Here is a 72089-nt window from a genome sequence, read left to right on the forward strand (position 1 = left end):
TCCCCTCCAAAGTTTCTCATTGTATCCCATTGGGTTGAGTTTTTTTCTTGCCCTGATGTGGGATCTGAGCCGAGGATGTCGTTGTGGCTTGTGCAGCCCTTTGAGACACTCGTGATTTAGGGCTATATAAATAAACTTTGATTGATTGATTTTTTCAATCTGTCTTGTCCAGGCACTCATAGGCAAATTATATTGTTGATATAGCTGCCCATGTCTGCTTTACACATTTACTGTATAAAAAGAGAAGTGTGGGATACTTATCTTGTTGCTTTATTTCAGTTCAGTTCAGTTTCAGTTTATTTCAAACATGGAGTCACCACCAAGCAAAAACCGTGCATGCTCAGAAAAGTAGCGTCAGATATGCCGCCCGTCCGAGCACCCACTGGCAAAAATGTAGATTGGCGCTTATGACTATAAGTACAATTTCAATTAAGATAGTTGAGACTTATTTGTTAAAGTTCCCTTTCTGTAATGCTTTGAATTACACAGAAAAAAAATCATAATTGGAAAATAATATTTGCAATGTTTTTTGAATAGTTTTTTTTACTGCAGAAAAAAAAAAGTCTTCTAGGTTCAAGGCCATTCTACACTGTTAAACTCAAATCAGGAATCAGGAGAATGCATATTCACGGATTCATTTTGAAATGTTTTCACTTTCCAACAGGAGAAGTAGTTTAATTTCGTTAGTTTCATTAGTTATAACTGAACTGTGCATGACCCATCCATCCATCAATTTCTACCGCTTGACCCTTTCGGGAACGCGGGAGGTGCTGGAGCCTGACCATTGCATGCATTTTGATTTAAAAAAACAAAAACATTTTAAACCTGAAGTTTCGACTGGAATTTTAAATGTAATTGTTTATTTACTGTCACTTAAGTACATCACTGAATTTAATTTGCCTACTATACAAAGCCCCAGTTATTTACTCACCTTGTCTGTGCGTGTGTGTGTGTGTGTGTGTGTGTGTGTGTGTGTGTGTGTGTGTGTGTGTGTGTGTGTTCTTGTATTGCTACCCTTCTTGAGACATCAACAAGGAGAAGTACCTTCCATATGAAGACCGGTGAACCAGTTAGGACCGAAATCATGGTCCCAATATGGAAAACCATTGCATCTAATAGAGAGCCAAATACTAGAGTCCGTAAACATTGCTCCAAAGTCAGGATTTTTTGTTGATTTAAAAAGTAAACATTGACCGGTACAAAGGCAGCAATATATGATAAAACAAGACGGCAGCTAAAGAAGGACTTCCCTATTCATCCCCGGAAAAACCCGCCAAGTGAACAGCTGATTTTACGACTCCCGGTGCTGACGTAAGACAACCGGCGTCCCATATGTGACCGTAGGATGAACAAATACACTACGGTACTAAGACTATAGTGGCTATTAACAGTTAGCTTCTACAGCTGGGTTGCCCAAAGTGTGGCACAGGGGCCATTTGTGGTCCGTGACTCATCTGTCATCAGCCTTAAGCACATCACAAAAAACAAAAAATAGAGATCTCATTTGCACCCCTGGTGGTGAAATCTATCAAAATGAAGGTGGTCCCAAAAAGGAGGGATTTTTCAAATTGACTGTGTGTCGGTCATAAAAGTGCTCCCCCTCTGGTCAACATATGAAATAACAAGTGTGTGTAAGAAATTGAAATGTGCCCCTTTTTGCCAAATTTTTTTTTTTTTAAATGTATATAGAGACATACTGTAATAACTTGAAGTAAATAATAACGATTAAAAACCAATTACAAAGAAAAAATTCTAAGAAAAAGAAAAGTTTACAAAAAACTTACCTTTTTTATATTTGCATAATGTTGTAAATACAAATCTTTATATATCTTGAAATGGTGGTTCTAAAGAGGTAGGCATTTTTCGGAGGTCTCAAGAAGGTAACAAATACAATAGTGTGTGCGTGTGTGTGTGTCTGTGTGTGACAAACAGGGACGTGCACATGATTATAGAGGGGCAGGGGCTCAAAGTCAAAAAAGGGCAGAACATTTTTTTTGGTCCTTTACACAATATGGAAATTAATGTAAAATTTAATTTGCTAATAGGAAGCTAACTACTTAGCTGTGTGTCCTTTGTAGGTAAAAGTGATTGCCATTTCTTTTGTGTCAACAAATTATTGTCATAATGAGTTAATTCACATTATCATAGGCTTGGAAGACATGAAAAGCAACAAAGCACTGGTTTATTATTAGGCTATTTATTGTTTAAGATAAGCACTTTAATATTGAACATTGAACAGTGCAACATGAACTCTGAAAAAAAATACAAAAATAAATACCCAAATGGAAAAAACTTCACTGTGAAAATCTGTCCTTCTTCCCTTAACTTGATGAAAACACCATCAAGTTGTAACTTATGGTCTTTTTCAATAATGCTCAGACTAAACAACTGAAACGCAATACAGGGCCAAAAATATGGACCAGGGGCCAGTAGAGGGCTGTAGGATGGAGGCCACCCATACCCAAATATGCTCCTCAATGTAAATTCAGGGCTTCCATGAAATGCAGTGAAATCATCAATTTTAGCCATGCATTAAGAGGTCTGCTACCCTTAGCTGCTTCCTGGCGCTCCTTCTCCTTCCTTTTCTGTATACGTTCTTTTTTTGGCATTGTGCTGCAGGCATAATCAACATGAATCAAGTTTAAATACAGATGGTAATATTCCTAACAGATAACCTACATCTTATATCCCCAGAATGCTGAAATTATTATTATTATTATTATTATTAATAATAATAATAATTATTATTATTATTATCATTATTATTATTGTTATTATTGTTATTATTATCATTATTATCATTAATATTATTATTATTATTTTGTTAACCCACACAGTAATAGCAAAGTCACAATAAACTTTATATCTAAACATCTACTGTGAGAGAAATGTGATCCGCCGTAAACACAGTGCATTTTGTTTTGAAAATTAACCCGGTGTTTTATTTTGTATTTTGTTCACTACTTCCTGTCCCGCACGATCCGCTCTGCTCTGTGCGGACTTGATGTGGCTGCTCAATTGATGCGCCGTGCTCCGACGTCCGGCAAAAACAGAAGCTGACACATTGAATAATAGAATAATACAGCGTTTTTCTGCAATATTACCCATATTAGATGCTGAATAAGTGGACGGCGACTAGACCATAACATAACTCACAGGTTCAAGTTGCTCCACTGTCACGTCTCCGGCTCAGGGGCGCAGTTGGCTCTCTCTCCTCTCACTTACTCACTCACTCGCCCTCTCTCTCTCTCTGGCCGAAGCGGCAGGCTCAAACAACCCCGTATTACAAGAAAACGTGGAGGTTTTTTTGGGGTTTTTTACATCCCTGACAGGAATTTATTAATGTTGTTTAAAGAAAAAAAAAACACACTCACACAGGCAGAGGGCACTTTTTAAGACGAGGCAAAAAAGGGCAGGGGCTCAAGCACCCATAGGGCCCTATGTGTGCACGTGCCTGGTGACAAAAGTTGAACATCAAGCTGGCTGGCATCATGTCAGTCAGACCCACGCACCTCCTAAAAATTAAATGCGCATGCGCAAAGCTACCACTTTTTACCAGCGCGAGTTGTAAAAATGAATACAGTATTTTTTCACTGTCATGTCAAGCTAATATAAATCATTGAAACAGTTTACCCTCCATTGTTTTGATAAAATTTGACACTCTTAACATTTAACAATGCAAAACAAAATTGTATTTTACAAAGCAGAAAGGTCATTTGCAGTTCTAATCGTACTTTTCTGCAGCGTCAATTGCAATGAATTATGCAAACGAGACGTTGACGTCACCTTGCGACTGGACTTTCACGACAGCAAATGGCTGCTTTCCTTACTGAGGAGTTGGCCCCACTGTACTCTGATTGGTGGAGACTACTTCCGCGTTGGGAAGCCCTAAAAAATTATGCTTTTATTTTGGTAATGAAGTATTTTTTAGGTGGCGACTATTTCCGCCTTGGCAATCCCTGAGAAATCATTATTTCATTCTGGTAATGAAGTGTTTTCCGAGCTAAAATTGTAATCTTATTTAAATAATTTAGTTTCTAAACGTAAACGTACGCACGACGTTTTCTGAGCTGCATAGTTTCCATTACGCCTACTTTGTTGTATAACCTAAACCCCGCCCCTTAGTTATCACTTTCCATACAGACACTTCCTCTTCGAACTTCCGATAAGACTTCATGTACTTTCCGAATAGCACTGTGGGTAGACATACGTCCTCTTCATTTGACAGTAGTTTCAGTATTTTCTGTTAGGAAAGTCACCACCTTTTAAAAATTATCGCCTTTAACATTCGCTGACATCAGACAATTATTACGAGGTAAGTTTGGCGTTTGTTATTGTTGACTGTACAGTACTTGAAACCATGACTGTGTTCTGTGTTTGTTCCCAGAATTACCAAAAATGGCTACTTATCAACTCCAATGCTTCAATACAGTTCCTTCATTAGAGGTCGTTCCAGATATAGAGACGAGTCAGAGAATTGATGAAATATTAGAGGCTCTCAACCGCAACGAACGCAAGGAAGTGTTGTATTTGTGTGAAAGCTTGCACAAAGATAATACAGCGGCCTGCTTGAAAGAGACACTCTACTCCAGAGCCATGAGCTATGGCACAGCTGGGAATATGTTTCTGCTAGAGCTCCTGGTGCATTTGGGAAGATATGACATTGTGAGGAAGGTGTTTGGTTTCAGCAGGGATGCGGTGCAGAGAAATATGGGGTCCTGGCAGGTTCTACCAAGATTCAGGTGAGACATTTCATATTTTAAGGTACCCAATGATCATAATAGCTAAGAAAACAATATGAAATGCTTGAAACAACTTAGCTTTTTGGGGATTTATGTTGCCGATTCCTATACTGATCATCCATGAGTGATCACATGTATTAACTCAGGGGTGTCAAAGTCAAGGCCAGCGGAGCAGATACGGCCCGCGAATGAATTATCTACGGGCCCCGGGATGATATTTGATTAGTATTAGGCCCCGTTTACACTAAGCCGGATAAGGTTATCCAGGGTAAATCCCACCTAAACTTATCCTTGTCCACACACAACAATGCCACAGTTTAAGACCCCCTACCCCGTAATACGACCTAACGCGCATGCGCGGAAAATGCGCACGTCATAGTCACCTCCAGTGTTGCTCTGTGTGCAAGTTCTTAAATGTAACTTATTTGAACAATATCCAGTGTTGTGGTATTTAAATTTACTAGAATCCAGTGTACTGTGGGCCCTATTGTAGTGAATCACACCTGAGCCTTCATAAGTTAATCAAATCTTTATTACACACGTAAACAATCAAAGTAGGTATCTAGATATGTGGTCAGGACACTCCTCAGTCTTTTGCCTTTACCTTCATTGTCCATTCCTTTTTGGTGACTTTATATACTCTGGACCTAGATGTTGAGTCTGCGACATACATGGCGGACAATAACTGATACAGTCTGCTTTGCCAGTCCAAATGCATTTGCCGTTTTCCGTAGTTAGTCTTCCCTCGACGACCAGGTAATACAAAGCACACGCTACCTTTTTTATCACATCCACGGTAGCCCGCATTCTCGTTTGATTGATTGATTGAGACTTTTATTAGTAGGTTGCACAGTGAAGTACATATTCCGTACAATTGACCACTAAATGGTAACACCCGAATAAGTTTTTCAACTTGTTTAAGTCGGGGTCCACTTAAATTGATTCATGATACAGATATATACTATCATATATACTATCATCATAATACAGTCATCACACAAGAAAATCACATTGAATTATTTACATTATTTACAATCAGGAGTGTGGAGGGGGGTGGGGTGGGGGGGGGTGGGGATATGGACATCAAGTAGTGGACATAGAGAGAGAGAGAGAGAGAGAGATAAGAAGGCATAAGAAAAAGAATCTGCATTTGATTGTTTACATTTGATTATTAGCAATCCGGGGAGGGTGTTAGTTTAGGGTTGTAGCTGCCTGGAGGTGAACTTTTATAGCGGTTTTGAAGGAGGATAGAGATGCCCTTTCTTTTATACCTGTTGGGAGCGCATTCCACATTGATGTGGCATAGAAAGAGAATGAGTTAAGACCTTTGTTAGTTCGGAATCTGGGTTTAACGTGGTTAGTGGAGCACCCCCTGGTGTTGTGGTTATGGCGGTCATTTACGTTAAGGAAGTAAAGTTGACTCTCCTTTGACAAATGGACAAAGTTTTTCGCTACTGTAAGTAGAATCACAGCTACCCAGACATTCGAAATTTCTCTTGCCGTCTGAGAAGTGTTGTATCCCAAATAGCTGCCATCCCTTTCTCTTAAGGTATCCATGTGTGATTTCAACAAGCGTCTGTACATGTAGAAGAATGAGAAACACGGGCATGTCTGGATGACTTGCCTTCATATTTCCAGTAATTAGCTCCAAGTTACAAAACCGTTTTATTATGAAGCTGGCTGCGGCGCGCTCTTTCTGACGTCACTTCCTCTCCGAACTCAGTTTGTAAACGATTAATGAGTCCATACAAAGCTAAGTGCCGGAGATTCAAGAAATGCACGGCGCACTTATCCGTGTACAAATTTGTCCGAGGAGGGGGACCTTAAACGCTGGTTTATTGTGGCTGAAACGGGGCTTAGATTAAATAATTATTTGTTTTAAGGGGTTAAATGACTTAGTGTAGACATGGCCTTAGAACCGGCCTGCAGGCCACAGCCGCCTGCTGCTGTTTTGTATGCACCAATACTCCATCAGTGTTGGCGCTAGGAATTTTCAAAATGGGGTCCCAGGGACCCCATCAAGTCATAAACATTTCTGGGGTCCCACTTTTTTGTAACCGTTTTCAAAACAAATGATAAATGTATGCATTATCCTGTTATAGCTCATATTCTATATTGTGTTTTGGAAAAAGTTTGTCATAAACATTACTTAATTCGTAAAAAAAAAAAATACAAAAGAAAACACATTTTTATGCATATGTAAATGTATTCAGTTATAAACATTCATTCACTTTCTTCTTCCCTTCATAGATCTAAACTTTACCGCTGCCGGTCTTTTTTTATATTTTTATTTTAATATTTTCAGAATGTGTTTGTTCTACTCTTGGCCAAAGTAAGACAAAGAAAACAATCTGAAGTTGTCTTTATTTTTTAGTTTTAATGCCATGATTTTAATAGTACGGCCCGCGTGTGCACAGATTTTCCTCCATGCGGCCTCTGAGCTAAAATGACTCTGACACCCCTGTATTAACTGTACATTTGTCACTTTATTCATGGTGAATGCTATTGGCAGTTTGACAATATCAAAACGTGATATTGAAACAAGTTCCTTCTTCTGTTATATTAGTACTATTAAGTCAATAATACACAATAAGAAAAGCAAACACCGCTCATTTAAAGGGGCCCTCGTATGCAAAACCAAGGTTCCTTAAAGGCCTACTGAAATGAATTTTTTTTATTTAAACGGGGATAGCAGATCTATTCTATGTGTCATACTTGATCATTTCGCGATATTGCCATATTTTTGCTGAAAGGATTTAGTATAGAACAACGACGATAAAGATTGCAACTTTTGGTATCTGATAAAAAAAAGGCTTGCACCTACCGGAAGTAGCGTGACGTAGTCAGTTGAACATATACGCAAAGTTCCCTATTGTTTACAATGATGGCCGCATGAAGTGAGAGAGATTCGGACCGAGAAAGCGACAATTTCCCCATTAATTTGAGCGAGGATGAAAGATTTGTGGATGAGTAAAGTGCAAGTGAAGGACTAGTGGGGAGTTGAAGCTATTCAGATAGGGAAGATGCTGTGAGAGCCGGGGGTGACCTGATATTCAGCTGGGAATGACTACAACAGTAAATAAACACAAGACATATATATACTCTATTAGCCACAACACAACCAGGCTTATATTTAATATGCCACAAATTAATCCTGCATAAAAACACCTGCGTGTTTGTCTCCTAGCTCCATAGAACACGCCAATACAATTCAAACACCTGATCAACACACACAATCACTCAGCCCAAAAGACCGTTTACCTAACCCAAGGTTCATAAAGCTTATATATTTTTAAAAAGTTACGTACGTGACGCGCACATACGGTCAAGTTATTGAATGTTTAGCAGCCAAGGCTGCATACTCACGGTACCTGATATTCAGCTGGGAATGACTACAACAGTAAATAAACACAAGACATATATATACTCTATTAGCCACAACACAACCAGGCTTATATTTAATATGCCACAAATTAATCCTGCATAATAACACCTGCGTGTTTGTTATGCTAGCTCCTAGCTCCTCTGCTAGCTCCTAGCTCCATAGAACACGCCAATACAATTCAAACACCTGATCAACACACACAATCACTCAGCCCAAAAGACCGTTCACCTAACCCAAGGTTCATAAAGCCTATATATTTTTAAAAAGTTACGTACATACGCAAAAAAAAGCCAAAGCTGCATACTCACAGTAGCACGTCTGCGTCTTTGTCATCCAAATCAAAGTAATCCTGGTAAGAGTCTGTGTTGTCCCAGTTCTCTACAGGCGTCTGTGTATCCAAGTCAAAAGTCCTCCTGGTTAGAGTCTCTGTTATCCGAGTTCTTCCATCTTGACTGCATCTTTCGGGAATGTAAACAAAGAAGCGCCGGCTGTGTACTGTTGTGGCTGACTACGTTCGAAAAATACGTCCATTTCGTACCGACAACTTTCTTCTTTGCTTGCTCGGCTTCCTTCTCCATAATGCAATGAACATGATTGAAACAGATTCACGAACACAGATGTCCAGAATACTGTGGAATTATGAAATGAAAACAGAGCTTTTTCGTATTGGCTTCAATGTGGAAGGCATACCCGTGTTCGCCGGTCTACGTCACGCGCATACGTCATCCTCAGAGGCGTTTCGAACCGGAAGTTTAGCGGCAAATTTAAAATGTCACTTTATAAGTTAACCCGGCCGTATTGGCATGTGTTATAATGTTAAGATTTCATCATTGATATATAAACTATCAGACTGCGTGGTCGGTAGTAGTGGGTTTCAGTAGGCCTTTAACTATTGGGTACCTGCTGTTGTGTATTTGGGTTTTGCACAAGTCCCGAAAATGTTCAAAGTGTGGAAGCATTGCGGAGAAATTTAAATCAATCAATCAAAGTTTATTTATTTAGCCCTAAATCTCGAGTGTCTCAAAGGGCTGCACAAGCCACAACGACATCCTCGGCTCAGATTCCACATCAGGGCAAGAAAAAACTCAACCCAATGGGATACAATGAGAAACGTTGGAGGGGACCGCAGATGTGGGGACCCCCACCCCTGGGCGACCGGTGCAATGGACGTGGAGTGGATCTAGTTAATAGTGTGAGAGTCCAGTCCAAAGTGGGGCCAGCAGGGGATCATCTTGAGTGGAGACAAGTCAGCAGCGTAGAGACGTCCCCAACTGATGCACAGATGAGTGGTCCACCCCGGGTCCCGACTTTGAACAGCTACTGCATCACCTGTGGTCACCTAATAACCTCTCCACGCAGTAGAGGGGGGCAGAGCAGAAAAGAGACAGCAGATCAACTGGTCTAAAAGAGGGGTCTATTTAAAGGCTAGCGTATACAAATGACTTTTAAGATGGGACTTAAATGCTTCTACTGAGGTAGCATCTCTAACTGTTACCGGGAGGGCATTCCAGAGTACTGGAGCCCGAATAGAAAACGCTCTATAGCCCGCAGATTTTTTTTGTGCTCTGGGAATCACTAATAAGCAGATTTCTTGCCGGGACATATGGTACAATACAATCAGCAAGATAGGATTTATAAAACGATCTTGCATTCTTTAATACTTCCACCAAACGAGCCGTTTGGAATTTGCTCTGCGCTTTGATGTTTTCTGACCTGTGACGTCAGCGGATTATCCATATATGATATTTACCCAAAGTTCTCTGCGCGCCTCCGCCATTGTAGTCTGACAATGTCGTCAATAAGCTCCTTCTTATCCTCTATTCTCTGTGGGGCAGACTCTGCTGTTGGTATTTCTAATACAAAGTCAATCTGTCAGTAGTCTCGATTTGGAAGCGCCAAAAACTACAGCAAAGATGGCAGGAGAAGACACTGTCGAAGTGGAGGCACGTAACTCAGACAGCCCACTAAACGGCGCATCCTGAAGAGACGGTCGGAAAGCGGCTTGAAGACATTCTGTAAAAAATAATCCATGCGAAATTTTGACCAAAGAACCACATCATAATAAAAATCATTAGGGGATTAAGTTAATCACAAGTGTCTCAAAGGGCTGCACAAGCCACAACGACATTCTCGGCTCAGATCCCACATTCAAACACTTAAATAAAATAATATGGCTCCTAAGAAGCCAGAACAACATTAAATGTTTCTTTTGTCAATCAAGTATATTGTCGATTTATTAGATATTGGTTAAAGAAAAAAAAACGTGGGTAAGATTATGTGTGTACAAGTGTAAATTCTTTTTGAGCACATTCAAGAATACCATGAGAATAATAAACGGGAAATTTTGCTCACAATAATTGTGATATGTAGGTTTCATACTTTACATCCCTACTGCCATCATATTCTCCGCATGCCCGTTTACATATTTCACCAGGAAGGCGAAGTGTTCTTATACAGAATATTTTAATGACAGAAAAGGGGTTTAAAAGAGCACAATAACTGTGATATGTAGGTTTCATATGTTGCATCCCTACTTCTATCATATTCTCCACATGCCCGTTTACATATTTCACCAGGAAGGCGAAGTGTTCCTAAACAGAAGATTTTAATGACAGAAGAGGGGTTTAAAATCTGGCCAAAAAAAAACATAAAATAAAAAAATATAAAAAAATATATATATACATTAGGTCAGGAAAAAACACAGAGGCTATATCATCCCTACAAGCCTGTTTTGCAGGTTTCCCTGCTCGTCAGGGGATTGGAGGGAAGCACTATACATAGAAATGGCATATGCACACAGTTCTAAATAGAAATACTAAAACAAAGGTGAAGGGGCAAGTAGATTTGCATGTATTGCACCAGTATTTACACAATTAAAAACAACACACGTTGCACATTTTTCCAAGGGGTTTATGCAAAATTTGCCAATCAAATGTTGTTGTTTGTATGTGTGGTTACACCGCTTAGTATTTATCAAAGGCAGTTGACAGATGTGTGTTTGCCTATGAAATGTGAATGTGACTCCTATTCTTGCAGAGTGCTGATGACTCAATTAAGTGAGGACATGACCAGTGACGATGTAATCATGTTTAAGTTCCTGCTGTTCAACATCTTAGGGCGTAAGAGGAGTGAACAAGCCAAGGTGATTGAACGTCCGTTCTGGTACATTCCTGTGTGGGTGGGAATATTTGTTGTTGTGACTAAGCCAAAACAACATTTTTGATTGATTTAATCATAGCATTCCAGAACACATTCACTTCCTGTGCTAAATATTGCCTACTTCTCTCTGGCAGAACTTTCTGGACATTGTTATAGAACTAGAGCACCTGGGTGAAGTTTCATCCCAAAGAGTGGACATTCTGGAGGAATGTTTAGTACACATTCGCCGGGTAGACTTGGCCAACAAACTGAAGGTGTACAAAAAGTCAGGTGAGTACTTTGACAATGTTGATTATAAAGAAATTATAAAAGTTATAATTTCTCCCCACAAGGGGGCATTGATGGTGGCACTGTAGTAATGCAGTTGCATTGCACCCAATACTCCAACCCACCATCAAACATTTTGGGAAGATCAGAGCATGTGGAAAGAAGTTATGACTGGCATAAATGTTCACCCCAACGGGGTGATAGCAGTGTTAAATTAACATTGAGGCATGATTAGACCCCGACCTGAAAGCTTAATTTCAGTTAGGCAGAAGATCCGATCTTCTAAAGCGCAGTAGATCTTATGGCGTTGGAAAAATTAGTTCGCAGTTGATGTGCAGTATCTGTAATTTTAACTATAGTTAATTTGGTCAGAGTCCCCAGGAGAAGATGTCAGGTTCAAACACTGATGACATCTATTAAACAGACAAGAAGCAAGGAATCATGCAGAGACCGAGTTCAATTTAGCTCAATGACGAGAGACGTTTTGGGCTGTACTCTAGTTACAGAAACAACCTATGCTCTAAAGTCCAGCCCACGTGCTCCCGTATTTATTTGGGAGGTCCCTGGTTACATCACAGAGGCCGCCTCTAAAAGGAGTGGCCACACATTTCATGCAAAGCAGCTTCCAGTACGCACAATACGTGACGGAATGTGCTGGGGGCCTTGTGATTGCCTTGGCTCTGTTTCGTCTGCGTGCTTTCGTCTTATCTTCGTTGAGTTCTTTGAAGTCCTTTGCTGTTTGTGGGCTATGACAAACAAAATATTTGCGGCGAGGCAACCCCTCATATGCCATGACTGATAACAACTTTTGTCCTTGCACAGATAGAAAAGTACAACTTCAGCACAATAGCTAATAACTATAGCAACGGCCTTTAAGCATAAGAGTTGTGTGATAACTTTCACATAATTATTCTAACAAGAAGTTTGCTAAAGTACGACCCCTTTTTTTCACCCAAAGATGGCTGACTTCCTGTTGGGTTTCAGGTATGGGTTCCTGAGACTTTTATGTGCGTCCCGTCATGATAGACAACTGTGATTTTCGTGTCAATATGTGAAACTGGTAATAGGGGCTATTTTTGCCTAATATTAAAGGTGGTGCTCGTGAGCCATGTCTGAAATTTTATTTTTGGTACCCCCAAAATATAAACATTTTCACCATACCTGACTCGCCTGCAAATGATGGGGACTTTTTGTGCATGTTAAGGAATTCAAAAAGGTATAGAAAAAAAGCACACAACAATTTCAATAGTTAAAGTTAAAGTACCAATGATTGTCACACACAAACTAGGTGTGGCGAAATTTGTCCTCTGCATTTGACCCATCACCCTTGATCCCCCCCTGGGAGGTGAGGGGAGCAGTGGGCAGCAGCGGTGGCCGTGCCTGGGAATCATTTTTGGTGATTTACCGTAACCCCCAATTCCAACCCTTGATGCTGAGTGCCAAGCAGGGAGGTAATGGGTCCCATTTTTATAGTCTTTGGTATGACTCGGCCGGGGTTTGAACTCACACTAGGCCACTACTCTAACCACTAGGCCACTGAGTAGGTGTCCAATAGGGCCCTAGCTGTGCTCTGCATTGCCCCTGTGGGGCTTTCTCCGCTGTTTAGTCCCTAATAAAACAATCACTTATTGTACAATGTAATGTTGTCCCGATACCGATATTTTGGTACCGGTACCAAAATGTATTTTGATACTTTTCGGTACTTTTTTAAATAAAGGGGACCACAAGAAATTGCATTATTGGCTTTATTTTAACAACAAATCTTACGGTACGTTTAAAATATGTTTCTTATTGCAAGTTTGTCCTTAAATAAAATAAAACATTTTGATTCATTAGTACCGTGATACTATACCAGTACCGGTATACCGTATAACCCAAGTACAATGGCTGCTCTAACTGGGATGCTGACTGATAGGATGTTTGTATCGTCCCGTTTAGATGAAGAACTAATCATAATCCACCCAGGTAAAAAAAAAAACAGCTGCCGGTTCTAAATTGAATGTCAAAGTTTACTAACTTATCGGTTCTACACCACAACCTTCTACTATCCAGGTGAGAGTTATGATTATAATATAGAATTTACTTTCACTAACTCAGAGGGGACGCAGCAGTTCGCCTGCTCAATATGTCAATATAGCAGCATAAGCTGGTGGAAAAAATCCTCAGTGCTGAACTCCTTAGTATTTGCACATGGCTCGCTGACAATAAACTATCCATACACTTAGGTAAAACGGAATCCATCCTATTTGGGTCCCAAATCAATCTCAAGAAAGTCAGTGACTTCACTATAAAAGTGGGTGACATTGTTATCACCAGGAAAGATGAGTTCACCTACCTAGGTTCCATTCTAGAGGCTAATATTTCCTGTGATAAAATGGCAACCAAGGTAATCAGAAAGGTCAACCAACGAACGAGATTTCTCTACAGAATCTCCTCTCTGGTCAACAAAAGCACCTTGAAGATTCTAGCGGGAACTCTCGTTCAACCCTTTTTCGATTACGCTTGCACCTCCTGGTACCCTAGCACCTCCAAAACCCTCAAATCTAGACTCCAAACACCCTAGAACAAGCTAGTCAGGTTACTTTTAGACCTCCACCCCAGATCACACCTCACTCCTACCCACTTCTCCAAAGTGGGCTGGCTCAGGGTGGGGGACAGAGTAAAACAACTTGCACTGAGCCTAGTCTATAAAATCCGCTACACCTCCCTAATACCGAAGTACATGTCAAACTACTTCCTTAACGTAAATGACCGCCATAACCACAACACCAGGGGGAGTTCCACAAACCACGTTAAACCCAGATTCCGATCTAACAAAGGTCTAAACTCCTTCTCCTTCTATGCCACATCAATATGGAATGCACTCCCAACAGGTGTAAAAGAAAGTGCATCTCTATCCTCCTTCAAAACCGCACTAAAACAACACCTCCAGGCAACTTCAACCCTTGACTAACACCCTCCCCCCTTTAACATCCCACCTTCCCGGATTGTAAATAACCAAATGTAAATAATCAAATGTATTTCTAATGTATATACCGGTACTTGTTCTTATGCTATCTGAACTCACTATGTTCACTGCTCGCTGTACATATCCTACCAAGTCAGACCTACACTGTTTCAATGCCCATTTCTCTGATGATGCAATTGTTGATGACTGAAGTGCTGTTATCAACCAAACCCTCCTCATCCCACACCCCGGATTGTAAATAATGTAAATAATTCAATGTATATACTCTGATGATTAACTTGTGTGATGACTGTATTAGGATGATAGTATATATTTGTACCATGAATTGATTACGTGGACCCCGACTTAAACAAGTTGAAAAACTTATTCGGGTGTTACCATTTAGTGGTCAATTGTACGGAATATGTACTGAACTGTGCAATCTACTAATAAAACTTTAAATCGATCAATCAATCAAAAGCTAGTTACCTCTTTGGGATCACGACCATGCTTAAAGTAGTTCTTCAGTGTTGTAATAAAAATATCGCTAATGCTTTCTTAATATTCAGGTCACACGAGTATTGTTGGTGGATTTTGAATGTTTTTAGAGGGCTTTATGGGCGCAATAGATTACTCCCATTAGCTTCATTGTTAGCCACTTCATACTTGCCAGATATTGAAAATGTAGAAAACATAAAAAAAGGAAAACATATGTGTTCTTGTCCAACATAGGGATTGTGAATGATGGACAAAATAAGTCCAGTTAAAATTGTCACTGATGTCACATTACTTTTGATTCCAGGAAACACAAATATGCTTGAGACCAAAGTACAGCAGACCTGCCAGGTAATATAAGAGTCAGACATGTGAAATATATGGACAAAAGTATTGGAACACCCAAGTATGAATTTAGAGAGATATTAGAAATGTTTCCAGATATGTTGCACCACACCAAACTCATTTAAGATAGCTTTTATGGACCCTGCTAAGTGCGCCGTGGGACAGTCATGCTAGAACAGAAAATGGGCTTTACCTAAACTGTCCCCAAAATGTCTGAAAACAAATATTGGATACAGAATAACAATTAATGAGGACCTAAGGCATCTGGTCCAAATAGTTGTGTCCCAAGACTTTTGTCCAGACTTTTGCTCCTACATTGTATAGTATATCCCAGCCTGTAGTGTATTTCTAATAGTCTCTGTCTGCATGTGTGCTTTAGAGTCACGTCAACAAATACAAATTTAGCAGTAAGCCCAGAGGACTGTGTGTCATCATAGACTGCGTGGGTAATGATGGAGGTAAGACACGCTATCTCTGCAGTCCCTTTTGTTATTGTGGTCATTTGCAGCATTGTACATACACATAAATATAATAGTTGCTTCCACATTGAAATTACACTTAGCGTGAGTGCCCCACCAGATCAGCAGATGGGGCTGTTTCTACTTTTTCCTGATATACCTGAAAGGAGAACTGCACTTTTTTTTACATTAAATCCTTATGTGAGACAAGCACACACATGTTTTTCTTTAATATGTATCCTAACCTGTAAATAAATGTTAGCAAAAGTCAGCTAACAATGAAGCCAACGGGAGTCGGGCTCTAAAAAACCTCCATAAACGTTTTAAATACACGTTGTAAGTCTATACATCCATCCATCCATCCATCCATTTTCATCCGCTTGTCTCTTTCGGGGTCGCGGGGGGTGTTGGAGCTTATCCCAGCTGCATTATACAGTACAGGCCAAAAGTTTGGACACACCTTCTCATTCAATGCATTTTCTTTATTTTCATGACTATTTACATTGTAGATTGTCACTGAATGCATCAAAACTCTGAATGAACACGTGTGGAGTGTCAGGTTCAAACACTGATGACATCTATTAAACAGACAAGAAGCAAGGAATCATGCAGAGACAGAGTTCAATTTGGCTCAATGAGCAGAGACGTTTATGGGCTGTACTCTAGTTACAGATCCAAACTACGCTCTAAAATCCTGCCCACATGCTCCTCTATTTATTTGGGAGGTCCCTGGTTACATCACAGAGGCTGTCGCTGTGGGAAGGGGGTAATCTCAACAGCCCCAGTTAGACACAATATATGACTATTAATGAAATGCAAATGTTCTGACACTCGTGATATCGCCCTGTCTCTGATTTGTCTGCGTCACGGTACTCGATGTTCGGCCTTGGCAGTCAGCAGGCCGAGTCTGGACATAACACTGATACGAGACGACTTGCAATCTTTTGGATTGCCAGCTGTCCTTTGCACAGATAGAAAAATACAACTTCAGCACAATTGATAATAACTATAGCAACGGCACTTAAGCATAAAAGTTGTGTGATAATATAAAGGTAAAAGCCAGTAAATTAGAATATTTTGAAAAACTTGATTTATTTCAGTAATTGCATTCAAAAGGTGTAACTTGTACATTATATGTATTCATTGCACACAGACTGATGCATTCAAATGTTTATTTCATTTAATTTTGATGATTTGAAGTGGCAACAAATGAAAATCCAAAATTCCGTGTGTCACAAAATTAGAATATTACTTAAGGATAATACAAAAAAGGGATTTTTAGAAATGTTGGCCAACTGAAAAGTATGAAAATGAAAAATATGAGCATGTACAATACTCAATACTTGGTTGGAGCTCCTTTTGCCTCAATTACTGCGTTAATGCGGCGTGGCATGGAGTCGATGAGTTTCTGGCACTGCTCAGGTGTTATGAGAGCCCAGGTTGCTCTGATAGTGGCCTTCAACTCTTCTGCGTTTTTGGGTCTGGCATTCTGCATCTTTCTTTTCACAATACCCCACAGATTTTCTATGGGGCTAAGGTCAGGGGAGTTGGCGGGCCAATTTAGAACAGAAATACCATGGTCCGTAAACCAGGCACGGGTAGATTTTGCGCTGTGTGCAGGCGCCAAGTCCTGTTGGAACTTGAAATCTCCATCTCCATAGAGCAGGTCAGCAGCAGGAAGCATGAAGTGCTCTAAAACTTGCTGGTAGACGGCTGCGTTGACCCTGGAAAAAAGAGCTGGACTGCTGCTGAGTGGTCCAAATTCATGTTTTCTGACGAAAGCAAATTTTGCATTTCCTTTGGAAATCGAGGTCCCAGAGTCTGGAGGAAGACAGGAGAGGCACAGGATCCACGTTGCCTGAAGTCTAGTGTAAAGTTTCCACCATCAGTGATGGTTTGGGGTGCCATGTCATCTGCTGGTGTCGGTCCACTCTGTTTCCTGAGATCCAGGGTCAACGCAGCCGTCTGGTCACACTTATCATTACACCATGTATCGAATAAAATAGCTTCGAGGTCGGTAAGCAAAACCAGAATTATTCCGTACATTAGGCGCACCGGGTTATAAGGCGCACTGTCGAGTTTTGAGGGGAAAAAAAGGATTTTAAGTGCGCCTTATAGTCCGGTAATACGGTAGCTAACATGTCTGAGTTTGACCTTTTTTGGCATTACATGACTTCAAAAGCGAGGCCACATTGGTTGCAGTTTACTGTAGAACATTAAAAAGTCCCTTTTGCTCAATAAGGGGACGTAATGAGCAGTTAGTGGACAAACAATTCATCAATGAGTAATACATGAATATTAATGTTGGTCTGACATTTGGAGATGGTTCTGGAGTGTCATTCAGGTCACTTTTTTTCTTCCTCAGAGATGCTGGAGCACACTTTTAAATCGCTGCACTTCAGCGTGACCTTGCACAAATACCTCAGTGTTGCTCAGACGGTTTCAGTGCTCAGAGGCCTATCCCAGGGAAGTAAGGCGCTCAAGGGCGATGGCTTCGTCTGCTGCATCATTAGCCGCACCACCGCCACTCATCTCCTGGCCACGGATTCCTACGATGAGAGCCTGCCGCTCGATGATCTTAGCCGTCTGTTCGCCGGTGACGTGTGTTCCGCGCTGGTCGACCAGCCCAAACTCTTCTTCATCCAGGGTTACAGGGTCCCGGAGTTCCAGCCCTGCGCCAGACTGGACCAACGGGATGAGGATTTGGAGACAGACGGAGGTGTTTGTCCGTCGAGTCCCAGTTCAATCCCGTCGCGTGCAGATGTGTTCTGGAGTCACTGCTGGACTGGAGAAGACCAGCTGCAGCAAGGACGACATCGCTCCGTTTACCTCAAGGCGTTGACGGACGCCATGCACAGAGGCCAGCGGGGGTAGATGTTCCTCACAGATGGAAAATACGTTATTCTTGTTTTAAGAGGAGCCTGAACACGTGTTTTTGTTCTGACAGGAGCAGACACCTGGTGGATCTTCACCTGGAGGTGAATGGAGCCGTCTTTAAACACAACAGCAAGTGTCCTGGGCAGGAGTATCACATTGATCTGAAACACACTTTAAGAAAAGAGCTTTACTTCTAAACTTTCAGCTACTGTCAGGCAGCTTGGCATAGCCGGCTTGTGCACAATTTCAGAATTATACAAATATGTATTTTTTATTTTAAATGATTTTTTTTTAAATTTATACCAGGGGTGTCAAACTCATTTTAGATCGGGGGCCACATGGAGAAAAATCTACACCCAAATGGGCCGGACTAGTAAAATCACGGCACGATAACTTAAAAATAAAGACAACTTCAGATTGTTTTCTTTGTTAGAAAATAGAACAAGCACATTCTGAAATTAGAGATGTCCGATAATATCGGCCGATAAATGCTTTAAAATGTAATATCGGAAATTATCGGTAAAATTTATGACTTTTTAAAACGCCGGAGTGGTACACGGGCGTAGGGAGAAGTACAGAGCGCCAATAAACCTTAAAGGCACTGCCTTGCGTGCCGGCCCAATCTCATAATACCTACGGCTTTCACACACACAAGTGAATGCAATACATACTTGGTCAACAGCCATACAGGTCACACTGAGGGTGACCGTATAAACAACTTTAACACTGTTACAAATATGCGCCACACTGTGAACCCACACCAAGCAAGAATGACAAATACATTTCGGGAGAACATCCGCACCGTAACACAACATAAACACAACAGAACAAATACCCAGAACCCCTTGCAGCACTAACTCTTCCGGGACGCTACAATATACACCCCCCCGCCCTCCCACCTCAACCCCGCCCACCTCAACCTCCTCATGCTCTCTCAGGGAGAGCATGTCCCAAATTCCAAGCTGCTGTTTTGTGGCATGTTAAAAAAAATAATGCACTTTGTGACTTCAATAATAAATATGGCAGTGCCATGTTGGCATTTTTTTCCATAACTTGAGATGATTTATTTTGGAAAACCTTGTTACATTGTTTAATGCATCCAGCGGGGCATCACAACAAAATTAGGCATAATAATGTGTTAATTCCACTACTATATATATCGGTATCGGTTGATATCGGAATCGATAATTAAGAGTTGGACAATATTGGAATATCGGATATCGGCAAAAAAACCATTATCGGACATCTCTATCTGAAAATGTACAAATCATAATGTTGTTGGGGGTTTTTTACACTTACATGTTGCGGTTAATAGTATTCTATCTATTTGTCGTTATTTATATTTTCTGAATAAATTATGTGATAATGTTCATCTGTCAACTCATTGGTGTTAATTTTCAATCTATCAAGATAAAAAAATTATATCAAAATCAAATTACAGGATGTTATTTATGTAGTTTGCTCATTTTTCTCGACTGACATGTACTAACTGTACTAACGTGGTTTATTTTGTACATATGAAGCATCATCTACAAAGATACAAAGAATTGCTATTGCGACAGCTGTTTCATTAAAAAATTTCAGGTTAATTTTTATACTTAGCAAACTCATCCCGCGGGCCGGATAAAACCTGTTTGTGGGCCTGATCCGGCCCTCGGGCCGTACGTTTGACACCCCTGCCTTAGAGTCATATAACTTGGTATGTGACACAAGCTAACTATTATCATGCGCACGTTAGCTTGCTAACTTTTTGAGCTAGTTTTTCAACCGTTTAACACAGAGTCACGTAACTTGCTATGTGACACTTTTTAACTGTTAGCATGCAAACAATAGCAAGCTAACTTAAGCATGCTAACTTTTTCATCTAAATGTACACTTTTTTTTTTCCTATTCCCGCAGCCATACGCCTTTGAGTCGTATAACTTGGTATATGAATCATGCTGATTGTTATCATGCTATCGTTAGCACATATGCTAAGTGTTAGCATTTTTATGTGAACGGGCTACTATTTTAGGCAGGCCTGGGCAATTATTTTGACTCGGGGGGCACATTTAGAGAAAAAAATGTGTGTGGGGGGCCGGTATATCTATTTTTAGGAACACGAATATAAAACCTCACAATGTGTCTGATTGAATTCTAAAAACGTTATGACAGACCGCCTTAAAAAACGTAATGTAATTTTACATTTTTCTATGAACGATAAAACACTGAATATTGGCAAAATATGAATGTCACACCCCCTTTCGATCGACAAATTTTACAATCAAGTGAAACGCAACAAAAATGCAAGAAACTGTGAAATATGAACGCGAAGGGTACAAAATAAACCCACCTACCATCTGATATATATGATATTTGCTGAATTTCCCTCAGGGATCAATAAAGTACTTTCTATTCTATTCTATTCTATATATCACTAAGCTTTAGAACTTTGTTGTGAAAATCTCCTTCCGCGTCTGTGGAAACGCTTCCCGCCCACACTGCTTGGTGCCTCGTCTGAGCTGCTGTGACGTAGATTACCATAGTAACTAATTAGATGACCATAGTAACTAATTAGATGACCATAGTAACTAATTAGATGACCATAGTAACTAGTATATCATCCATAAGCGCAGATTCCAACCATTGAAATACTTGGTATAGTTGAAGACTTACGGTCATTAGAAAACATCACTGCACATCATAATGGCAGCTACACTTTCCAGCTTAAAGATCTAAAAAAATTATTTGGGAATGTCCGGCGGGCCAGATTGAAAAGCTCAATGCCCGGGGGCATGTGGCCCCCGGGTCTTAATTTGCCCAGGTCTGGTTTTAGGCTAGCTCTGTGGCTCATTTTGTACAGTTACACCTACAACTCAAGGATTCCGACACTCAGCACCATTTTAAAAGCACGGCGGCTTCGGGCGACCCCCGGCCAGAGGTCCAGGGCACAGATAGCAGGCCCATCAAAATGTCCGTGGGAATTTTTTAGTTGTAAATTTTGATGAACTGTAATTCCACTTTCGGTTTGCAACCTTAATTCAAATTCATATAAATGAATTAGAATTCGGTAGACATTCCCAATTCCCAATTCAGTTTGGAGTTTTGCACAAGCCTGTTGCAAACATTTATTTATCATTTGATCAGTGCTGTCAATTTTTTTTTTTTAAATCAGATTAATCACACTTTTGAATTTGGATTAACCATGATTAATCACAGGTTATTACTCACTTGCATACTGTAATTAAAAATACTCCATTATTTGGACACATATTCAATTATATTGTCAGAACAGATCTAGGAACATGACTTAAAACATGTACCTATATGTCTCCTTACATACTACAAAGTATTTTGTCTATATTTATTCCTATGCCACTTTTTTGCCACATGCACATTACAGTGAAAACATTTGTGTTTCATATTAAACTTGCCACTTTTCAGTGTTCCCTGTTATGTCGGCAACAGTCTAGTGTTTGTATTGCAGTTTCAAAGCAATTGTGTCATCGTCATTATTTATTTGATATATGGCAAGTGTTGTCACTGGTGATGAGTTTGACTGTGACTAGAACAAGAGTTGTATTTGAGTCAGTAACACACACACACAAAGTATCAATGATGGCTGAGTCATTTGTTAGCTAGAGTTTATTAGAGCTCTTTTAACAAATATTTAAATGAATAAACAATATGATTTTACATGATATTGTCTATTGTACAGTATATTGTTAACCTTGTCCTGCTCACAAATGCAGGCAGCAATCAGAATTTTGCTTACTGCACTTCATGATTCAAAACATTCAGAACTGTCCTCCAGAAAGTCTTACCTTTGTCCATGTGATGTCAGATGAAACAAAAATTGAGCTGTTTGGCCACAATACCCAGCAATATGTTTGGAGGAGAAAAGGTGAGGCCTTTAATCCCAGGTACACCAAACCTACCGTCAAGCATGGTGGTGGTAGTATTATGCTCTGGGCCTGTTTTGCTGCCAATGGAACTGGTGCTTTACAGAGAGTAAATGGGACAATGAAAAAGGAGGATTACCTCCAAATTCTTCAGGACAACCTAAAATCATCAGCCCGGAGGTTGGGTATTGGGCGCATTTGGGTGTTCCAACAGGACAATGACCCCAAACACACGTCAAAAGTGGTAAAGGAATGGCTAAATCAGGCTAGAATGAAGGTTTTAGAATGGCCTTCCCAAAGTCCTGACTTAAACGTGTGGACAATGCTGAAGAAACAAGTCCATGTCAGAAAACCAACAAATTTACCTGAACTGCACCAATTTTGTCAAGAGGAGTGGTCACAAATCCAACCAAAAGCTTGTGGATGGCTACCAAAAGCGCCTTATTGCAGTGAAACTTGCCAAGGGACATGTAACCAAATATTAACATTTCTGTATGTATACTTTTGACCCAGCAGATTTGGTCACATTTTCAGTAGACCCATAATAAATTCACAAAAGAAGCAAACTTCATGAATGTTTTTGTGACCAACAAGTATGTGCTCCAATCACTCTATCACAAAAAAAAATAAGAGTTGTTGAAATGAAATGAAATGAAATGATTGGAAACTCAAGACAGCCATGACATTATGTTCTTTACAACTTGTGTATGTAAACTTTTGACCACAACTGCATGTTCATTTGTACAACATTTGTATCACATTTCCTTCATATGAAGACAGAGCTATACAAATTCCATACTAACTTTATTCAAATGCATTCAAATGAGCAATAGTTCACAAAATATATTTCACTGTCACCAAAAAAATATTTTTCATCACTTTATTTCTGATATTTTACCACTCTACATCATAAATCTTAAACATACCATTTTTATTACAGTGTATTTTTTCAAAGGACAATATTAATCAAAAAGGAAACATGAGTATACTGTACTTTAAAGTAGTCATGTGTCTAGTATAGATTTACTATCCACTGAAAATGAAGCAACACAATTGAGGAGCAATATAATTGTATCTTACCTACAGTAAATCACGGTGGTGGTAGTGTTAAAGTCTGGGGCTGCATGAGAGCTGCCCTCACGACAGAGCTGCGGTTCACTGTGGGAAACATGAATTCCAACATATTGTACATGTACATTCTAAAGCAGAGTTAAAGTAAAGTAAAGTTAAAGTACCAATGATTGTCACACACACACTAGGTGTGGTGAAATTTGTCCTCTGCATTTGACCCATCCCCTTGTTCCAACCCCCGGGAGGTGAGGGGAGCAGTGAGCAGCAGCGGTGGCCGCGCTCGGGAATCATTTTGGTGATTGCTGCGCTTATGGCAATTGTCCAACTTTTTGAGGAGCCCAAACACCACCAAGATGCCAATTGGTGATGGAGTGATCAGGTGTGTTTCTATACCTAATTGAGCACCTGTGGGGCATCCTCAAGTGGAACTAAGGAAGGTGGAAGAGTGCAAGGTGTCTAACATCCACCACTGTATGGTGCGTTGTATGCAAAAATTCAATCGCGCTTTGCTAGCTGATATATTTAGCTCACTTTTCTCACAATTAGCTAATTTTCTTCACATTTAAAGGTTGACATCAAATGTTGAGTCTATATTTAAATAATACATGTTGAATCTAAATCTAATGATCAATCAATCAAAGTTTATTTATATAGCACTTAATCACAAGTGTCTCAAAGGGCTGCACAAGCCACAATGGCATCCTCAGCTCAGATCCCACATCAGGGCAAGAAAAAACTCAACCCAGTGGGATACAATGAGAAACCTTGGAAGGAACCCAAGGCAAGATGGCGGCGCATGGCGATGCTGCGGCTATGCTAACGCTCTTGGGAGTGTAGAGCGATTTGGCAAAAAACACCCGTCATTTCTGTCAATTTCATGGCTGGCTCAAAGCGTGAACACTCTGTGATCACATACGACCGACAGACAATTCTGGATGTGGATGGATCGGGTCGTTATAGACTGAAAGATGCATGTACGGTGGACCTCCTCGCTAGCATGGGAATACTTCGCGGGCTACATCGAGCTGCCTTTGTAGCAGCGGAGTCAAGTGCTAGCGGTGACCGCCAATGGAGACGACATAAGCGGTGTGAGCGGAAGCAGAAGCGGGGATGCCGAGCGGGGCTAACAACAAAGAGAAAAGCTAACCAAAGAAGCGTGGAGTCTCCGGGTAAGAAGCCATTTAAACTAGAACTAGCCGGCGTAAGGCTGGATAATCCCTGCACACATAGCAATTCTCTTAGAATAAAACACAACTCACATCATGTTTTTTCTTTTGTGACGGTGTCAGAGGCAGACATACATTGTACTGAGGTGGCTAACTATGATGCGTTCAGTTTATCGCAACATCAAGCAAACAATCTGAATATCCCCGTCGTATCAATTCCTAGATATGGTCGAAACTATTTAAAGTGCACTACGCATAATAAACGCAACATTATTAATATTGCTACTTCGGATAATTTCAACAAACAATCCTCAAAACAGCCCACTACCTATAATATGGGCTTTTTAAACATAAGATCATTATCTTCCAAAACTTTATTAGTTAATGAAGTCATTATCAATCAATCAATCAATCAATGTTTATTTATATAGCCCTAAATCACAAGTGTCTCAAAGGGCTGTACAAGCCACAACGACATCCTCGGTACAGAGCCCACATACGGGCAAGGAAAACTCACCCCAGTGGGACGTCAATGTGAATGACCATGAGAAACCTTGGAGAAGACCGCATATGTGGGTAATCCCCCCCCTCTAGGGGAGACCGAAAGCAATGGATGTCGAGTGGGTCTGACATAATATTGTGAAAGTCCAACACATCAGCGAAAGTCCAGTCCACGGTGGGGCCAGCAGGAACCATCCCGAGCGGAGACGGGTCAGCAGCGTAGAGATGTCCCCATCCGTTGAACAGGCTAGCGGTCCACCCCGGAGCAGAGTAGAAAAGAAAAGAAAAGAAACGGCAGATCAACTGGTCTAAAAAGGGAGTCTATTTAAAGGCTAGAGTATACAAATGAGTTTTAAGATGAGACTTAAATGCTTCTACTGAGGTAGCATCTCTAACTTTTACCGGGAGGGCATTCCATAATATTGGAGCCCGAATAGAAAACGCTCTATAGCCCGCAGACTTTTTTTGGGCTCTGGGAATCACTAATAAGCCGGAGTTCTTTGAACGCAGATTTCTTGCCGGGACATATGGTACAATACAATCAGCAAGATAGGCAGGAGCTTGACCGTGTAGTATTTTATACGTAAGTAGTAAATGTTATGTCTTCCTATAACAATGATGCAGCAGGCACAGATAGATCGTTAACCTTTTATTGTAGCTTACTACTCCGAACATACAGCCGTGTTCCCGCTCTCCAGGAGTGTAGTATTGTCATGACAACATTACCCATAATTCCCCGCGTCCCTCACAACTACGGCAGCCCTAGTAGCTCCAAATACATAACATCTCCTCCCCTCTTACAACAGATGTCCCTTTTAGAAAACAACAGAAATAATCAGCTACTATTTCAAAGAACGTAAACATACACATTCAACTTATTTCTGGTATCTAAGATTATCTCAACACGTGACTTAACACAACCAACTAAATGTCACAACCTTATCTTTTTCTTTAAACCACACCTAACAGGTATATGTTTTAACTCTAACTCAGGGATGAGGGTAGACTGCCTCTATCCCTCAACTGATCCCAAGGGGATTATTCTGCCCCTGATGGTCTGGGATAGTTGCTAACTATTCTAAAGACTCAAGCGTGTAGGGGGTCGCCGCTCTCTTTTAGGATACCTGCTCTCTGCAGGGGCATCAGTCTTATTGTCCACTGACGGAAAACCGTCTTTAGGGCTCAACTGCACATGTGTCTCAGTCTCATCTGGAGTCACACTTGCAGCTGGAACAGATGTATCTGGCACTGGATGTCTTACTTGGGTGTGGAGAGGAACTGAAGGGTTGGTCACTGCATCTGTCTGATCTTTCGAGGACAGCTCTGCTGACACTGGTGACGCAGACAGGAGCTGATCAGCATGTCTCCTCCAGACACTGTCACCTGTCTGAACGGAGTAGGAGACTGGTCCAGTCTGAGCAAGGATAGTAGCAGGAACCCATTTAGGTTCTCCACTGTAGTTCCTCGCTAACACAGTCTCGCCTGCTGTGAAGACTCTGTTCTTCGCCTGTCGTTCCCTGCGTTGTATCTGTTTTTCCTGTTGGCCTCGAACTGTGTCTTTTACTGCTGAGGGCTTCAACAGGTCGAAGGTCGTACGCAGGTCTCTCTTGAACATTAGGCTTGCAGGAGATGCCTTTGTAGTGCTGTGAGGAGTGTTTCTGTAGTTCAGCAGAAAAGTATGTAGTCTTTGGTGTAATGTTCCTTGTCCTTGTGATGCTTTCAGTGCACGTTTCAGAGTCTGAACGAACCTTTCAGCAAGGCCATTTGTGGCAGGATGGTAAGGAGCTGAGGTGACATGCTGCACTCCATTTGCTTGTAGAAATGCAGACATTTCATGCGACACCAGCTGAGGTCCGTTGTCAGAGACTAACTGAACCGGAGATCCAAACCGACAGAACATCTCTCCTAGCCTTTCGATGGTCCTTTCTGTGGTGGTAGATCTCATTATCGCCACCTCAGGCCATTTGCTGTGTGCGTCAATAGCAACCAGAAACATTCTGTCTTCCACTGGCCCTGCGAAGTCAATGTGGACCCGCTGCCATGGTTCTTGGGGATATTCCCACGGATGCAGGGGAGCTAATGGTGGGTTATTTCTGGTTTTGTGGCAAGCTGAACAAGATGTAGCCATTTCCTCGATTTGTTTGTCCATGCCTGGCCACCAAAAATAGCTTCTCGCTATTTCTTTCATCTTGACTATTCCACTATGTCCTGCATGAAGCTGTTGCAACATTTTTTTTTGAAGTGACAGTGGAATGATCACTCGCCTCCCCCATAGCAGGCATCCCGACTGGACAGAAAGCTCCAACCTCCTTCCCATATAAGGTTTCAGGCGCACAGTGTCACCAGCAGGTCGACCTTTAACAACAATGTCCATGACCTCTGACAGCTCTGGGTCGTTGCGAGTCACTTTTTTGATCTGCACTGCTGAAACAGGTGCCTTTTCCACCTCTCTAAAGTAAAAAATGTCCTCCGTTTTTGAATCGGGCTTTGTGACTGGAAGAGGAAGTCTGGATAACCCGTCAGCGTTGCAATGGGAGTCTGACTTACGATATTTGATGTCGTAAGCGTGAGCAGATAGCAGCAGAGCCCACCTCTGCAGTCTTGATGCAGCGAGAGATGGTATCCCAGTGTGTGGTCCCAGGATGGTCGTGAGAGGTCGATGGTCCGTTAGGAGAGTGAACTTCCTCCCATATAAATACTGGTGGAATTTCCTCACCCCGAAAACAATGCTCAGTGCCTCTCTTTCTATTTGAGCATAGTTGGACTCTGCCTTGTTCAACGTTCTGGAGGCGAAAGCGATCGGTTTTTCCTCACCATTTGGCAGTATGTGAGATAACACTGCCCCCACTCCATATGGGGATGCATCACAAGCTAGCTGAATTTGGAGTGATGGGTTGAAGTGAGTCAGCACCTCTGATGTGGTTAACGCCCCCTTGGCTTTCTCAAAAGCCTCCTGACAGCTGGCTGTCCATTTCCATGTCTTGTCCTGGCGTAACAACTCATGCAGTGGCTGTAGCAGTGATGCTAGATTAGGAATAAAACGTCCGTAATAGTTCAATAATCCTAAAAAGGATCGCAGCTGGCTGATGTTTTGAGGTGGAGGTGCCTCCACGATGGCTGTGATTTTGGATGGTGCTGTATGAAGTCCTTTAGCATCAATCACATGTCCAAGGTATTCCACAGATGATTGAAAGAAATCACATTTTTCTTTGCGAACTCTTAGTCCATACTCTCTCAATCTTTGAAGTGTAGCATCCAAGTTATGCAGGTGATCTTCATCATTTGCTCCTGTACACAGGATGTCATCCAAATAGCACTGCACTCCTGCTAGACCACAGAGTATCTGGTCCATAGCTCGCTGGAACAGAGCCGGGGCAGAAGTGATACCAAAAGGCAGTCTGCAGTATCTGAAAAGCCCTTTGTGTGTGTTAATAGTCAGCATCTCACGTGACTGTTCATCCACCTGCATCTGCAGGTACGCCTGATTGAGATCTATTTTGCTGAACTTTTGACCTCCACTCAGCCCAGCAAATAAGTCATCGATCAGGGGAAGTGGGTACTGTTCTGCTATTAAGGCAGGGTTGACTGTCACCTTAAAGTCTCCACATGTCCGGATTCCACCATTTTTCTTTTGCACTGGAACGATGGGTGTAGCCCACTCACTAGTCGTTACAGGCTCCAAGACTCCATTTTTGACCAAAGCATCCAAATCAGTTTCCACCTTTGATCTGATGGCGTACGGCACTGGTCTCGCTCTCAAAAACACAGGTTTAGTGTCAGGTTTGACATGTAGCTTTACTGTAATATTTTCCATGCAGCCCAGTTCATCACGAAAGACCTCTTTATGCTTTTCCAGTATCATCTGAAGCTGTGTAGAACTGTCTGACATTTTTCTCACCTCTTGCCAGTTGAGATGGATCGCCTTTAACCACACCCGACCCATTATGGCGGCGTAGTCTCCCTGGGTGATGTAGACTGGAAGTCTCACAGTCTGATCGTTACACTGCACCAGTACATCGGTCATTCCTTTCATGTGCACCGTGTGTCCAGTGTATGCTCTGAAAACAGTGTCTGCAGGACGTAGAGGGAGATGTCTCATGTGTTTCCTGTAGATTTTATAAGACACTAATGATGCCCTCGATCCAGTGTCTATTTGCATCTTTATGGAATGTCCTTCCAACTTGGCTTTGGCCCAGAAACCATCCGAGCTCTCACCCACATTCATTACCCGTATTGTATTCACTGTGGTAGACATGTCCTCCTCAGAAGAATCACTGTTACTCTCCTTTTCATATTTGACTGTGTGAACCTGTCTTTTCTTCTTGTAATGTGCACTTTTCACTTCATTTCCAGTCTTTGAGCCATCCTCTTTGCTCTTTTTATATCTGCACGCCCGCTCCACATGGCCTCTTTTCCCACATTTATGGCAATCCATATCCTTGCACCAACATGCAGATGCAAGATGGCCAGATTTACCACAGCGAAAGCATGGCCCTTGCACATCTTGGTTGATGCTGAGTTTGTGCACTTTCACATGCAGCTGCTGTGCTTCTCTAGATGCCATTTCCATAGACACACTTATATTAATGGCCTTTTCAAGAGTCAGATCACTTTCTGTAAGCAATCTTTTTTGTGCTGCTTCATTTGCCAGTCCACATACAAGCCTGTCTCTTAACGCATCACTCAGTGTGTCACCAAACTCACAGTGTTCGGCCAGTTTACGTAAAGCTGCCATGAACATGGTGACAGACTCACCCTCTTCCTGATGTCGCCGGTGAAATCTGAATCTTTCGGCGATTACCAGAGGTTTGGGGGAGAAATGTTTGGTCAAAATGTCCACAATGTTTTTATACGTTTTACTCCCTGGTTTCTCTGGCTGTAGGATGCTCCGAAGCAGGGTAAATGTCTTCGGGCCGATCACACTCAGAAAAGTAGGTACGATCTTGCCATCATCAATTCCATTTGCTGCGACAAAATAGTCAAAGCGCTCCGTGTATGAGCTCCATTGCTCGACATTCTCATCAAAGGGGCCAATCGAGCCGATAACTCCAGCCATCTAACTGGTCGTCTTACCGCTAATGGCGCTCCGTTTTTGACTTTGGTCGGTGTCGCTGGTCTCCGGTCCCCTCTTCTCTCAGCAGGAATAGTCGGAATGCCGGCGGACACCTGCGCTAGCATTAGCGTAAGCTCGGGGCTCCCGTGAGACAAGGAAAACTTCTCCTCTTCTTAACACTGACAACACGCGTCGGTTCACTCGTCCTCGTCGCCACTTTTGTTATGTCTTCCTATAACAATGATGCAGCAGGCACAGATAGATCGTTAACCTTTTATTGTAGCTTACTACTCCGAACATACAGCCGTGTTCCCGCTCTCCAGGAGTGTAGTATTGTCATGACAACATTACCCATAATTCCCCGCGTCCCTCACAACTACGGCAGCCCTAGTAGCTCCAAATACATAACAGTAAAACCTTAAAGTCGCATCTTAGGTGCACAGGAAGCCAGTGCAAGTGAGCCAGTATAGGCGTAATATGATCAAACTTTCTTGTTTTTGTCAAAAGTCTAGCAGCCGCATTTTGTACCATCTGTAATCTTTTAATGCTAGACATAGGGAGGCCCGAAAATAAAATGTTACAGTAATCGAGACGAGATGTAACGAATGCATGGATAATGATCTCAGCATCGCTTGTGGACAAAATGGAACGGATTTTAGAGATATTACGGAGATGAAAGAAGGCCGTTTTAGTAACACTCTTAATGTGTGACTCAAACGAGAGAGTTGTGTCGAAGATAATACCCAGATTCTTTACCGAGTCGCCTTGTTTAATTGTTTGGTTGTCAAATGTTAAGGTGGTATTATTAAATAGATGTCGGTGTTGAGCAGGACCGATAATCAGCATTTCCGTTTTCTTAGCGTTGAGTTGCAAAAAGTTAGCGGACATCCATTGTCTAATTTCATTAAGACACGCCTCCAGCTGACTACAATCCGGCGTGTTGGTCAACTTTAGGGGCATGTAGAGTTGAGTGTCATCAGCATAACAGTGAAAGCTAACACCGTATTTGCGTATGATGTCACCTAGCGGCAGCATGTAAATACTAAAGAGTGCAGGGCCAAGAACCGAACCCTGGGGAACTCCGCACGTTACCTTAACATAGTCCGAGGTCACATTGTTATGGGAGACACACTGCATCCTGTCAGTAAGATAAGAGTTAAACCAAGACAAGGCTAAGTCTGTCATCCCAATACGCGTTTTGATACGCTCTAATAAAATATTATGATCAACAGTATCGAAAGCGGCGCTAAGATCAAGAAGCAGCAACATAGATGAAGCATCAGAATCCATTGTTAGCAATAGATCATTAGTCATTTTTGCGAGGGCTGTCTCCGTAGAGTGATTTGCCCTGAAACCGGATTGAAAAGGTTCACAGAGATTGTTAGACGCTAAGTGTTCATTTAGCTGCTGTGCGACAATTTTTTCGAGAATTTTCGAGATAAACGGAAGGTGGGACACCGGCCGGTAGTTCACCATGAGGTCAGGATCGAGGTTAGGTCTTTTGAGTAGAGGATGAAAAACCGCTTTTTTGAATGTTAGGTGAACAGTGCCAGAGGGAAGTGATAAGTTTATAATATTTAACACTGATGGACCTAATAAAACAAAAAGCTCCTTGATAAGTTTCCCAGGAATTGGGTCAAGTAAACATGTTGTTTGTTTTGTCCCATTTACACATTTTAACAATTCCTCCAATGTTATTTCATCAAAGAGGGAGAAACTATTTTGGAGGGCGGTATCCGTCGTATATACAGTCGTATTTGTGTTAATAGAACCCAGTTGTACCTGAGATGCATTGTCTTTAATCTCTTTTCTAATGACTTCAATTTTCTTATTAAAGAAATTCATAAAGTCATCTGCTGAGTGGGTGGAGCTACTGGGAGGAGTCCCTTGTTGGGTTAGCGATGCTACTGTACTAAACAGAAATTTAGGATCATTTTTGTTGAGGTGGATGAGATTTGAGTAATATTTAGCTTTAGCTGAGGTAAGCCTGCGTTTATAAGTTATTAAACTATCACTCCATGCTTGATGGAAAACCTCAAGTTTAGTCGCACGCCATTTGCGTTCCAGCTTTCTACATGATAATTTCTGGGCTTTAGTTTCTTCTGTAAACCATGGGGTACGCCTTTTAGGGGCCCTTTTTAGCTTTAGCGGTGCTACACTATCAATGGTGTCGCGCAGGGCGTCGTTAAAGCTGTTAGTGAGGTTATCAATAGAGCCCACATAATTTGGGAATGGTGCCATTACCGAAGGCAGTAGGTCAGTAAGAGTCGTCGTTGTGGCAGCATTAATGTTGCGGCTGCTATAGTAGTTATTATTATTATTATTAGTTTGTTGACAATGAGTCAGAACTTCGAATTTTATAAGGTAATGATCGGACATTACTTTAGTGTACGAGAGTATCGTAACTTTAGAGGTGGTGACACCCCTGACAAGCACTAGATCTATCGTATTACCGTTGCGATGCGTGGGTTCATTTATTATTTGTGTAAGACCACAGCTATCAATTATAGTCTGGAGCGCCACACATGGAGGGTCCGATGGGGTATTCATATGGATGTTAAAGTCTCCCATTATGATTATATTGTCGGCGTGCGTCACTAGATCAGCAACGAACTCTGAAAATTCATTGATAAAGTCTGAATAGGGCCCTGGGGGGCGGTAGATAACAGCCAGGTGCAGAGGCAGCGGTGTGACAAACCTCACAGTAAGCACCTCAAACGAGTTATATTTATTATTTAGGTCCGAGGTAAGGCTAAAGTTTTTGTTGTATATTAGTGCAACACCCCCACCCCTTTTAATGGGACGGGCAATATGCGTTCCCGTATAGCCAGGAGGAGACGCCTCACCCAGCGCAAAAAATTCGTCTGGTTTGAGCCAGGTCTCGGCTAGACCAACGACATCAAGATTGTTGTCTCTAATGACTTCATTAACTAATAACGTTTTGGAAGACAATGACCTTATGTTTAAAAAGCCCATATTATAGGTAGTGGGCTGTTTTGAGGAGTTTTTGTTGAAAGTATCCGTAGTAGCAATATTAATAATGTTACGTTTATTATGCGTAGTGCACTTTAAATAATTTCGACCATATCTAGGAATTGATATGACAGGAATTTTTAGATTGTTTGCCACCTCAGTAAAATGGATGTCCACCTCTGACGCAGAAAAAACATTATGTGAGTTGTATATTATTCTAAGATAATTGCTATGTGTGCAGGGATTATCCAGCCTGGCGCTGGCTAGTTCTAGCTTAACAGACTCCTTATTAGCGCTTCTTTGTGGATTAGCATTTAGCTTTTTCGTTAGCCCCGCTAACAACAACGCATTTAGCTTTGTTGTTAGCCCCGCCCGACACCCCTACTTCTGCTTCCGAGCGCATCGCTTACGTCTCTTTCGTTGACGTCTCTTTCGTTGACGGTCTCCGCTGGTAGTGGACGCCGCCGCTTCAAAGGCCACTGCTGGATGTAGCTCGCGAAGAATTCCCAAGCTAGCGAGTAGGTCCACCGTACACGCATCTTTCAGCCCAAAATGGCCCGATCTCTCCACATCCAGAATCGTAAGTCGGTCGTAAGTGATCACGGAGTGAACACGCTGAGCCAGCCATGAAATTGACTGAATTGACGGGTGTTTTTGCCAAATCGGTCTACACTTCCAGGAGCGCTCGCAAGAAGCTGCTGCCTTGAAGCGCCGCCATCTTGGAAACAACAAACTTGACGTCGTTGGTCAAGCCGAGACCTGGTTCAAACCAGACGATTTTTTTGCGCTAAATGAGGCATCTCCTCCTAACTATACCAATACACATGTTGCCCGACCTCTTAAAAGGGGAGGGGGTGTCGCACTAATATACAATGAAAACTATAATCTTACACCTAACCTAAATAATAAATATAACTCGTTTGAGGTGCTCACTTTGAGGTTTGTCACACCGCTGCCTCTCCACCTGGCTGTTATCTACCGCCCCCCTGGGCCCTATTCGGACTTCATCAGTGAATTCTCAGAGTTTGTTGCTGATCTAGTGACGCACGCCGACAATATAATCATAATGGGGGACTTTAATATCCATATGAATACCCCCATGCGTGGCGCTCCAGACTATAATTGATAGCTGTGGTCTTACACAAATAATAAATGAACCCACGCATCGCAACGGTAATACGATAGATCTAGTGCTTGTCAGGGGTGTCACCACCTCTAAAGTTACGATACTCCCGTACACTAAAGTAATGTCCGATCATTACCTTATAAAATTCGAAGTTCTGACTCATTGTCAACAAACTAATAATAATAATAATAACTACTATAGCAGCCGCAACATTAATGCTGCCACAACGACGACTCTTACTGACCTACTGCCTTCGGTAATGGCACCATTCCCAAAGTATGTGGGCTCTATTGATAACCTCACTAACAACTTTAATGACGCCCTGCGCGACACCATTGATAGTGTAGCACCGCTAAAGCTAAAAAGGGCCCCTAAAAGGCGTACCCCATGGTTTACAGAAGAAACTAAAGCCCAGAAATTATCATGTAGAAAGCTGGAACGCAAATGGCGTGCGACTAAACTTGAGGTTTTCCATCAAGCATGGTGTGATAGTTTAATAACTTATAAACGCATGCTTACCTCAGCTGAAGCTAAATATTACTAAAATCTCATCCACCTCAACAAAAATGATCCTAAATTTCTGTTTAGTACAGTAGCATCGCTAACCCAACAAGGGACTCCTCCCAGTAGCTCCACCCACTCAGCAGATGACTTTATGAATTTCTTTAATAAGAAAATTGAAGTCATTAGAAAAGAGATTAAAGACAATGCATCTCAACTACAACTGGGTTCTATTAACACAAATACGACTGTATATACGACGGACACTGCCCTCCAAAATAGTTTCTCTCTCTTTGATGAAATAACATTGGAGGAATTGTTAAAATGTGTAAATGGGACAAAACAAACAACATGTTTACTTGACCCAATTCCTGGGAAACTTATCAAGGAGCTTTTTGTATTATTAGGTCCATCAGTGTTAAATATTATAAAATTATCACTTTCCTCGGGCACTGTTCCCCTAGCATTCAAAAAAGCGGTTATTCATCCTCTACTCAAAAGACCTAACCTCGATCCTGATCTCCTGGTAAACTACCGGCCGGTGTCCCACCTTTCGTTTATCTCGAAAATCCTCGAAAAAATTGTAGCACAGCAGCTAAATGAACACTTAGCGTCTAACAATCTCTGTGAACCTTTTCAATCCGGTTTCAGGGCAAATCACTCTACGGAGACAGCCCTCGCAAAAATGACTAATGATCTATTGCTAACGATGGATTCTGATGCTTCATCTATGTTGCTGCTTCTTGATCTTAGCGCCGCTTTTGATACTGTTGATCATAATATTTTATTAGAGCGTATCAAAACGCGTATTGGGATGACAGACTTAGCCTTGTCTTGGTTGAACTCTTATCTTACTGACAGGATGCAGTGTGTCTCCCATAACAATGTGACCTCGGACTATGTTAAGGTAACGTGCGGAGTTCCCCAGGGTTCGGTTCTTGGCCCTGCACTCTTTAGTATTTACATGCTGCCGCTAGGTGACATCATACACAAATACGGTGTTAGCTTTCACTGTTATGCTGATGACACCCAACTCTACATGCCCCTAAAGCTGACCAACACGCCGGATTGTAGTCAGCTGGAGGCGTGTCTTAATGAAATTAAACAATGGATGTCCGCTAACTTTTTGTAACTCAACGCTAAGAAAACGGAAATGCTGATTATCGGTCCTGCTCAACACCGACATCTATTTAATAATACCACCTTAACATTTGACAACCAAACATTTACACAAGGCGACTCGGTAAAGAATCTGGGTATTATCTTTGACCCAACTCTCTCGTTTGAGTCACACATTAAGAGTGTTACTAAAACGGCCTTCTTTCATCTCCGTAATATCGCTAAAATTCGTTCCATTTTGTCCACAAGCGATGCTGAGATCATTATCCATGCGTTCGTTACATCTCGTCTCGATTACTGTAACGTTTTGTTTTCGGGCCTCCCTATGTCTAGCATTAAAAGATTACAGATGGTACAAAATGCGGCTGCTAGACTTTTGACAAAAACAAGAAAGTTTGATCATATTACGCCTATACTGGCTCACCTGCACTGGCTTCCTGTGCACCTAAGATGCGACTTTAAGGTTTTGCTACTTACGTATAAAATACTACACGGTCAAGCTCCTGCCTATCTTGCCGATTGTATTGTACCATATGTCCCGGCAAGAAATCTGCGTTCAAAGAACTCCGGCTTATTAGTGATTCCCAGAGCCCAAAAAAAGTCTGCGGGCTATAGAGCGTTTTCTATTCGGGCTCCAATATTATGGAATGCCCTCCCGGTAACAGTTAGAGATGCCACCTCAGTAGAAGCATTTAAGTCTCATCTTAAAACTTATTTGTATACTCTAGCCTTTAAATAAACTCCCTTTTTAGACCAGTTGATCTGCCGTTTCTTTTCTTTTCTTTTCTACTCTGCTCCCAACCTGGGGTGGACCGCTAGCCTGTCCATCGGATGGGGACATCTCTACGCTGCTGACCCATCTCCGCTCGGGATGGTTCCTGCTGGCCCCACTATGGACTGGACTTTCGCTGATGTGTTGGACTTTCACAATATTATGTCAGACCCACTCGACATCCATTGCTTTCGGTCTCCCCTAGAGGGGGGGTTACCCACATATGCGGTCCTCTCCAAGGTTTCTCATAGTCATTCACATTGACATCCCACTGGGGTGAGTTTTCCTTGCCCGTATGTGGGCTCTGTACCGAGGATGTCGTTGTGGCTTGTACAGCCCTTTGAGACACTTGTGATTTAGGGCTATATAAATAAACATTGATTGATTGATTGATTTAAGGGAGAATAAGGGTTCCAAATGACAACGTGTTCGAAGCAGAGGACATAAAACGGCAGGTTTTAAGTCTCATGTGCGTCGAGGAGGAGCCACAGTCCCCCTTTACTGTGTACCTCTTGCTTGGCCCCGGTATAAACCGTTTGCTTGCCTAACAGAATTGCTATTGTGACATCCAGTGGAAACATTTAGAACAGCAGTTTCTTTTGTTAAAAAAAAACAACTAATTTTTATACTTGGCAAACTCATCACATGGGCCGTACGTTTGACACCCCTGACCTATATGGTCAGTGATTTCATCCATCCATCCATTTTCTACCGCTTGTCCCTTTCAGGGTCACGGGGGGTGCTGGGGCCTATCTCAGCTGCATTCGGGCGGAAGGCGGGGTACACCCTGGACAAGTCGCCATCTCATCACAGGGCCAACACAGATAGACAACGTTCACACACTAGGGCCAATTTAGTGTTGCCAATCAACCTATCCCCAGGTGCATGTCTTTGGAGGTGGGAGGAAGCCGGAGTACCCGGAGGGAACCCACGCAGTCACGGGGAGAACATGCAAACTCCACACAGAAAGATCCATAGTCCAGTATTGAACCCAGGACCTTCGTTTTGTGAGGCACAAGCACTAACCCCTGTACCACCGTGCTGCCCTTCAGTGATTCCAGTGATATCCAATCACTTGCAACTGTAACACACCAATTATTTAAAGTCTATTTTTTTATGATTGGCCAGAAGTGGTCACACCTTTCCTGCTGCACACCTGAGTGCAATGAGCAGCAGGTGTTGGAGCAGCCCTTAAATAGATCAGTGTAGCGACAACAAGAGTGGAGTTGGATGAGTGAGTGCATGACCAAATGGCTTGTGACTTTTGTGTGAGGTAATGTTACCTTTTGTCTAGTCGGACTTCTTGTTGTGTTTGTTGACACGTCATCTTCTTCCTTCAGGGTTCTTGTGCTCTGGCTGGGAGCCTCTGGACACTATGTGATGGGTAAGAACTTGTGGTTCTGTGCACTCCCTAAACAATAATGTCACTTGTTTTGTTTCTTCTTCTTTTAGGAGGTGGTTCTGGACATAAAGATGTCGCCCCTCCTTTCAATTTGGCTCGGAGTTCCCCTCCGGTCCACGTGGGAGCCAGTTACCCTGGAGGTGGCTACCAAGAGAACTGGAAGTCTGATTCCACGGAAGGTCCTAAAATGCCTCTCAGACTCCGTGGTGCTTCACAGCAACAACAACCCAACAGAGACAAACTGGTCCTGGATGAAGATGGTATGCAGTACTTGGTGCCGTCGCCCCGCAGCCGGCAGTCATGGTATGCACCCCCACTGCAACAACCCCGCATGAGTGCGAGTGAAGACGGAAGACGGGATTTGATGTCCCAGGAAGATGTTGGGCAGTTGACTCCAAGGCAAAGCATGTTGCCACCTGGCTGTCCCGCCCCCAAATGTCCACCTGTCCAATGTCCTCCCACTGGGTGTTGCATTTGTCCTTTGCGTCTGTGCGGTAATCGTCCTTTCCCTCGCTCTTATTGGTAGGATCTTCTTGCATCCTGGGTTGTGCAGGTATATATGAATTGTACAAAATCAGATTTGTCAATGTGTTGAAAGTTGTTAACTTGTGTCAACTTTTTGTTCTCAGGTTGTCCTCTATTGTGTACATTTAATGGCAACCATGAATAAATCTGAAAAATTTAAGCCAGTCTTTTGTAATCCAGTCTGTTCTTTTTCCAGTCAACATATCTATCTCCGCTTCTGTCAGCTCTGCACATGTCAACCGGGTTAAAAACTTTGAAACTAATGTCTTAGAAAAATATATCACTCTTGAATCAACACCAGTAGTAAATCCTATGATCAATGTTAATTTGCAAAACTAAATGTGGGATATAAATAATGGAAGTATAAGTGTTTGTATATTTTTGGTACAAATGTTTAACCAACACGTGTACAGGGATATTTCGCATGTCTTTACTTATATTATATATTTGAACAGCTATTATGTTGTGCACAAAGTGTATTTATAATTGTGGAAAGGAAAAATGTCATATGAAGCTCATCTTGTATTTAGGCGAAATACGGTAAGTGCTTAACCTCAGCCTAAACCCTTTTGGTCTGTAAAATTGTCAATTTTTGAATGTAAAACTATTTATTTTGACCACTGACCGAAGAAATAAACTAAGAGCCTGTTTAGTTTGAGGCTTGTGTCTGGCCCCGTTGTTTGGGAGGTACTGTAATAGACCAACCATATGACATGCAATATTGCAACGCTTTCAGCAACTGAAGAGTTATAATGCATTACTTTAATCGATGGGCTGGAAAAACAAGGATGCTCTAGGGCATGGATGTCAAACTGGTTTTCATTGAGGGCCACAACGTAGTTATGGCTGCCATCAGAGGGCCATTTGTAACAGTGAATAATGTATGAATTTGCGTCTAGATTTCATTATTAATATATATTGTTTTAAGTAGACTATTGACAGTAAAAACTTTACATTTACAAAATTTAACTGTAAAATTTTTTTTGTTTTTTTTTTACAACATTTTACGGAAAATGGGATAAACAGTACCACTGTTTTTTTTTTTGGGGGGGGGGGGGGGGGTTTACGGAAAAAGCTGGCAGTTCAGTTGCCAGAATTTTTTGGTTAAATTTTCATTGGTTTTTACAACATTTTAATGGAAAAACAGTACAAGCTTTTTTTTTATTCTGGTGACTGAGCTGCCAATTTTTCTACCGTTAAAAACAAACGTCTTTCCATTTACAGTAATACACCGTTAAAAACAACCGTAGATTTTACAGTCAAGAGCTGGCAGCTCTGTCAACACAATGTTAACGCAAAAAAATTTACAGTAATGTGATGTAAAAGAACGTAACATTTATTGTCATTTTTATTAATTTGATGGGTAGTTTGCTGTAAAGTTAGGTATACAGTTTTAAGCACATAGCAAGTGAAATTAAAGTGTGTACATATAAGGTCACTCACTCTGTATAGACTCATATAATAATAATAATAATAATAATAATACCTGGGATTTATATAGCGCTTTTCTAAGTACCCAAAGTCGCTTTACATGTTAAAAAAATATATAATATAAACACCCCAAGTGTGTATGGTGCGGCCATGTTGGGTTTATTGTTGGATGAGGGGGCCCAGAATTTGGTGCTCCAACCCAGCTCTGTGCCTACAATTTATCACCGGCATGTTTAAAACATTGAAATAAACCAAACATACTTTAAGTCTGACTCAACCCTTTTGCAACCTTAAGATTGACTACCGTATTTACCGGACTATAAGGTGCACTTAAAATCCTTTTTTTTTTTTCTTGAAAACTCGACAGTGCACCTATAACCTGGTGCGCCTAATGTACGGATTAATTCTGGTTTTGCTCACCGACCTCGAAGCTATTTTATTTGGTACATGGTGTAATGATAAGTGTGACCAGTAGATGGCAGTCAAACATAAGAGATACGTGGTAAGAGGTATGATGGCAATATGACTCAAGTAAACAACACCAACATTTTATATGTTCCATTGAAAATATAGAACATTACACACAGGGCTCAAAAATCTATCAAAATGTTTTAGTACAACGTTGGTAAGCTATGAAGCCGCTCCGCTTGATGGATTGTACTGTGCTTCAACATACAAGTATTATTATGGTGTGTTTATAAGGCAGTGGTTCTCAAACTTTTTTTGTCATCCCCCACTTTGGACAAGGGGGAGTTTTCAAGCCCCACCTGCCCCCATCGCCCCAACAGAACGCTAATGCCAAGCTTAACATTTTCAAATTTATTGAACATCAAGTAACATCAAGTTGTATACATTCAAACTCAATAACATAAAATAACATCAAGTTCAATAATAAATAAAATAACTGTGCAGCTGTGGTATAACTTGCATCAAGTTCAATATCAAATAAAATAACTTGCATCAAGTTCAATAATAAATAAAACAAAAGTGTTATAACTTGCATCAAGTTCAATAATAAATAAATAAAAAAGTGTTATAACTTGCATCAAGTTCAATAATAAATCAAATAAAAGTGTTACAACTTGCATCAAGTTCAATAATAAATAAAAAAAAGTGTTATAACTTGCATCAAGTTCAATAATAAATAAAAAAAAGTGTTATAACTTGCATCAAGTTCAATAATAAATCAAATAAAAGTGTTATAACTTGCATCAAGTTCAATAATAAATCAAATAAAAGTGTTATAACTTGCATCAAGTTCAATAATAAATTAAATAAAAGTGTTATAACTTGCATCAAGTTCAATAATAAATTAAATAAAAGTGTTATAACTTGCATCAAGTTCAATAATAAATCAAATAAAAGTGTTATAACTTGCATCAAGTTCAATAATAAATCAAAAAAAGTGTTATAACTTGCATCAAGTTCAATAATAAATCAAATAAAAGTGTTATAACTTGCATCAAGTTCAATAATAAATCAAATAAAAGTGTTATAACTTGCATCAAGTTCAATAATAAATTAAATAAAAGTCTTATAACTTGCATCAAGTTCAATAATAAATCAAATAAAAGTGTTATAACTTGCATCAAGTTCAATAATAAATCAAATAAAAGTGTTATAACTTGCATCAAGCTCAATAATAAATCAAATAACTTGCATCAAGTACAATAATAAATAAAAATAAAAGTGCCACTTTGCAATCTTTGCAAAAAAAAAAGGAGCTAATGCATTTGGCAAGACAGGGCAAGTGAACATGAGTTTTACAGTACTCCAGCATTAGTGGCTGCAATGAGCCTGTTTTGCACTGCACAGCTTTTCAAATGGGGGTTGCAGGCTTGACACTGCCACTGTTAAAACCTCATTGAGTTCGAGGCTGAGCTGCCTTGACGCGAGTGCTTGACACATTGTGTCCAATGCAAATTTGGCGCAACCCTCTTTATTAGAGCCTGCAGCCCGTTTCTTGACTTTGCCATGGTCTGTGCGCCATCAGAGCAAAAGCCCACAGTTTTCCCATTTAAGGTCGTGTTCTTTGAGGAAACTGTCCATTATCTTTAACAGCTCATCAGCAGTGGCTCTATTTTTTATGTATTTGCAAAACAGCAAATCCTCGCGCAGTGACTCGCCATTCACAAAGCTTCCGCTTAGCCCCGCCCCCATTAGTTACTGTTCCTATGTCTGTCAAACTTTCGCTCCTACATAGAAATTTAAAGCCTACAGGAAAAATAAGTAATTTACATTTATTTATATAGCGGATTTCACAGACAGAATCACAAAGTGATTTACAGTATGTATAGAAAATGAAAGCATAGTAAAAAAAAAAATCTAAGAATATAATTGAAAAAAAAAAATAAATAAAGTGAAATTTCCTCCCGTTCCTCGCGCCCCACACTTTGAGAAACGCTGGTATAAGGTAAGACATATTATCTGGTGTTTTGTTTCGCAATATTATGCAAAAGCAACTTTTCTTACCTTGTGGTACCTGCTGATCTGTATTTGGGATCTGCATAAATCCTGAAAAATTGTGCGTGTCCGCCTTTGTAGTCCGTACCAAGGAAGTAGTCAATAAGCTTCTTCTTTTCCTCTATCTTCTTGTTACGTGACATTCAACCTCTGCTGTTGCCATTTGTAATATAAAGTAGTGTAAAGTTCTTACTTATATCTGTCAGTAAACTCGCCATGAAAGCGCTAAAACATACCGGTGTAGTGAGTTTACATTATTCACCCAAGGAACTTTAGTTTTTAGAGTTCCGGTCGGACGGTTTTTCACGGGACACATTTCCGGCCTTGTTGTTGTTTCCGGATGAGGAGATGCTGCTCCGTTATTGATTGAAGTAAAGTCTGAATGTCATTAAAAGAGTTAGCTCCATCTTTTGACACTTCTTCCACTCCCGTCCTTGCACGCTACACCGCTACAACTAAGATGACGGGGAGAAGACGCTGTCGAAGGTGAGCCACGGAAATAAGACCGCCCACAAAACGGCGCATCTGGAAGCGACTGTCAGAAAGTGGCTTGAGGATGATCTGTAAAACATCATCTATGCAACATTTTGACCAAAGAACCACAATTACATTTTATGTAGACCACAAGGAAGTCTTTTACATTTAGAAAAAAAAGAAATGACTCCTTTAATGCGCCCTATAATTCGGTGCGCCTTTTATATGAAAAAGATCAATAATAGACCATTCATCAGCGGTGCGGCTTATACTCCGGTGCACCCTATGGTCCGGAAAATACTGTATATACTGTACATAATTTTAGGATTCAAAATGGAATTCATAAAACTATCTTTAGTCAGCAATAGCAGATTTTTACGTTCAACCATTTAAATATTTTAACAACTTCAGATTCATTGATATAAAGTTATGTTTTGTTTTACGGCCTTTTTGTGAAAAATATATTTTTGATATAATGGAAAAATGCTTATATGCGATATTTCTAAAAAAATAAGTGGAATATTTGAGGTTGGATAATTACAGCCTTGAGTAAATCTAGAATGCGTAACATTAATATTGATATAGTAGACATAGCGTTTTCACAGCGCCTACTGAGCTAGAATAGGACTTAGTTGGATTTATAGGTTGCACAAGTCTTTTCTATATATTTTCATGTGATATTTGGCAAATATAATTTTTATTGCACTTTAGTTTGAGTTACACTCATCAAGGCTCAGAATTATCCTCATGGTTTTCAATCATCCATCCATTTTCTACCGCTTGTCCCCTATGGGGTCGTGGGGGGTGCTAGAGCCCATACCAACTACACACTCTGGACAAGTCGCCACCTCATCGCAGGGCCAACACAGATAGACAACATTCACACACTAGGGCCAATTTAGTGTTGCCAATCAACCTATCCCCAATCAAAGTTTATACATCCCTAAATCACGAGTGTCTCAAAGGGCTGCACAAGCCACGACGACATTCTCAGCTCAGATCCCACATCAGGGCAAGGAAAACTCAACCAAATGGGACAATGAGAAACCTTGGAGGGGACCGCAGATGTGGGGACCCCCCCCTGGGTGACCGGTGCAATGGACATCGAGTGGATCTAGCATAATAGTGTGAGAGTCCAGTCCATAGTGGGGCCAGCAGGGGATCATCTTGAGTGCAGAGACATCCCCAGCTGATGCACAGATGAGTGGTCCACCCCGGGTCCCAACTTTGAACAGCTAGCGCATCATCTGTGGTCACCGAATAACCTCTCCACGCAGGAGAGGGGGGCAGAGCAGAAAAGAGACTGCAGATCAACTGGTCTAAAAGGAGAGGGTCTATTTAAGGCTAGAATATACAAATGAGTTTTAAGATAGGACTTTAACACTAGAAGTCCCAGCATTTTTCTGTCTACCTAGAAGACCCAGAGAGGGGTCATTTGGCCCGACGCTTTTCCCGAATACACTAATCACTCATTTTGTTATGGTAATGAGGCTGTTAGGGGCAGTTTGTCTAGGTAGACAGAAAAATTATACATGTGGGAAATGCCGAAAGGAGCAATGGCAGTGCCAGGATTGTGAGTGACTGCTCAAATGTATGTCAGTCACGTTTACATGGACATGGTTTTTCATTCTTTGTAAATATGCTTTTTTCTTTGTAAATTTTTTTTTAAAACTATTTTTGGCACACAAAAATAACAATTGCTTCTGCAACAACCCTCCACACCAAAACTGGGAAAACAGTTGCTTTTTCATTCTTTGTAAATATGTTTTGTTTTGTATTTTTTTTAACAATAAATGTCAGAGTGTTGATCCCTTCATTCTGTTGATCCTTGCAAAAACACACACAACCTACCTCAGAACTAAAGCTTGAGCTGTAAGGTCCCCTCCCCCACACAGGCTCAAGTGGCCCCCTGCCGTGTGCCACTAACAGCCACATTTTCATAACAAAAGGAGTGTCCACAGGGGGGACTAGGGGTCAAATGACCCTCTTGTGTGTTTTCTAGGTAAAAGTGTCAATTGACCCTTCTCTGGGACTTCGCGTGTTAAATGCTTCTACACTGTTTTCTAGCACCAGCTGGTGGTTAAGAGGCGCCATTACACCAAAGCAATTATTTTTCAAATCGGCAAGAATGCCATTCATTCCGTTACCAAGGTAAAAGCATCTTAGTATACCAGGATTAGTTTCTAAAAAAAAATGTTATGCTGGGTGTCAATGGCTAAGAGTTCCAGAAAAGTCTGTATAATTTTGTTTAAATCCTATTCTAATATCGCAATCAAAAACCACACAAATTTAAAAAAAAAAAAAAAAGTTAAAACTCCCAGCCGGCTAAACTTCAGATTGAACAATTATCACATAATTAACATGCACTGCCCGTTTTGGGCCATTGGGTTTCCCATCATACTTCCCCAAGAAGGTAACTCCACACAACTTCTGTGCCATAGTTTGGTACCAATATAATGAAGAAAAAAACTAAGACACAGATCCAAGTCTACATATTTATTCATAGTTGCCATGAAAGTAGACAGACAACCTGAAATCAAAAAAGTAGACACAAGTCAACAACTTTCAACACAGCCGAACCTGAACTAAGAATCATTCACCTGTTCAACAACCCAGGATGCAAGAAGATCCTACCAATGAGTGCGGGGGTATGGAAGATTACCACACTTACGCCAAGGGCAATTGCAACAGCCAGGGAGAGGACATTGGACAGGTGGACATTTGGGGGCGGGACAGCCAGGTGGCAACATGCTTTGCCTTGGAGTCAACTGCCCAACATCTTCCTGGGACATTAAATCCCGTCTTCCGTCTTCACTCGCACTCATGCGGGGTTGTTGCAGTGGTGGTGCATACCATGACTGCCGGCTGCGGGGCGATGGCACCAAGTACTGCATACCATCTTCTTCCAGGACCAGTTTGTCTCTGTTGGGTTGTTGTTGCTGTGAAGCACCACGGAGTCTGAGAGGCATTTTAGGACCTTCCGTGGAATCAGACTTCCAGTTCTCTTGGTAGCCACCTCCAGGGTAACTGGCTCCCACGTGGACCGGAGGGGAACTCCGAGCCAAATTGAAAAGAGGGGCGACATCTTTATGTCCAGAACCACCTCCTAAAAGAAGAAACAAATCAAGCCATGATATTTTTTAGGGCAGTGATTTTCAACCTTTTTTGAGCCAAGGCACATTTTTTTCATTGAAAAAAAATCCACATTAAAAACGAAACTCAATAGTCTATAACAGGGGCCCCAAATTTCTTTGACTTGGGGGCTGCATTGGGTTTAAAAAAAAAAAAAGGCCTGCCTAGAGAGAGCGCACTCGCCGCACTGATGTCACATTATTGATGGGAAAATGCATTTTTAGACAACATGATTTGCCTGAGCGACTAGGAGACAGAGTAACAAGCGGTAGAAAATGGATTAGAAAGGACAGATAATATATATATACAAAAATGGATTAGAAAGGACAGATTAAAATATATATATATTTTTTTAATCTGTCCTTTCTAATCCATTTTGTACCTGCTAAAAATGGGTATTTTTTATGAATTCCATCTGGAATCCTGAAAAAAACATTGGAGCACAGATAAAAAAAATCTTTAACTTTGACACACACACACACACACACACACACACACACACACACACACACACACACACACACACACACACACACACACACACACACACACACACACACACACACACACACACACACACACACACACACACACACACACACACACACACACACACACACACACACACACACACACACACACACACACACACACACACACACACACACACACACACACACACACACACACACACACACACACACACACACACACACACACACACACACACACACACACACACACACACACACACACACACACACACACACACACACACACACACACACACACACACTAGGGGTGTGGGGAAAAAAATCGATTCGAATTGCGATTCTCACGTTGTGCGATTCAGAATCGATTCTCATTTTTTTTAAAAATCGATTTTTTAAATTAATCAATCCAACAAAACAATACACAGCAATACCATAACAATGCAATCCAATTCCAAAACCGACCCAGCAACACTCAGAACTGCAATAAACAGAGCAATTGAGAAGACAAACATGACAGAGCAAACAAAAATGAATATCATCAACAACAGTATCAATATTAGTTACAATTTCAACATAGCAGTGATTAAAAATCCCTCATTGACATTATCATTAGACATTTAGTTTATGAGATGCGATGCAAGTGTAAGCCACTGTGACACTATTGTTAATTTTTTTTTTTTAATTAATGTTTGTAATGATAATATCAATGAGGGATTTTTAATCACTGCCATGTTGAAATTGTTACTAATATTGATAATATTCATTTTTGTTTCACTACTTTTAGATTGTTCCGTGTCATGTTTGTGTGTCCTCAATTGCTCTGTTTATTGCTATTCTGAATGTTGCTGGGTCGGGTTTTGTTTTAAAATTGTATTTCATTATTATGGTATTGTTTTCATGAAAAAAAAAAAAATCGTTTTTGAATCGAGAATAGTGTTGAATTGGAAAAAAAATCGATTTTGAATCGAATCGTGGGACACCCAAAGATTCCCAGCTATAATATATATATATATATATATTATATATTTTTTTTTTTTCTTTTTTAAAAAAAAAAAAAAAATATAAATAAATATTTAGGAAAAAGAAAACATATGCTCCATTAAAGTTTTTTTTTAAAATTAATTATATATATATATATTTTTTTAACTTGGTACTTCAGGCAGGGCCAGATTTCGGACGCTGGCGGGCCGGATCCGGCCGTAGTTTGGGCACCCCTGGTCTATATTGACGATATAAAGTCTTTCTCATCAAATACCTGACGCAATTGTTCGATATGACGTCAATCCACAACCATCCATGCATCTCTAATTCTCTTGTCTCAAAGTAGGCTTACAAAGCAATTTGCTACCTGCTGCCACCTACTGATACGGAAGAGTATTGCATGGTTACTCTGCTGATCTCTAGACCAGTGTTTTTCAACCTTTTCTGAGCCACGGCACATTTTTTTTCATTGAAAAAAAATCTCGAGGCACACCAGCAGAAAACATTAAAAATGGAAATTCAGCAGCCGATATTGACAGTAAAAAGTCGTTCTCGCAATTGTTGATATGAATTCAAACCATAACTAAGCATGCATCACTATAGCTCTTGTCTCAAAGTAGGAGTACTGTCACATCACGCCCTGACTTATTTGGAGTTTTAGTTCTTGTCTTGCACTCCTATTTTGTTGTTAATTGTCATGTACGAATGTACTTTGTGGACACCGTCTGCTGCTCCACACACTGTAAGTCTTTGCTGTCGTCCAACATTCTGTTTTTGTTTACTTTGCAGCCAGTTCAGTTTTAGCTTCGTTCTGCATAGTCATCCCTAAGCTTCAATGCCTTTTCTTAGTGGCACTTGCCTTTTGTTTATTTTTGGTTTAAGCATTAGATACCTTTTACCTGCACACTGCCTCCCGCTGTCATCTGCATATTGTGATCACGACAAACCATGTTCCCGACATCTACAAAGCAATTAGCTACCTGCTGCCACCTACCGATATGGAAGAGTATTAAACAGTTACTCTGCCGATCTCTAGACAGCACAGACACTTGGTACATTTGCGGATTATAATTACTGGTTTGCAAAAAATATTTTTAACCCAATTAGGTGAAATTACATAACCTCCCACAGCACACCAGACAAAACTCACGGTACACTAGTGTGCCGCAGCACAGTGGTTTAAAAACACTGCTCTAGACAGCACACACACACTCAACAACAGCACATTTGTGGATCATAATTATTGGTTTGCAAAAAATATTTTTGGACCAATTAGGTGAAATTACATAATTTCCCACAGCACACCAAACAACATCTCACGGTACACTAGTGTGCCGCAGCACAGTGGTTGAAAAACACTGGTTTAGGCAGTGCACAGAACCACAAGTTCTTACCCATCACATAGTGTCCAGAGGCTCCCAGCCAGAGCACAAGAACCCTGAAGGAAGAAGATGACGTGTCAGCAAACACAACAAGAAGTCAGACTGGACAAAAGGTAACATTACCTCACACAAAAGTCACAAGCCATTTGGTCATGCACTCACTCATCCAACTCCACTCTTGTTGTCGCTACACTGATCTATTTAAGGGCTGCTACAACACCTGCTGTTCATTGCACTCAGGTGTGCAGCAGGAAAGGTGTGACCACTTCCTGTCAAGACCACACAAGTGTGTATCTTGCTGTCAAAATAAAAATAAAATACACATTTAGCAAGTAAGATGAAAGTTCCTTATTAATACTCACTATTTTCAGGCTTTTACCAGCCACAGAAACTGAGGCGTTGGGCCAGATTTGGGTGTGACACCTGCACATTGGAACACAGGCTCTAAATTGCGGGTACGAGTACCCCTGAAGGCACTCCAGTGAGTAAAGGAGATTTTGGAAAAAGGTATATCTGCAGAGAGGTTAGGAATATTTAATCCATTGCTGATTTTGAAAGGTTAGTGTTAAAAATATATGAGGAGTGATGGAGGGGTGGCATGGTGTGGTGGGCATGGAGCAGCCATGCCGGAAACTTGAGGGTTGCGGGTTCGCTCCCTGCCTCTTGCCATCCAAAATCACTGCCGTTGTGTCCTTGGGCAGTGTGAAATTTGGTGGAGGAGGAATTATGGTGTGGCGTTGGTTTTTCAGGAGTTGGGCTTGGCCCCTTAGTTCCAGTGAAAGAAACTTTGAATTGCTCCAGGATGCCAACACATTTTGACAATTCCATGGGATGGCACTTCAAGTTAAAGTGAAGTGAAGTGAATTATATTTATATAGCGCTTTTCTCAAGTGACTCAAAGCGCTTTATATTGTGAAACCCAATATCTAAGTTACATTTTTAAACCAGTGTGGGGGGCACTGGGAGCAGGTGGGTAAAGTGTCTTGCCCAAGGACTCAACAGCAGTGACTAGGATGGCGAAAGCGGGGATCGAACCTGCAATCCTGAAGTTGCTGGCACGGCCGCTCTACCAACCGAGCTATACCAGTTAAAGTTAAAGTACCAATGATTGTCACACACACACTAGGTGTGGCGAAATTATTCTCTGCATTTGACCCATCACCCTTGATCGCCCCCTGGGAGGTGAGGGGAGCAGTGGACAGCAGCGGTGGCCGCGCCCGGGAATCATTTTTGGTGATTTAACCCCCAAGTTCATATGTGAGTAAAGGCAGATGGCCAAATACTTTTGGCAATATAGTGTATTCGCCATTATAAAGGTGCGTACCCATTCTAGTGGCCCATTTTTTGTTTTTATTCATGAATAGTGTCGCCATGGTAACACGAAATGGTCCCTATTTAAAAGGCCGCAATCAGCGAACAGCCCCTTTCCGACGGTATAACAAGTATTAAGTGTAAGAGAAACGTGCGGAACAAGAATTTAAAAAAGTTAAAAGTTGAAGTATGAGCAATAATAATATGGGATGCTCGCATTGCAGCAGGCCCATAATAAAAAAATATCCACACAATACAATTCAATAAATCAGGTTTGAGAATAATAAAAGTTGAAGTATGAGCGATAATAATATGGGATGCTTGCATTGCAGCAGGCCCATAATAAAAAGTTATCCACACAATACAATTCAATAAATCAGGTTTGAGAATTAAAAAAGTAAAAAGTTGAAGTGTGAGCAATAATAATATGGGATGCTCGCATTGCAGCAGGCCCATAATAAAAAAATATCCACACAATACAATTCAATAAATCAGGTTTGAGAATAAAAAAAGTTAAAAGTTGAAGTATGAGCAATAATAATATGGGATGCTTGCATTGCAGCAGGCCCATAATAAAAAAAATATCCACACAATACAATGGTCTCAAAAAATCAGGTTTGTGCGGTTGCTGAGTCGCGCCGCTAGGGGGCAGTGTCTTCCCGCCTCGCCCTAACAGGTGAGCGCTCGCTGGGCTGTGCTGCTGTGATGCAATGGCGAGCGATGGTTGAGTTGAATGAGTTCTCGCCACAGTTGAAGTGAGGCAGCCGTCACTGCAGGACGCAGCCCGGGCAGTGTGGCACCACCACCACCACCGCCGCTGGTAAACACAGCCGTCGCCCCGGGTGCCAACACTCGTTTCCCGCTCGATGGCAACACGTCGCCGCCAGCGTGTGCTAGCTAGCCGTGTCATGGTTCGGGACTTAGAGACGCACCCTGTTTTCTCCCCACGCCCGTGAGCAATACCTATTTTTTTTTGTGGAAGTGGCAAAAGCTAGCTTTATTGTGAAGCAAACCCGTGGATACATATTTTTTAAATTTTTTTGGGATGGCGGAGAGAACCTCAGCTGGTGTGCTGGCCGTGACGCTGGAGCCCACACCGGCTGTCGCTATGACCCTACCGGCGGAGGTCCGGGCCAGGCTGGCGGAGCTGGAGCTGGAGCTCTCTGAAGGTACCTGTGCTCCATTAAAGCTAATGTTTGTATTCCTCCCGCCATTATGGCAATATATTAGTAGGGGGACTATTTTATGTCAATTCCCCAGAGCTGGAGCACTTTTATTTGCAGCGTGACAACTACATGACTACAAAGTGACTTCCACGATGTCCCACTGTCATGCCCCACGACCTGCTTGTTGTCATTAAGTTGTTTAGACAGCACACGTCACGGTAGAGTCTGATTGCTCAGCTGAGTTGACACACCAATGCAGCAGCTATGTGCTTGTTTAACGAGTCCCGGGGTCAGCAATCCACAGCTCTAGAGCCTCATGTGGCTCTTTAACGCCGCCCTAGTGGCTCCCTGGACCTCCTTCAAAGATGTGTGAAAATGTAAAAAGATGAAGGAACAAATATATTTTTTGTTTTAATATATTTTCTAAACATGACACAAACCTTCCTAATTGTTAGGAATCCCACCGTTTATGTTGTAGGTAGGTCGGTCTTTATTGTCATTGCACAAGTACAACTCTCATCATGCTTCACTGATGAGAGTATTAGGTAAGCACCGTTTTGTCCCACTAATTTCAGCGATCCTTGAACTCACCGTAGTTTGTTTATATGTACAACTTTCTCCGATGCTGCCACAGAAAGACGTGTTTTATGCCACTCCTCTGTCTCATTTTGTCCACCAAATGTTTTATGCTATGCGTTAGGGTTGTACGGTATATCGGTATTAGTATAATACCGCGATACTAATGAATCATATTCGGTACTATACCGCCTCTGAAAAGTACCGGTCCGCCACACGAACTGCTTGTTGTCATTAAGTTGTTAGACAGCACACGTCACGGTAGAGTCTGATTGCTCAGCTGAGTTGACACACCAATGCAGCAGCTATGTGCTTGTTTAACGAGTCCCGGGGTCAGCAATCCACAGCTCTAGAGCCGCATGTGGCTCTTTAACGCCGCCCTAGTGGCTCTTTAACGCAGCCCTGGACCTCCTTCAAAGATGTGTGAAAATGTAAAAAGATGAAAAAAAATATATCTTTTTTGTTTTAATATATTTTCTAAACATGACACAAAACTTCCTAACTGTTAGAAATCACACTGTTTATGTTATACATGCTTCACTGATGAGAGTATTTGGTAAGCACCATTTTGTCCTACTAATTTCAGCGATCCTTGAACTCACCATAGTTTGTTTACATGTACAACTGTCTCCGATGCTGCCACAGAAAGACGTGATTTATGCCACTCCTTCTTTGTCTAATTTTGTCCACCAAATGTTATATGCTGTGCGTTAGGGTTGTACGCTATACCGGTATTAGTATAGTACCGCAATACTAATGAATCATATTCGGTACTATACCGCCTCTGAAAGGGACCGTGATTATTACGTTTTAACAGAAGTGTAGATAGAACATGTTAAAAGAGAAAGTAAGCAGATATTAACTGTAAATGAACAATTAGATTAACAATTCATTTTCTACCACTTGTCCTTAATAATGTTGACAAAATAATAGAATGGAAAATGACACAATATGTTACTGCATATGTCATCAGACTAAATTAGGAGCCTTTGATTGTTTACTCACTAATAAAAGACAAGTTGTCTAGTATGTTCACTAAGCTGCTTATTTAAGGACAAACTTGCAATAAGAAACATATGTTTAATGTACCCTAAGATTTTTTGTTAAAATAAAGCCAATAATGCCATTTTTTGTGGCCCCCTTTATTTAGAAAAGTACCGAAAAGTATCAAAATAATTTTGATACCGGTACCAAAATATTGGTATCGGGACAACACTACTGTGTGTAAATGCACAAAGGTGAGCTTTGTTGATTTTATTGATTTGCTGGAGTGCTTATCAGGCATATTTGGTCAATCTATGACAGCAAGCTAATCGATGCTAACATGCTATTAAGGCCAGCTGTGTGTACATATTGCATCATTATGCCTCGTTTGTAGCTATATTTGAGCTCATTAATAGCTGTTACTTGTATCCTCTTTGTATATAATTTAGTTTGCATGTCATTTCCTTTACTTATGTCCTCTGTGTATTTTAATATATATTTGCATGTCTCATGACACATCATCTGTATGTAATATTGGCTGCATTTAGCTCCTTGAATTCCTTGAATTCCTTCTAAGTCTATAACATGATCTGAAAGCCCAGTTACAGCTCTTTTTATTACCAAATATGTGTTATATGTGTTTTATGTTGCACGATTGCACCAAGAAAAATTCCTAGTTTGTGAACCCGTTCTCAAACAATGGCAATAAAACTATTCTGATTCTGATTCTGATTCTGATTCTGATTCTGATTCTGATTCTGATTTCTCATAGTTGTTTGTGTGCCATGTTGTTCCAGACCACAGCAAACGTTACCCAGCTTGCAAAGATTGTAAAAAATCCATTAGAAGAAATTTCCTTAAACTTGGACACACACATCTTTACCTTTGGCCATTCTTAGTAATTTCCAGAAATTATCTCATCCCGTGAGAAGCCTCCATTTTACTAATGATTTCCAATGTTGAAAAATGTGTAGAATAAAAATTAAAATACAACATTTCTGTCAACGAAGATTTGTGTCAGCCTTTGATAGTAGGCTAATATTGCTAATATAGACAGTTGCATCATGTGTTGCCTTCATTTTATAAGGATTTAAATTTTTTGCGGCTCCAGACATATTTTTTTTTTTGTATTTTTGGTCCAATATGGCTCTTTCAACATTGTGGGTTGCCGACCCCTGAACTAGTCCATGTGTGTCTTGCTTCGAGGTAAAAATAACTTAAAAAAACAAAGACAGCAAAGGCTGAATATGTCATTGTTGTCTGTCAAAAATAGCATCAAAAAAGTCTTTATGAACTTTTAAAGCAATGTTTCTTGAAATAGTGGGTCAGGACCCCGTCAGCGGTCGAGAGCAGCAGGGATGGGATGTACCGATCGATCGGATACGGATCAGTATCGGCTGATTGCCATCTATTGCCGATCACAAGTGCCGATCCGGTCTGGCTGACACTGTATTTACCCTTTTTTCCAGGTTATAGAGCTGTTTTAGCCGCACCTACCATATTTTAGAAGAAAACATATTATTACTTATATTAGCCGCATCGGACAATAAGCCACATATATATACCAGTTCGAAATATTTTGTAAATGTTTTTTTTACATATCTTAATTGATTCCAATTGGTGCCTGTCAAACGGCAGTAAAATGGTTGATCAAACAAAACGGAAGTCTTTTTCATGGACCCACTAGCTGCGGAAGCTAGCTCTCCAATCAGTTAAACAGACCTTATAACTCCACATTGACATTTTGGTAAATTTACGAAACTGAAACAATACAAAAAGAATGCCATTGTAAGTTGATAATATTAACACAGACACTTATAAATATGTTAGCATATTCTCTAATGCTAACAACGCCAGCTTGATTATATATCTATTATATATATAGCTCGTACAAATATGAATGAAACAATTCCTACAGACATCACACATGGGACATTTTAGTAAGTATGAATTGTTTTAGTTATATTTCATAAAAGTTTGGAGTGATGAATGAAGAATCCTTTCAAGCAGAAACACTATGGATGTTTAACTTCCGCTTCAAGGCATGAAAAAGGAAGTACATTGTTAACCCGCAGCACTTGCAGTGAGCAAACTCGTCCAAAAGATGGAATAAACAATAACACAGCTTTTCAGTATCTTGGCATAATATAAAAAACTATTTGTTGAGTACAAAACATAACCGTTAGCGAAGAAAAATCCACAAAAATTAGCCGCACCGTTTTATAAGCCGCAGGATTCAAAGCGTTGGAAAAAAGTTGCTACTTCTAGTCCGTAAAATACGGTATTTACAGATCCCCGGCTGACAAGAAGCTACCATCTAGCATTTTAACCGATACCAGTACCAAATCGGTAGTATAACAATGGTGATGCTGCAAGTTAAAAGGTGCCTAAACCGGTATCAAAACATTTTTAAACATACATTTTTGGAAAGAAACCCACAATGCCTTTTTATTTTTATGGAATTTTTTGACATTCACACTAAAAAGACTAATAATTGGAATGCTCTAATTATAGATAGAATAAATTATGATGGCTCGGGCATCTACTGCGGTCAAGGCCGCCTTAAAGGCCTACTGAAATGAATTTTTTTTATTTAAACGGGGATAGCAGATCTATTCTATGTGTCATACTTGATCATTTCGCGATATTGCCATATTTTTGCTGAAAGGATTTAGTATAGAACAACGACGATAAAGATCGCAACTTTTGGTATCTGATAAAAAAAGGCTTGCCCCTACCGGAAGTAGCGTGACGTAGTCAATTGAACATATACGCAAAGTTCCCTATTGTTTACAATGATGGCCGCATGAAGTGAGAGAGATTCGGACCGAGAAAGCGACGATTTCCCCATTAATTTGAGCGAGGATGAAAGATTTGTGGATGAGTAAAGTGCAAGTGAAGGACTAGTGGGGAGTTGAAGCTATTCAGATAGGGAAGATGCTGTGAGAGCCGGGGGTGACCTGATATTCAGCTGGGAATGACTACAACAGTAACATATATATACAACAAGACATATATATACTCTATTAGCCACAACACAACCAGGCTTATATTTAATATGCCACAAATTAATCCTGCATAAAAACACCTACGTGTTTGTTATGCTAGCTCCTAGCTCCTCTGCTAGCTCCTAGCTCCATAGAACGCGCCAATACAATTCAAACACCTGATCAACACACACAATCACTCAGCCCAAAAGACCATTCACCTAACCCAAGGTTCATAAAGCTTATATATTTTTAAAAAGTTACGTACGTGACGCGCACATACGGTCAAGCTATCAAATGTTTAGCAGCCAAGGCTGCATACTCACGGTACCTGATATTCATCTGGGAATGACTACAACAGTAAATAAACACAAGACATATATATACTCTATTAGCCACAACACAACCAGGCTTATATTTAATATGCCACAAATTAATCCTGCATAAAAACACCTACGTGTTTGTTATGCTAGCTCCTAGCTCCTCTGCTAGCTCCTAGCTCCATAGAACACGCCAATACAATTCAAACACCTGATCAACACACACAATCACTCAGCCCAAAAGACAGTTCACCTAACCCAATGTTCATAAAGCTTATATATTTTTAAAAAGTTACGTACGTGACGCGCACATACGGTCAAGCTATCAAATGTTTAGCAGCCAAGGCTGCATACTCACGGTACCTGATATTCAGCTGGGAATGACTAAAACAGTAAATAAACACAAGACATATATTTACTCTATTAGCCACAACACAACCAGGCTTATATTTAATATGACACAAATTAATCCTGCATAAAAACACCTACGTCTTTGTTATGCTAACTCCTAGCTCCTATGCTAGCTCCTAGCTCCATAGAACACGCCAATACAATTCAAACACCTGATCAACACACACAATCACTCAGCCCAAAAGACCGTTCACCTAACCCAAGGTTCATAAAGCTTATATATTTAAAAAAAGTTACGTACATACGCAAAAAAAAAGTTGCGCACATACGGTCAAGCGATCAAATATTTAGAAGCCAAAGCTGCATACTCACGGTAGCACGTCTGCGTCTTTGTCATCCAAATCAAAGTAATCCTGGTAAGAGTCTGTGTTGTCCCAGTTCTCTACAGGCGTCTGTGTATCGAAGTCAAAAGTCCTCCTGGTTAGAGTCTCTGTTATCCGAGTTCTTCCATCTTGACTGCATCTTTCGGGAATGTAAACAAAGACGCGCCGGCTGTGTACTGTTGTTGCTGACTTCGTTCGAAAAATACGTCCGTTTCGCACCGACAACTTTCTTCTTTGCTTGCTCAGCTTCTTTCTCCATAATGCAATGAACATAATTGCAACAGATTCACGAACACAGATGTCCAGAATACTGTGGAATTATGAAATAAAAACAGAGCTTTTTTGTATTGGATTCAATGGGGAAGGCATACCTCTGTTCGCCGGGCTACGTCACGCGCATACGTCATCCTCAGAGGCGTTTCGAACCGGAAGTTTAGCGGCAAATTTAAAATGTCACTTTATAAGTTAACCCGGCCGTATTGGCATGTGTTATAATGTTAAGATTTCATCATTGATATATAAACTATCAGACTGCGTGGTCGGTAGTAGTGGGTTTCAGTAGGTCTTCAATGCAGCCCACCCAATCAGGGGCCCCCCAATTTTGACGGCGGAATGCAGTGATTGATATTTTTGCATTGTTGCTGTTCTGTTGAATGAAATCATAGTTTTTTTTTATCAAAGTTTGTTTTCGGGAGTGGGGTGGGGGGTTTTGAGTTTGGAGTGGGATGTGTTGTTGCGGTTGGTGGCCCAAAACTCTCTCAGCCCCAGGGCCCCCTGTTGGGTTTAGTCGGACCTGACTACGGATGCCTCCTGCACGCCTCCCTGGTGAGATGTTTCAGGCATGCCCAGCTGGGAGGAGGCCTCGGGCCAGACCTTGGACACGCTGGAAAGACTGTCTCACGGCTGGCCTTGGAATGCCTCGGTGTACCCCCGGTGGAACGAGAGGATTTGGCCGGGGGACAGGGAAGTCTGGGCATCTCTGCTTAGACTGCTGCCCCCGCGATTTGGACTCGGATAAGCGGTGTAAAATGGGTGGATGGATAAGTTAAATGATAACAAAGTAATACATTTAAGATAAAGACACCGTAAAATCCACAACAAATTGGTACAATTAGTGCAGCAATAAAGAACATAGAGAATGTGCAAAAAGCAACTTGTAATATTGATACTCATAATTACAAAGGTTTGTGAATGCAACCTTGCTCGCTGTAAGCGTCACTGGTGTATCATGAGGAAGAGCTGTGTTGTTGTTGTTGTTGTAGCTATCGGTGTTATGAGGGCTGCTGTTGGCCTGTTAAAGTTAGTAATACGTTTATAAAAGTTTGTGACAGGAATGCCGTCGTCAGCTGCATATAAGTAGAATGTAAATCACACAATGTGAAGTAAAGTAATAATAAAGTACAACATTTACGTTGGAGAGTGGACTTCTAGGGTATTTCCTTGCAGCTACTTCGCTGTCAAGCACACCATCAGCAGCTTTTCCATATCTTTAAGGATACATGTCGGCGAATAGATATTATTGTAATGTTCTTGGCTAAACTTAGACTCATTGTTGATATGCTTAAATTGCTTCACCCACTTGGTGCCACGCTTGGTCTTGTTTTTGATCATTTATTTTTTTAATTCAATAAATATCTTCTCAGAACTGTTACTTACATTCAAATTTTTCCTTCACATGGTTGGAAAAACAAAGGAAAGTCTATTCTCTAGATATGAGTTAATGCTAGCGAGTAGGACGGATGTTTTGGGCGGATTTTACGGGGTTCACCGTGACATTTGCTACGCAAACCATCCATCCGTCCATCCATCTTCTTCCGCTTATCCGAGGTTGGGTCGCGGGGAAGCCCAGACTTCCCTCTCCCCAGCCACTTCGTCCAGCTCTTCCCGTGGGATTCCGAAGCGTTCCCAGGCCAGCCGGGAGATATAGTTTTCCCAACGTGTCCTGGGTCTTCCCCATGGCCTTCTACCGGTCGGACATGCCCTAAACACCTCCCTAGGGAGGCGTTCGGGTGGCATCCTGACCAGATGCCCGAACCACCTCATCTGGCTCCTCTCGATGTGGAGGAGCAGCGGCTTTACTTTGAGCTCCTCCCGGATGACAGAGCTTCTCACCATATCTCTGAGGGAGAGCCCCGCCACTCAGTGGAGGAAACTCATTTAGGCCGCTTGTACCCGTGATCTTGTCCTTTCGGTCATAACCCAAAGCTCATGACCATAGGTGAGGATGGGAACGTAGATCGACCGGTAAATTGAGAGCTTTCCCTTCCGGCTCAGCTACTTCTTTACCACAATGGATCAATACAGCGTCCGCATTACTGAAGACGCCGCACAGATCCGCCTGTCGATCTCACGATCCACTTTTCCCTCACTCGTGAACAAGACTCTGAGGTACTTGAACTCCTCCACTTGGGGCAGGGTCTCCTCCCCAACCCGGAGATGGCACTCTACCCTTTTCTGGGGGAGAACAATGGACTCGGACTTGGAGGTGCTGATTCTCATCCCAGTTGCTTCACACTCGGCTACGAACCGATACTGTGAGAGCTGAAGATCCTGGCCAGATGAAGCCATCAGGACCACATCATCTGTACAAAGCAGAGACTTAATGCTGCAACCACCAAACCGGATCCCCTCAACGCCTTGACTGCGCCTAGAAATTCTGTCCATAAAAGTTATGAACAGAATCGGTGACAAAGGGCAGCCCTGGCGGAGTCCAACCCTCACTGGAAACGTAAACCATAGGGCTTAAAAGTGTGATGTGGAAACACAATTTATCTCGGATGCATCGGAATAGCATCAGAATAGCACAAAAACGTTTTCCAGCAACAATGGCTACCCAGCCCCCACAATGCATTACGGAATCCCGTGCCCTTTCGAGCCCTATTGTCAAGGATACTGGTAACTCTGCTTGTAATTTAAAGCATAACAATGAGCCGAGTGAAGGCTCTTATCTCAAAAGACTCAACCCTATTGAGTTGAGTTTTTGCTTGCCCTGATGTGGGATCTGAGCCGAGGATGTCGTTGTGGCTTGTGCAGCCCTTTGAGACACTCGTGATTTAGGGCTATATAAATAAACTTTGATTGATTGATAAGTTGGGTACGACTGTTCTGTATTGTACACTGTATTGACCTGCTCAGTGGCCTTGTGGTTAGAGTGTCCGCCCTGAGATTGGTAGGTTGTGAGTTCAAACCCCGGCCGAGTCATACCAAAGACTATAAAAATGGGACCTATTACCTCCCTGCTTGGCACTCAGCACCAAGGGTTGGAATTGCGGGATAAATCACCAAAATGATTCCCGAGCGTGGCCACCGCTGCTGCTCACTGCTCCCCTCACCTCCAAGGGGATGGGTCAGTAATTTCACCGCACCTAGTGTGTGTGTGACTATCAGTGGTACTTTAACTTGAACTTAATTCTTAAAGGGGTATTATCAATTATTGTCTTTGTGGTATTTTTGTCCAACATTTTGTCCAAGCTACAGGAAGTTGTGTTACATCCGTGCAGAACTTTCGCTATCATTCTGCTCAGTACAACAATGGCATGAAAACAGGAATTCAGTACATTTAAAAAAATTGGGTTTTCCATGTCCTGAGAAATAAGAATGAATGAATTTGTTGAGCTTGTCACAGTTACTAGAAACTGCTTGTTTGCAAGTTGTTTTCTGCTCCTGGAGCTTAGTATTGTGCACATCAAATAAGGCTTGGAAATAGAGCCAAGGTGCACGCTTTGATAAGTACATGAGCTGCCAGAGAGGCCACTAATGGAACAGACATGTTTCCACAAGTGTCCTACCAAATCTATATCTGTCCAGTTTCCTCTTCCTGCTCTCCGCACGACACGTCCTGCCATATTGGTGTTGTGATAGCAGCATTTCCCCCCTTCTCCTCTTGCTGTGGTCTCTCTCCTCTCCCCCTGCTCTCAGTATCTCCATTACCGAGGCGTCACTTCATCTCCCGCTTGAATCCTGTCCCGGCGTGCCGCAGTGACCCGCTGACCTCAAAATGATGCTGTTCAGCCACATCCTTTCTCGGGTGGAATAGACGGCTTGTTGTCCTGGAAAGGAGACGAGGGGCTCACGTCTTCTCAATGAGCGCCTCTCACAGGGGTGTTTGACATGTACTGTCCCATCACCGCTTAGTATGCGCGAGTGTGTGGGTAGCCTTTTGTGAGGGGCGCAGGAACGTTGTATTATTCATATGGCGGAATGGATGTGTCTTGTATGTTTTCATAAGCAGTCTAGCGGCAGCGGCCTGATATTTTGGCGTCAGCAGTCGAGACCCACCGACGTGTGAGATAAACAATCTGTGCAACCTCATTGAGGTTATGAAACGTAGCGGCACACGTTTATTGTCATTTTCAGCAGTTCTGCCCAGTTGGTACCGACTACATATCACCGGACGACCTCTATCTTATTAACCATTGAGACAAGCAAACTTCAGGGTTCGTACGGGTGCTTAAAAACCTTGAAAATGCTTGAATTTGAATGTTGTGCTTTCAAGGTTTGAAAAATGATTGAATTTTGGGTGAAGTGCTTGTAAATGCTTGGAAATTTTCATATTTCTGTCTGACTCAATAGGCTAATTATAAAATGGAAAAACATTAAATAAGTCCATCCATCCATTTTCTTCCACTTATCCGAGGTCATGACCATAGGTGAGGATGGGAACGTAGATCGACCGGTAAATTGAGAGCTTTGCCTTCTGGCTCAGCTCCTTCACCACAACGGATCGATACAGCGTCCGCATTACTGAAGATGCCGCACCGATCCGCCTGTCGATTTCACGATCCACTCTTCCCTCACTCTAAATACGTTTCCTTAAAAATGAAAGCTACACGCTTGATCTGTTGGCTTTGCACGAGCCCTTACATTAGGTTGTTGTCATGCCAGAGCCGTATATTTACGGCTCTCTGTAGCCCCCAAGAAGACAGTGGTGCATCGGTCCATCATGCCGGGAGGTTGACGTTTTAATGAACATGATGTATGCATGAATTATGATACAAACAAACAAGTAAACAATTATGTTATTTCTTGTAAGGAATGATGTCTACATGAATTATGATACAAACAAACAAGTAAACTATAATAATAATTAATGTTGTTTATTGTAAGGAACTATGTATACATGAATTATGATACGAACAAACAAGTAAACAATTATTAATGTTATTTATTGTAAGGAATGATGTGTACATGAATGATGATGTTACAAACTAACAAGTAAACAACGTTTGCAAACACCGATGACATTGAATAGTCTGCAGAAACACTGCTTCATTTTCTATGCCCCATTCAGTTAATGATAACTGCTGGTTCAACGTTAGGCTTCGGTTTTAGCAGATTTTCCGTATTTTTCCTACAGACAGCATTTGGTGACCTCAAACAACAAGGCTATGGATTGATTCACACTGGTTTTTGCCTTTTGAAGGGTACTGGAAAAACTGGAACATTTTTATCTTGAAAGTCCTTAAAAAGTGCTTGAATTTGGCCACGGAAAAGGTGTACAAACCCTGAATCTTCTTGGCGTAGGGAAATAGATAAAGTTGAGCATTAGTCCTCATTATTATAGTGTCTAATATAGGGGTGTAACGATTCGTTTTAACAATGATTTGATTCGTTCAATTCAGAATTTGTGCTTGCCGATACAATTCAGGGACAATATTATTTTTTATTTTTAGAACATTACGATCCAAAACTATACAGTGAGTTGAAATCTATTCAATAACTTTTTAGCAAAAAAAAAAAAAAATCCACCAAGTGTGACTGTGAAATAAATACTGGATACTGGACATTGCAGGTGAAGTTTCCTGTATTTGTATAATTTTTTTCTTAGGAAATTAAGTGTAAATTAATTATGGATACAAACAAGCAAGTACACAACAATGAATGTTATGCAGTATATTTGGTTAGTATTTATTTTTCTAATCAGCCTGACCTAAGCCAAAGTTGTATGTGTTAAATAAATTATAATATATGTGATTAACACATGGTTTCATATAATTTAAAAAAATCAAGAGTAAGATTACCAATTCAGTGATAATATTTGAGTGGGATCCAGACCCCTCTGTAGTGGAAAAGTTGGGACCCGAGATAAAAAAGTTAAGAACCCCTAGCTTAGTTGCTCAGACAGCATAGATTTATATACGGTAGGTTTAGATTATATGGTTTAGATTATATGTTATTTCTTCATGGAGAAAGATGGTAATTTTTCTTCTTTTCATGTCAGCATTTAAGCTAGCAAACTCGTGCCTGTCAGCCCGTGAGTTCATCAAAGTGCAGTTATCAATCATGGTTTTTTCGTTAATTTTAATTAAAAACTGTAATGCCAACCGTCAGGAGTTTTACCACGGTTATCATTAAAACCGTTTATCGTTACATCCCTACACAATGCCCAACACTAGTGAGCTACAGTGCTAACATTACAGTCACATTTTTAACAGGAACATCATGCTAGGTTAGCCTAGCGTCTGAAGAAAAAGTACGGTAAACAATCCAACTTACAGTTCCCACGTCCCAAGCTGACTGACAGATAAGTGGACTGAGCTCTAGCTTTTAAAATGTGTAGTGAAATCTACTTTTTTTCTTTTATTATTATGTTACGCTAGGGAAAAAGCTATTTTTAAGTCCAGTAGGTCGATAAACTGTAGGTAGACCAGTCCAAATGTATATCTCTGCGGTGAATATTACCGATTAATGTGTTTTTTTGGATTGATTGGCCAACACCAAAATGATCCTGGCAAATTAAGGTCACTTCTTTGGGCCAAATAGGTTGTGTATGTGCTACTTTTTGCTGCTGCGTGATCAAAAGATGGGGTGGAAAGGAGGGCAAGAAGACAGATGAGCCACATTATCTCCTGCTGGTATGAAGGAGGGTTTGTGTCGTCTGCACGGAAAATTCATAGCCTCTTTTTCTCACTCCTCAAATGGTATCGTTCCCTTCTTTGTTATTGTGGGCCACACCCTCTGATTGCAAAACATTTTTTTGGGAGGCTGTTTTCTTTTTTTTTATTGAAGCCGCCAAACACAAACCCCATCAGTTTGTTTCAGTTTGTTTTTGTGGCTTGCTGTCATTTAGCAAATGTTTGCAGAGGTTTGTGGTTGTTGAACTGCCGCCACTGTTTGTTTGTTTGAGGTAGCAGTTGTTGAAGGTTTAAAGTGGTCTGTATGAGACTTTGCAAATGTACAATGACAATCTTGTGCTAATGTTTGTGGTTTTGCTTTAATGTCTTCCAGTATGCAAAACTGACTTTTTCATGACATTATCGCTCTTCAAACAGTTCCCTTTGAAATTACATTTTTTTATGATGTCATGAAGGAAAACACTATCAGTAACTTGATAGCGCCTCTGACCTGTTCTTAGCTTCTTGTAGACAAGCTCTCACCATGTACACCACTTTTTTGTAAAAAAAACAAAAAGGGGGTAGGCTTTGCTACACTTCTCAAGATATACTGTATCATGGAGCTCAGGCAGTTATCCGTCAGATGTAAGTTTGACCATTTTGTTTTTCTTCAGCAAAAAGGCTAAACTAGCATAATGTTGCTGTTAAAATGTTTGCACTGTAGCTCACCAAAAAGCAGCCATGCTAGTGTTGATAATGTTTGTTTCCTGTCCTCTTTAATGTTATATTGTAGGTTCTGTTATATGGCATCTTTTACGTTGGCCAAGTGCAGAGATAGTGTTCAGTACATATGTAAATAGTGACGAAAGTGCACAAAAGCATTTGTTAAAGACCAGTGTTAGTTGTGTTGACTAATAATTTTCGTCTTAGTTATCATTAACAATCTACTTTCCTTATTTTCGTCTTAGTTATCATTAACAATCTACTTTCCCCTGATGAAAACAAGACGATAATTAATCAAAACAAAACGGACGTTGACCAAAACTTGACAAAATTAATCAACATTTTCGGCGACCAATAAGGAGGTGAAAATGTTGACAGAAACGAAATCCAATCCTATTTAATCTTGTCTTGTAGATTGGTGGGACAAGTTTGGAATATATCCAATCACAGCTCTTGAACAGCATACATATAAAAGAGGGGTGGGAAGTTGGATATGAAGTAGAGCCAATCAGATGATTTTTCTTGTGAGACAAGGAAGTTGGGTTTAACATGTTCCACACATAATGTGTATGCCTAAGAGAAAGTGAAGAAGACGCATTTAATTTTTGATGCTTTATGATGTCATCAGCAGGCGAGTCTTTGTGACATCTACACAACTGTAAGGTAAAGCTAATTCTTTTACCATATAACCAATTTATTAAAATATATATAATACATTTTCTCTGCCTCAAGGAATCGTTTATTTACTTCTAAATCTTTTTATGTGGTCCAACACACTTTTGTCACACGCACAGCATAAAAAGGATGAGGATTGACTGGTTTCTGTTTATTTATTTGAAGCCGACATTTGTTAACAAATGAAAGGCTGCAGCCCCTCTGCGACTCAAGAGGGACAAGCAGTAGAAAATGGATGGGTGGATGAAATGTGCCCCGCCACAAATGTGTATTTTCTGCTTCCGGTTCTCCCACGCTCATAAATAATGATGAAAGCATACATCATAACGCTGTTTCATTTAAAAAAGTGCCTTAAAGATTGTTATTGGCATTGACGTGTGGAACAAAAAATTACTAATTACATCATTCCTGACCCTAAGATCATGCTACTTTTGTGCTAAACAAATGCTTTGCAGGCAGACTAAAATAAAGGTGCTTTGAAATCAAGTTTAAAGAGGCCTTATCTTTTATACTTTTTATTTTATTCGACTTAATTTACTGGAATTTTAGCTGACTAAAATGTTGTGTGATTTCATTGACTGAAACTATACCAAAACTAAATCAATTTAGATGACTAAAATTTGACAAACTAAAATACATTTTCGTCAAAAGACTGACTAAAACTAAATCAAAACTGCTGTCAAAATGAACACTGTTGGAGACAGGTGTGTATAAACACAGTTCATTAGCATTAAAGCTACAGATGCACAAAACGGTGTGTTCTCTGCAGGACTGAACAAAAGCCCTTTTAAACTGTCTAAATTCTAGCATAAATGCTAGAGGTTGTTCTATACACTATTTTAGGTCCCACTCCCCTGACACTCATTCATATTTGTTCAAAAGTAATACACAGTGGTACTTCAACTGACGAGTAATTGCAATTACGAGGTGTCTCAGCTTTTTGTATCCTTCAAGGTGCGAGCATAATTTTAGTTTCGAGCCTATCCCGCTGCCGGTTGAAGTAGTATTTGTTACAGGGTTGTCAATATATTGTTACCCATTGTTTTTATCCTGCTTTGTCTGCCACACAACAAACAATTATAAGCTATGATTAGACCGCTAACGTGGTTGTTTGAGCGCAGCACAGAGATCGACACAATCCTGCCCTCCAACCACCAGAACGCAATCAATCAATCATCAATCAAAGTTTACTTATATAGCCCTAAATCACGAGTGTCTCAAAGGGCTGCACAAGCCACAACGGCATCCTCAGCTCAGATCCCACATCAGGGCAAGGAAAACTCAACCCAATGGGATGACAATGAGAAACCTTGGAGGGGATCGCAGATGTGGGGACATATGGTACAATACAATCAGCAAGATAGGATGGAGCTAGACCGTGTAGTATTTTATACGTAAGTAGTAAAACCTTAAAGTGGCATCTTAAGTGCACAGGAAGCCAGTGCAGGTGAGCCAGTATAGGAATGTATGTATATAGGTATATAAAGGTATATACAGATGATCAAACTTTCTTGTTCTTGTCAAAAGTCTAGCAGCCGCATTTTGTACCAACTGTAAACTTTTAATACTAGACATAGAGAGACCTGAAAATAATACGTTACAGTAATCGAGACGAGACGTAACGAACGCATGAATAATGATCTCAGAACATTAGTGTGAAGGAAAGGAAGTGGAAGACTGAATTAGAGGAACAAAGCGTTGAAAAAATATCTTAACCCGTTGGCAGCATCGCAGCGAGTGAGCCCCACCGCAGCATATGTGGCATACAGCCAAAAACGTTCAAAAGACGGACATTCATCCACAAAAATATTGAGAAGATGCTGTTTGAAACGTTTCAGTGTGTTCTGTCTCGTCCTGACTCAACTAACTAGACAGTCGAGCATTTCATTGAATACAAAGTCTGTCTTGTGGTACATAAACAACGATTTCCTAGTTTGTATTGTTACATGACAGAGAAGAAGTAAAAAACAAAAAGTAAATGCTGTTCAATGTTGTTTGCATCAAACTAAATGTATTATCTGAAAGTTAGTTTTTCTTTTAAAAGGCCTGCTATCTGTTAAAATGTTGTTTTTTTGGGAGGGCCAAGAATGGATTGAATTGATTTCAATTAGTTTCAATGAGCGGGGCTGCTTTTTAGTTACGAGCTTGGTCTTGGAACATATTGTGCTCGTAAGTTGAAGTACTACTTTAATACGGGATCTACTTTAATACTCAGAAAAGCCCACCATGTAGACTAGTCAGTGGACGTTGAGGTTGCATGGCCTTCCCTCTCTGAGACCCCTCACAAGTCCTTCAGCATAAACTTATACCAGGTTAGCATGAGCCAAACCAATGACTCGTCTTTAAGACATGCAGAGAGCATTAAAGCTCTAAAGAGTTTTTGAGCGTTACTGCTGGTTAGCTGGATACAGCAATTGGATCCAACAGAAAAAGAATGTCAAGCCCTGGAGTGAGTGTGTGCTCCTTTGCTGTGCCTTAAAGTCCAGTTGGCAGATGCCATTGTGTCTGTAACAGTGGTAAATGTTTCTGGAGACTGGAGATATTTCAAGGGTGTGTCGCAGAGCAGAACTTCAAATTCTTGGGCTGGACTCTTATGCTTTATTTTTCTCCTCTCTTAAGCGTGTGTTTGCACCACAAGGACTAGTTTGCTCAACCATTCATTTTACATTAGTGTTTATCTTTTAGAGTTGCTTTCCTTTTAATTAGGGAAGTGTTGGTCATGGGCCAAGGAAGAACCAATAAGCTCTTGTTTTGGACTTGGATAGGTGTGGCTCAAGGAATTTGTTCTGAGACTTACATTGCATTTTACTACAGATTCTAACCTTTCTCAATTTGTAAATGATTCATGAATCCTAATGTTCTGATTTTATAATAATGTGATGCGTCTGTTATAGTGGTGAACGTTAAATCACATTTAGGTTGTTTTGGCCATCAGTATATTTTTGGTTTATTATCCAAATTCTTACGTAAAATACCTTTCCTTGACCTCACAAAACAAACACATTATTGTATGTGTTTCTTGAAGCATATTCTTCGTATTTTTGTCCGAAATAATTATTTTCACGCTAAAATGGCTAGATTGACTAAAAATATAATTACTACAGTAGGATTAGCCACAAAATGAAATTCAAACAATCAGAGCACGCTGTCCAGTGTCAAGGCCACTGATTGGCTCAGCCTCAAACACGATTACTTTATTGGATTAAATGAATGTAAAGGTTATTATGTGGGTGTTATTCCACGTGTAGAAGGTTCTCATAAAGTAAAAAAAACTGTATTTAGAAGGTTGTGTAACAGTTGATTTATTCTCTAGCTGTAAAAATTTTTGGATTTGTGATTTATAATTCGTACTTCACAGAGTTTAACCTCTTAAGGCCCAAGCTGTTTGTTTACATGCTTTTTTATTTTATTTCTCTTTGCTATTTGGGCTTATTGGACCCTAATTAGAATAAAAATTAAGAATCATCTTTTGTTATGATGTACAAACGTGTACTTCATGTTTAGTGACATACTAATTCTTATTTTTACACTTCTTTTTTTTCCAAATTCCATTGTATGTTATACTCTTCTGACACCACCAGATGGCAGTATAAGTGTCCACATAAGCGGCCATAAGACCCCAATTCAGTAGTGTACACAATTTTGGAAATAAGAGCTAAAAGGTGCTGTCCACGCATGTGGCCACTAAGCCTTAAGAGGTTTTAATTTACCATGGTCAAAATGTTAATTGGTCACGTCAACCAATTTAACAGCGATAAACCAGGGTTCACTGTATTTTTACTTCGGGATTAACATTTAGCTAAATGTCTAACTGGATATAGGGAAACAAATCAATTGCATTGGTACCTTGGTTTTCATATGTTTCACTTTTTGTATGATTTGGTTTTTGACAAAAGATTTTCACCAACATTTTATCCCAGTTTTTGGCCAAACATTGTAAGTAAAAAAAAAAAACAGACCCTGTGGCTAAAAAAAAGTTGGGAGTGCCAGCAATTTGATAAAAAAGTTGTGAAACGCTATTGAATTCAAGAAAGAACTCACAGCAAAGTACAAGCGTGGCTCTCCTCTTCCCTCCTAGCCCTCTCAGTGTATAACAGTCTTTGCCAATCAGGAAGAGTCTTCAAAAAAGTTTAAATGGTGCAGAATAGATATACTCTTTGGGCGGGGCCGATAACACGATACCAATATATATCGCGATAGACATGCAATTGATATCAAAATAAAATGTTTTTTATAAATATTTATGTTTTTGGTTGGAAAAAAACGGACCAAATAAAGCATGGTTGGTTGCATGAACAAAAGCACTCGCTGTCTGGTAAGCTAGCAAAACAGGAAGTGGTTGTGAGCAATGGGAGGGACACGCTAAAAGGCCAATCGTGTGACAGTCTCAACTATCAAGTTTGGTTGTGCCATCTCGCTGTCTCGCTGTTGATTCTCTGGACAGAGTGAGAAGATTAACAAGTGCTGCAGAGAGTGAAGAAATTGTGGATAAAACAGGAAAAGTCACCTCTATTTTCAACCCAGGTCCGTTCCCTATTTGAATGTACGGAAACAACAGGTAGGAACTAAAGTGCAGGGCAGTATAACTAAAATGCATAACAAAATATAAAAAATGTGCTACTTTAAAATAATAATTTGGGCCAATATTTTTAAAATAATAAGTACTGCATAATAGATATTCATTCTTAAAGGGACTTTTTACAACACATACACACGTCTTGAGGACTTTCCAATGTTATATCCCGCACTCTTTACGTCTTCTAGGACATAATGAGATAACTGCGTACGTATGTAACACATGCATGCGCGTTAGCTTTGGGTGTTAGCTAATGATACCGGTTTGGATAGTTAGCGTTAGTTGTCACTGAAAGTATATTCTATCACAACAACAACATGACTGCAAATTGTTTGTTGCTTCTCTTAGGCTGCTTTCGTACGTATTGATTGACTGCCGTAAACACCAATCATTTTATTTGGGTCGGTTAACATCTTTTATTACAAAATCGTAGTAATTGTTAAAAATATAGACCGTTTTAAAAGAAATGTGTTCTGTCAATCACTAATGGTAACATAAGATAGCCAATGGTGTTCTCGTTATTAGTTTTCACTTTGAAAAATGTAACTGTGAGCAAGTTGGAAACAGCACCTGTAAATAAGGATAACAGACCATGTCACTTCCTGGCAGTAAACCAGCAAAAACTTGTTCCTCTCAGGTTTCTGGATGTTTACATTTTCACACTGTGCACTATTTTGTTACGCTTAATTAAGCATTTCTTACATATTGTTCATATCCCTTAATTTAAAGAGGTTATTGTTAAATATTTATTGTGATGTTAGAATTGTGTGTACGTTGCTTGTTTTACATGTTTGTGTTGACATGTATTTTCCTTTCTGCCTTGATAGATTAGGGATTATAATCAGAGGAAGGTAACATTTGAAATAAAAATGTCAACATTTAATATATTTTACTCCTTGTTAGGGTTGTACGGTATACCAGTATTAGTATAGTACCGCAATACTAATAAATCATATTCGGTACTATACCGCCTCTAAAAAGTACCGGTCCCCCACCCCACGTCGTCACGTTGTGTCATGCAGACTAGCATGTTCGCCAATGCACAATCACAAAGTACTTACAAGCAGACACCGTGTGTAGACAGAAAAGTGAGAACGGACACATTTTGGCTTAATAACTAAAGATAAAGGTGAAGTTATAACATTGAAACGCCCTCAGGAAGAGGTGCTTTAAGAAGTGGCTCGCTTGCTAGCGGCTGATGTCTGTCCGCAGTCAGTAGTGTTGTAACTACTTCTAAATCACTAATCCTTGTCTCCATGGAGACATATGAAGTACATTTATTTCAAATATCATCCTTGTAGGATGGGTGATGGCTATACATGCTTCACTACACATCGGAATCATGACAATGGATGTGTTAAAAATAGTCTATAGGTAACAAAGTCTAACCAAGACTTCATTATGCCTGATCATGAACCATTAGAACGATAATTTTGACTTTCAACACACTACACACAAGTGAATGAAGCGCATAACATCCACTGTAATGATACCAAATATAGGAGCGTATGTAGTCGATACTACTATGATTACATCGATATTTTTTAGCATCACAACATCGTCTTTCGTTTAAAAAAAAAGTATATTATGTTTATAAACTCAGGAAATACGTCCCTGGACACTTGAGGACTTTGAATATGAACAATGTATAATCCTGTAACTACTTGGTATCGGATCGATACCTAAATGTGTGGTATCATCCAAAACTAATCTACAATATCAAGCAATAGAAGAACAGGTGATTATTACATTTTAACAGAAGTGTAGATAGAACATGTTGAAACAGAAAATAAGCAGATATTAACAGTAAATGAACAAGTAGATTCATAATTCATTTTCTACCACTTTTGACAAAATAATAGAATGATAAATGACACAATATGTTACTGCATACGTCTGCAGACTAATTACGAGCCTTTGTTTGTTTACTTACTACTAAAAGACAAGTTGTCTAGTATGTTCACTATTTTATTTAAGGACAAACCAGTACTGGTACCAAAATATTGGTATCGGGACAACACTACTCCTGGTCCATATTTTCCATAAGTCATGAAAAATAGCAATATTTATCGATGTCGAGCA

General features: G+C 40.7%; 3 protein-coding genes across 8 annotated transcripts in view; 2 read left to right on the forward strand and 1 right to left on the reverse strand.

The window, feature by feature from the left end:
• The first annotated feature begins 4132 nt into the window (after window positions 1-4132).
• On the forward strand, window positions 4133-23113 carry cflara (CASP8 and FADD-like apoptosis regulator a). 2 transcript variants are annotated; one of them, XM_062070061.1, is made up of 8 exons: window positions 4135-4315; window positions 4388-4742; window positions 11164-11269; window positions 11421-11556; window positions 15303-15346; window positions 15720-15798; window positions 18164-18668; window positions 18746-23113. In XM_062070061.1, the coding sequence occupies exons 2-8, from the start codon at window positions 4399-4401 to the stop codon at window positions 18870-18872; spliced, it is 1341 nt and encodes a 446-aa protein (XP_061926045.1). In that variant the 5' UTR covers window positions 4135-4315; window positions 4388-4398; the 3' UTR covers window positions 18873-23113. The 2 variants fall into 2 exon arrangements, with proteins under 2 accessions (XP_061926046.1, XP_061926045.1); XM_062070062.1 differs by lacking the exons at window positions 15303-15346; window positions 15720-15798 and having other exon boundaries at window positions 4133-4315.
• Window positions 23114-26014: 2901 nt separating this feature from the next.
• LOC133664967 (uncharacterized protein K02A2.6-like) lies at window positions 26015-30345 on the reverse strand. The gene has a single exon (XM_062070063.1). It carries the CDS (start codon window positions 30033-30035, stop codon window positions 26373-26375), a length of 3663 nt encoding a protein of 1220 aa, XP_061926047.1. The 5' UTR covers window positions 30036-30345; the 3' UTR covers window positions 26015-26372.
• Window positions 30346-51108: 20763 nt separating this feature from the next.
• dip2a (disco-interacting protein 2 homolog A) overlaps window positions 51109-72089 on the forward strand; it is a 222984-nt gene continuing 202003 nt past the window's right edge. For 2 of the 5 annotated variants that reach the window (XM_062070064.1, XM_062070065.1), the window contains exon 1: window positions 51111-51602. In XM_062070064.1, the coding sequence (XP_061926048.1) occupies window positions 51479-51602 (124 nt within the window). In that variant the 5' untranslated portion in view covers window positions 51111-51478. Of the gene's footprint in view, window positions 51603-64541; window positions 64679-65286; window positions 65420-72089 lie in introns of those variants that run through there. The other 3 variants (XM_062070068.1, XM_062070066.1, XM_062070067.1) reach the window with 3 other exon arrangements.

Source organism: Entelurus aequoreus, linkage group LG14 (genome assembly GCF_033978785.1).
Source record: "Entelurus aequoreus isolate RoL-2023_Sb linkage group LG14, RoL_Eaeq_v1.1, whole genome shotgun sequence".
Taxonomy (NCBI): Eukaryota; Metazoa; Chordata; class Actinopteri; order Syngnathiformes; family Syngnathidae; genus Entelurus; species Entelurus aequoreus.

What these genes read in the sequence shown, in the direction of transcription:
- cflara (XM_062070061.1), top strand. Translation starts at nt 4,399, where the DNA reads ATGGCTACTTATCAACTCCAATGCTTCAATACAGTTCCTTCATTAGAG. An exon ending in AGAGGAGTGAACAAGCCAAG is followed by an intron (nt 11,270 to 11,420) that starts GTGATTGAACGT and finishes TCTCTCTGGCAG; the next exon opens with AACTTTCTGGACATTGTTAT. An exon ending in GAAGGTGTACAAAAAGTCAG is followed by an intron (nt 11,557 to 15,302) that starts GTGAGTACTTTG and finishes TTTTGATTCCAG; the next exon opens with GAAACACAAATATGCTTGAG.
- LOC133664967 (XM_062070063.1), bottom strand. Translation starts at nt 30,035, where the DNA reads ATGTTCATGGCAGCTTTACGTAAACTGGCCGAACACTGTGAGTTTGGT.